Genomic DNA, 72,089 nt, shown 5'->3' on the forward strand with positions numbered 1-72,089 from the left:
AGCTTATGCCCCTTGGTTTACTTATAAATTTCTATAAGCCATTCCTATAAGTAAATGATTTTACTGGAAATTAATTATTATGAATGGTAATTACAAGGTCTATTTGTTCCTATAAACAAAACCAATTTTTATCTATTTTAAAATATGACAACCTTTCATAAGTGGTAGAAGAACCAACTAGAGGGAAGTGTTATAGGATTGCGTCACATATAATAGAATAGCATTTCAGCTATAGTGATCACAATATAAGAGAAACACAAACATTGTCAGTTTAGAGGGGGGACATATAATCAGTTCAGAGAAACTTTGAAGCTTGTATAAAATATTTTAAAAAACACAAGCCCTGTACTGTAAACACCATATGGAAACAACATTTTTAGAAAAGGCAACCAACAGGATAAAATAAGAAACTAAAATTGATAACGTTGATGGGATCAAACAGTCATTATGGAAATACTGTAAATAGAATGTAGAAACATTTTTAAACAAAAAGGAAACTGGAAATATTCTATATAAAACAAACTGAAAAAGATAAGCAATAAATTGATAATAATGTTTCACTAAATTATAAAGCAGGAAAATAATTATAGACAATAAAGTGTAATTTAAAAAACATATTTTAAATACTGTATATCTTTTTTCTTTGTACTCACAATGGTGAAAGAATGACCAATAAATACATTGTGCAGTGGTAGCCTGTGCCCTCTATATAATGTTACTTTTATAGGACGGGAGAGGGTACAAAACAAGATAAGACAGATAAAGCACCAGACAGATGGCATCCACCTATAAGCGCCATTGGAAACAAGTTTGGTAATTGATAGCCTGATGCTTGTTATAATCATGTGTTTTTTTTTGGTAGATAATAGATGTGATACCAATTAAACAAAAAAATTATCACCCTGTGAAAGTGTCATGGATAAATAATTTTTTGTTGATTTTGAGGGATGTTTACATTGCAGAAAATGGGCCGATTATTATTTATTACCAGTTATTTATATAGTGCACACATATTCTGCAGCGCTTTACAGAGAGAATATTTGGCCATTCACATCAGTCCCTGCCCCTGTGGCGCTTACACTCTATATTCCTATCACATGTACATGCACACACATTCACACTAAGGTTAATATTTGTTGATATCCAATTAACCTATCAGTATATTTTTGGATTGTGGGAGGAAACCGGAGTACCCAGAGGAAACCCATGCAAGTACGGGGAGAATATACAAACTCCACACAGAGCCATGGTGGGAATTGAACCCATGACCTCAGTGCTGTGAGTCAGTAATGCTAACCTTTAAACCATCTGTACTGCCCCTAACACAATGTAGACCGGCCATGCCTAACAAATATTAATAGTTTCAGTATTAGGTTTAATTGATGGTGGATCTGGCACTACAGTATGCTGTATTACAGGCAGGGTATGGGGAGTTTAATCTTTTTTTATTAAAGACCTTATTCAGGTATAGAGAGGAGGAGGCCCGTGTGTAGGATCCATCTGGGCTCCCTCCTCTCTAACCGCTGGTCTAGTGCGCATGCACAAATTTTTGGAAAAAGACAGCATCAGCGGGGCATCTGAGGGGTGTCACATCCTGGGACCTCTCATGTCAGGCTCCCGGGTGTGACCCACCTCAGGCGGTCTGAAAGGGGTATTACTGACAGGGCTGCGGGATACTTTTAAAACTGCTGTAAGTGAACCATTGAACCTGACAACCTGTAACAAAGGGGATTCGGCAAACCTGTTTAAGCAGTGTCAGGCTACCATGCCTTTCGTAATTATATATATATATACCTGGACCTGCAAGAAGGTGGGGTACCTTGGCGAGCGGTTTCCAGGCTTCCGTGCATTGGCCAATTCACTAACTAAACCCCCATCATTTATTTATTGATGTTGTGAGGATAAGTGAGCTCGCTATGGTGAGTGTTGAATTTTTTGTTTGTGTGTATATATATATATATATATATATATCTCAGAGACTCTGCACTCACCATAATAGACAAAGGGGTTTTGGTTTATATATTAATAAATACATTTAAGATTGAAGTCCCTATGTTTGAATGAAGGAGTTTGTTTAGGCTGAATCTAATTATTTTGTACATTTTACCAGTAACAAATACTTCTAGTTTTAGGATTCAATAGATACTGCAACGTTTGGAGACAATATGATAATGAATTCCCACTCTGTGGTCTTGCTGTTCCTTTGTTACAAATTGACATCACCTAGCACCACAGAGAACAATATAGGTGAGCAAAATAATTTGAAGTACATTTTCATTTAATTTCTATATCCTGATTTAGTATTTTATGCAAATAATGTTGTAACTATGCCCAGCTTACATATTAGAAGAATAAAAAAAAAAAAAATGTTTTATAGCAAAACTTAAAAGGTATTACAGCAATAAAGAAAACAATATACATTTTGTGGTATTAAAATCATTTTCTATTCCATGTATTCTTTAACTGTCTATCATTTAGTAAATGAGAGCTAGGTTTAAGTAACATATAATAAAATAATTAGTATGTAGAACTATCACTTCCATATTGTTTTACATGAATTAATTGCAATATGATGCCAGGGACATATAAAAAGGCAACTGAATCCCTAGCATCCCTAGAAATATTAATACAATCATACTGCACATCAGCTGTAGGGACTTTTTTATTGCAACCAATTGTAACCATGCAACCCATATACAGTATCATTCACTTACTCGCCTTTCATCGACCTTGATTAGGAGTGAAATCCAGAATGCTATAATTACAACCAATGTACAGTACAGCATCCAAGCACTGGGCTACTTTGCATCCTATCCAGTCTACTACACAAACAAACGGATTTAATTGAATTGCTCTATTGTCCAAGGACAAGGAGTGCACATAGTTAAAGTGAATCAAGTCCATTTTTTGTCCATTTCGTACCACTGTTATAGTAGAGTACAGTGAAAAATCATATTTTTCTGTGAAATGGTGAATTAAGCCCATATAGTAGTGTCATTTTTACCTGCCAGCAGTAAAGACAGTATAAAGTCAATGGTTAAATAATTCCAGTTCTTAAAGCTTGACATTGGTTTATTCAAGACTGACTCTGATAGACAGGGTTCACTTTAACTCTGAATCTTCCAATTCTAGTACTGGCTTCAACAAACATATTGTATCTCTCTTCTAAAACATAGCAGAGACATCACATTAATGTAATTAACATGTTATACTTCTCCCCTTTACATATGAAATATTTTATATGAAAACAGGACGTCCCTGAGTAATTAACCAAGGCAAGGTGACAAAAAAAAGGCCACTGAATCTCACTCATCTTTGCTTACAAGCAGTCATTTGGTGAAACCATTTTATCTGCTGTATATTTAGATTTTATGTTGGGAGGGATCTGAGTCATGGAGACAAGTTGAAGAGGAAAGTGAAGAGAAGAGTTCCCAGATCTACAATGTCAGCAGTGATGGGAGAGATAGAACTGATAGGGCAGTGGAAGAGAACATGGGTGCTCTGTGTTGAATTTGAACAGTGGAGATTTCTAGATGAATAGTATCAGTTTTGTTTTTGATTTAGGTAGCAAAGGCAATAAGTCACCCATATGTTTTATTATTATGCAAACTAGAACCAATAACCTAGAAATAATGACACGTACAACTGTATAGATTGGAAAAATTGGAGGTCACAGCCAAATTTATTAAATTGGAATTAGAATTGTTAATCACCGGTGGCGAAAAAAGCAGTGGCAACTCGGCCATGGCTTAAAACTTTAGAATCTTTAAATAAATGGGGCGGAGTTTCCGCCCCTTGCGCAGTCCGTCCTGGGTAAAACCATCTCCCCTTAATTAGCACAGTGCTGGTCCCTCCTTAAGATGGTGACCTGGTCCTCCCCTGAGGTAGTGACCGACTCGCCTTTCTCAAAGGGGAAATGCTAGCCAAGCTCTGCTGCGCTAAATTGAGCCGCCGAATAGCACTGCTTTCCGCCCGCTGCGCCTCTCACTTGCTGGAATAATTATAGCTTATTATTCCAACGATAAAAAACTTTCAAAGTACATTGACAGAAAAACACAATTCACAAATTTAAATTGCTGGGTGGGTGGGTGGGATCACAAAATGGCAAGAGGAATATGAATCCTCTGCCAGCACTTAAATAAACTAATCTACCCCGCCTACCTAACTACTCCCCATTGGATAATGCTTGATTGACATCTATTAATAACCTATTAGAAAATATCAACACAAAACCAGATCTAACTAGCTTAGCTACCTAAACAACCAGGGAACCCGCCTACTTAACTACTCCCTATTGGATAATGTTTAATTGACATACATCAGCACCTATTAAAAATTATCAACACAAAAACCAGCTCTAACTAGCTTAGCTACATAACAAACAGGGTGCTTATATTCACTCTATCCTATACAGTCTCTCGTTCTTTTTAAGTCACCCATATGTTTTATTATTATGCAAACTAGAACCAATAACCTAGAAATAATGACACGTACAACTGTATAGATTGGAAAAATTGGAGGTCACAGCCAAATTTATTAAATTGGAATTAGAATTGTTAATCACCGGTGGCGAAAAAAGCAGTGGCAACTCGGCCATGGCTTAAAACTTTAGAATCTTTAAATAAAAGGGGCGGAGTTTCCGCCCCTTGCGCAGTCCGTCCTGGGTAGAACCATCTCCCCTTAATTAGCACAGTGCTGGTCCCTTCTTAAGATGGTGACCTGGTCCTCCCCTGAGGTAGTGACCGACTCGCCTTTCTCAAAGGGGAAATGCTAGCCAAGCTCTGCTGCGCTAAATTGAGCCGCCGAATAGCACTGCTTTCCGCCACATTCGAAGACTCCAGACTTCGAAACCGCCACCAAACCAGCCTCCCTTCACAATTCGTTTAAACCTTTCAACAATGCTGTGACAAACAACTCCAAACCATCTTCAGATAAATGCACTCCATCTAATCTGTACAATTCTACCTTCTCGTAACGCAAATCTGGATGCTTAACCACTTTCCCTTTTAAACTAATAATAAATCTGGAGGTTGCGGCATTGAGCTTCCTTCTTACTTTATCTAATGCCACTCCCCCTTGGGTGCCCCTCCAAAATCTACGCGGTACCACTTCTGACCATACCACCTTAACCGCCGGCCAATGCTCAGCAATTATTTGAAAATCTTTCTTTATGCTGTTAATTAACTCTATACCCTTACAAGTACCTAAATCATTGCCTCCTAAGTGTATCAACAAGCAATCAGGGGCACCCCACTTCTTTTCGCCATCCCAAAGCACACTCAATAAATTGCTCCATCTCATTCCCCTTATACCTATCCACCTCACTTTAAAAGGGAACGACTTAGATGCCTTGTGCCTACTGGCCCAATAGACATATGAATGCCCCACAATCCACACCCGGCTTGACAATGTCAAAAACCTGCAGAAAAAACAGCAAAACAAATAATATTTTATTTAACTTATGATTCAACAAACCTTTAAAAACAGGGAGGGATAAAACTTAGTTATTTTGGCGACCCAGATGGAGGTGAACGACACCAAACCTCAAAAATTCTTGTGAGGGAAATGGTGAAAAGAACTCCAATCCCCCTTTAACGGCGGGTAGCTTATGGCCCTGGGTTTCCGAAATAACAAACTCGCAGGATGCCTCTACTAATGCAACTTATCCCCTCTAACATAACGCTTGTAAGCATCTGACTTCCACCGTCCCAACCTCTTAATCTCTTCGTTGGAAGAGCCTGCCACTGCTGCGCAAGTCGCTGCTCCTATCCTGAAAGAATGCGTCCCGTAATGCTCTAATGAAAGGCCCAATGCAATTAAACATTTGTTAAAAATACTTGTGAATTGAAATTTAGTTAAAGGACTCCGATCCCTATGTACCAACCACTGATCCCCCCCCTTTCGGACGAATTCGCCCGAAGGCTTCAGCTAATCTTACTGGGCAGATGCTCGGCTCCAAATGCGTAGGCACAGAAATCCATTTACCCCTTCCTAACTGATCCGTTTTGGACCGGTGTATCTTAATAAGCAGCTTATCACTCCTAACTACTACATTACTCAACAATATACCCGTATCAACTGAACCCTTGTTTTTGCAACTAGTTCACCTACTCTTAATGCACCAAAAAAGGCCACTGCAAATGCCAAACTAAAAAGGTTAACCTCGAACTCTCCTATCGCAATACCCGAAACGGCCCTAATTAGATCTCTCAAAAGCTCGATGTCAATTGGCCTACGCTCATCTCCTATATTTGCCTGCTCTTTAGACCACCCCTTCATTGCCTTTGATAACATAAAAAATTTAGTTGGGTCGATCAACCCTTCTAAACGTGAAAAATACTAGATTCCTGCTAAAGCACCCGACATAGCCGCTCTAGAACGACCCTTTTCATGCCCTAACCATACAAACGCTAACATAACATCCTGTACACTCTTACCACCACCTTCCGAATTCATGTACGCCTGCCACTCACTCCATGCTGCAGAATACGATCTCAACGTCCCAGGTGCCAATGCCTTCAATGCTAACGCTTTCATACCTGATTGATGATCTGCCATACAAATTCAGGACATGACAAACTCTCTAATCTAGCCGCTGGAGCTAATGCTCTAAATCTATCCCATTGAAAACGAGACAAAGCATCCGCTATCTCGTTCCTCACCCCAGGCACATGCCTAGCACTTAACTCTATATTCTTCTGCATACATCTAAGAGTTAAATGCCTTAACAACTTCAACGCATGATAACATGAAGACTTTTGGTTGTTTATCGCTTGAACTACCCCTAGATTGTCGCACCAAAACAAAACCCTTTGATTACCTAGCTTATAGCCCCAGATCTCCACCGCGACAATGATTGGAAAAAGCTCAAGTAGAAGCATGCTATTAGTAAGCCCTTTCCTACGCCATTCCTCAGGCCAAGCTTCCGCACACCATTCACCTTCAAAATATGCACCGAAGCCTAGGGACCCTGATGCATCCGTGAAAAATTGCAAATCTCTGTTGCTTACTTCTTCCTGCAGCCAAATACAAACTCCATTAAAATCTCTTAAAAATTCTAACCAAACCTTACAATCTTCCTTCAATTCCGATGAAATGCGTATAAAATGGTGCGATTTCTTAACCCCTGCAGTGGCTCTTTCTAGCCTACGACTAAAAATCCTTCCCATCGGAATGACCCTACAAGAAAAATTTAATAACCCCAGAAGTGATTGTACCTGTTTCAGAGTCATCTTTTTTGCAGAAATAAAATTCTCCAATAAACTCCTTAAACCATTCACTTTTTCTGCTGGCAACCTACAAAGGCCTGCTTCAGTATCAATCTCTATACCTAGATAAGATAAACAGGTCACAGGCCCCTCTGTTTTTTCCTTAGCTACCGGTACACCCATTACTGAAAAAAGAGCTTGAACCGGAAACAGCAATTCATTACATGCCGAGCTACTCGCAGGGCCTGCCAACAAAAAATCATCCAAATAATGAGTGATTCCTGTCTGACCTGTGCCGGCCTTCACACACCACTGTAAAAATGAACTAAAACATTCAAAGTAAGAACACGAAATTGAACAGCCCATTGGCAAACACCTGTCCACATAAAATTGGCCCTCAAGCTTGAAACCCATGTATTTAAATGAATCAGGATGTAGCGGCAACAATCTAAAAGCCGATTCTATATCCACTTTTGCTAACATAGCTCCTACACCAAAACCTTGAACCATATCAACGGCTTCTTCAAAAGACTGATACTTAACGCTACACAAAGAAGGGTCCAGAGCCTCGTTTATTGAGCCCCCCTCCGGATAGGAAAGGTGCTGAATTATCCGAAATTTACCCGGCTCCTTCTTTGGAACTACCCCCAATGGTGAAACACAAAATTCCGCTAAAGGCGGACTTTTAAAAGGTCCACACATACGGCCCAAACCAACTTCCGCAGCAATTTTGGCTCTTACTATTTCTGGATAATCTCTAGCTGATTAAAGATTCCTCCTGGCTAAAACTAACACTGGCCTAACTATTGGCAATTTAAAACCGAACTTAAAACCTTGCAATAAAAATTCCGCCTCCTCCCTGAGAGGATAGCGGTCCAACCAACGCTCTAAAACTACCACATCTACTGGGGACTCCGCTTTACCTATTAGCGGCCCTCTGCTCCCCTCTCCCCCCTGATTGAGTTGCGGACCTGCTGCAATCCTTTGCTGCGTGACCTCCGCCACACAGCATGCAGATATGTCTATATCTACATGCTGTTCCCCTACTGCATTGCGCGTTATTGAACGCGTAACATTTTCCTCTTCCTCCTGTGTTAAAGCCTGGTCTAAACTGAAAGGGCTGTTTACGACCCATCGACTCCGTAAAAGACCTATTACTATGAGTTACCTCCAACCAAACTTCTACATCTTTGAAACCTAAACTTAGCAATTTCTGACCGTCTTGCTTCTTCCTAAATAATTCGTCGTACTGACGCCAAACATTATGCCTAGCCGTCAGAAACATATTATGAATAAGATGTAGATATTTAATCACGTTAAGAAACTCCGATGGACGAGATTCTATATAACAAGCCGCAAAAATGTACATCCCCGTAAGCCAATTGGGATAACTCCTCCTTGCCTCTTCCGCCACCGGCCCCCCGGCCTTTGCTGTATCTAGAGCCTTTTTAGCTTCATGTGTAATCGCGAACATATCTACGAAGCGCCCTTTCTTTATACGTTCCCTCACCTTAGACCTTACTCCCCTCAATATTGCCGTATTTGCACAATGCACACTATCGCCTGAGGCATCTGGAGCTGAACTGCCCCCTAAACTGCGCCCTCCCTTTGAAACCTTACGCTTTCCCCTAAGATGCTGAACGAATGTCCGCATAAATTTACGCGGATTCTCCAGCGAGCTAGACGTATCTGATGATTCGTCAGAATGCGAAGATTTTGCGCTAAGTTGGATTTCTGTAATTATCTTACCCGTTCCTGATGTAGAAGGACCTTCGCCTGCATCTCCTGTTAGCTCTTGTCCCACGTTGTGCGACGCGCCCGCCGCAGCTTGACTTGCTGATTGCTGATCTTGCGAAATCCCAACGACTGCTGGCGAATCTAATGGAACTGTGTTAGCTGCTGACACCTGCGGACTCATTAAAACAGTGTTACTTCCCGCTTGCCCCACCCCGTCTAATCCATCGGCTGCTACCGACGGTATCCGCGCTTCAGTTTGCGCGCTTGGCCGACTTTCAGATTGCCTTGGTGATGGGGGTCTAGCTGGTGGAGGAACTTGGGGCAGAGGCGGCAGCCCTACCTGATGAACGCTCATAAATTGATCAGGCGCGGGATGCAACCAATGCCCATATTGAGGGCCTGCCTGCGATGGGCTTGAAAACTGCATAAAATGCGGAAAAGCCAACGGCTGATATATATGACTTAACTGCTGGTTATATTGAGGGTTAATTAAATGCTGCTGCCTTGTTAAAGGCAGCTGAGCAGCATTTTGCTGGGCCCCCTGACTGAAGTACGGGGACCATGACCCATGCTGGGGTTGAAAATTGCCACTTGTTTGAAAATTTACTTGATGTGAAAAAGGAGGAGGAAGGGGGAATTGCAAACAATTCCCTTGTCCTATCTAAACCTACTACTGCAGGTCCTGGGGAACTCCCTATACCCCCTGCTGCCCCCCCCCCACATTCATTATATTACTACCCTCACCCCTTATGGGAGAGGCTAACATGCTGCCTCTCCCTTGGGGCTCTAATGGCTGTCTGCCTGTCCCTACAAATGCGTTCCCCTCCCCAGCTCCTAAAGCTGTGGGAGAGGGGCTAACGGCCGCCGGGGCTGCTACCATGGAAACGGGGGTGGGGCTTACAGCAGCGGGTGCCGATGCACCGGACCCGCTGCTTAACACTGAGGATGGCCGGCGGGGTGTGCTCGCAGGGCTGGCTGTCGCTCCCGACAGCCAGGCCCGCAGCACTGAAGGAGACGGAGCGGGAGGCGGGTGACTCGTCACCGCTACCTCCGTCCTGCCCGCGCGTGCGCTGGGAGCCGCGTGACTGGCTCCCCTCACTGCAAAACGTCGCGCTCCTCTCACCGCTGGAGAGGCAGCGGCGGCAGAAAGAGGTCTGGATACCTCAACCAAGCGGCGGGGAGGGGGCGCACTGCGGCGGGGGCGAGGCATATTAATGTCTTTATGAACCCAGCACAGCAGAAAAAACCTAATAAAACCTATCTTCCAAATTCACCTCACAAATTTTCCTTTCGCTAAATATACTATCAAATATATATATATGAAACACAGAATTACCTATGAATAAACTAACACAATTGTAAATGCAGTTATGAAGGAAATAAACGTTCCTATAACCCCTTAAACCGTTTAATGAAAACACCTGTGGAGTGATACTGAATACCTTACCAGCCCCAGGGATCACAAAATGGCAAGAGGAATATGAATCCTCTGCCAGCACTTAAATAAACTAATCTACCCCGCCTACCTAACTACTCCCCATTGGATAATGCTTGATTGACATCTATTAATAACCTATTAGAAAATATCAACACAAAACCAGATCTAACTAGCTTAGCTACCTAAACAACCAGGGAACCCGCCTACTTAACTACTCCCTATTGGATAATGTTTAATTGACATACATCAGCACCTATTAAAAATTATCAACACAAAAACCAGCTCTAACTAGCTTAGCTACATAACAAACAGGGTGCTTATATTCACTCTATCCTATACAGTCTCTCGTTCTTTTGAACAGTGGGGGAAGAAAGAGGGGTGATGGTGGGCAGAGTAGGGAGTTGTAGATGGTAAATAAAATATGAGTTTTTAGTAGACTGGGTAGAAATTGGGGACTTTTAAGGGGGTTTGTTTGGTGAGAGAGGTGGCACTGTAGCACAAAGACATAAAGCACGGATAATTAATTTGATGGCATGTACATTTCTGACTTTCATATAATCTACAGTAATTTCTTTTTCTGCCAACAGATACACTTCTACCAGGAAAAAACAAGTGTGCTTCAAATACAGGTACATAAGTACACATATATCACATGTAAAGAATTCTGTGAGCAGTGTCTGATAATGGCTCTAGCAAACTACCACTGTGCTGTATATCTTATTAGGAAATTATATGGGCTTTATTTTGGTCTTGGTGGCCTCATGAGCATGCTCTCTAGTCTTCTTTTTCCCAGTAGCATCATCAGATACTCACTGCGATGTCAATAAATCAAACTCACTGACTGGAGAGTATGGAGAACACATGACAGTACTGGATAATGGTATAACTTAGGAACAGAGAAAGGGTTAAACTAAGGCTAATCATAATGGTGGGATACACAATTAACAAATAACAATCATCATTTAGAAACATTCTTATTGAATTTTTATAGACTAAAGTATTGCTTGATTACATTTGTAGAACATATAATGTATAGTATTAGGTGATGGAGGTGTGAGAATTAGTGTATTATGAATATTTTGTCAGATATTCTAAATGCTTTTGAAGTTTGCCTGATTTTATTCATTCAGACATTGTGTGTGACTGTCAATAATGCCTGTAAGTGTCACATGATTTATTTTTTAAGTTTTCCTTGGTGAAAAGTGCAGAGTAGCTGGTTATATTACTTGCAATATTTAAAGATTATTAAAATTGTGATGACATTTTATACAAATTGAATTTTGCTACACAAAATTCAAGCTGTTCATAATCAATGTATTGGTTCATCCTAGGTGCGTGTAAGCGAGGGGTTAATCTACAGTAGACAAGGAAAAATAATATACAGAACACCCTGGCAAAATTCAATGGGTCAGCAAAAAAAAAAACCATGCACCCTACCTAATAACAAAATGCAGAGGATTTAGTCACACACATTTGCAAATATATTACAAATTACTGTATCTACCACATCAAGGTGCTTCCGATTAGGTGGGCTACACTACATAATAATAGCCCCACTTTGGGTCATATATTCATGTGTTTCTAAACTGACAGACAAGTTTTCTATAACTACTGTATATGGGGGGTCATTCCGAGTTGATCGTAGCCCTGCAAAATTTTGTAGAGCTATGAATATCACAATAGACATGCGGGGGGACGCCCAGCACAGGGCTATCCCGCCCCTGTCAGCACAGCACAGGGCTATCCCGTCAGTGCCGGCCCCCCCACCCCTGCAGAAGTGCAAAAGCATCGCACAGAGACAATGCTTTTTCACTATAGGAGTAGCTCCCGACCAGCACAGCTTTAGCGTGCTGGCCGGGAGCTACTCATCACTCCCCGGCCCACAGCGTCTGCGTGTGACGTCACACAGCCACTGCGGCCTGCCCCTGCACGGCCCGGCCACGCCTTCGTTGGCTGGTCCACGCTTACAAAACGGCGGCCAAATGTCACCGTTCGGCCCCCTGCCACCCAGCGACCTCCTCTGCCTGACAATCAGGCATAGGCGATTGCAGCCCAGCTATGGCCTTCGGCCATCTGGCATGCACCGGCGCACTACAGCACCGGTGCATGCACAGTGGGTACCCGTTCGCTCGGCTGCAATAAAAAGCAGCGAGTGAACAGGTCAGAATGACCCCCATGGCCCTAAGACGATTGAAATTAAATTTTGTAACAGAACAGAGGTTCTGACAATACAATCTTCAAGATGTACAACTTTTGCTTTGCGATTCTGCACTGTATTTGGCAACGTGCAAGCGGAAATGTGTGCAGAACAGTTTGAAGAATTCATTTCTTTTTTAGCAATGTTGCAATAATTTGCTCTATTGATTCCTGCTAATAAATAAGCACTCTACACTGCCAAAGAAAGCGAACAGGGTAAATATAATAATACATACTCAACCTGTAATTATAATATGTTATAATACCTACATAGCTGTTTAGTATCATTGGACTACTATATATTAACCCTAACTTTGAAATGCTTAACTGTTTAGTAGATTTAAATTAAAACTCAATATCTTTCCTTATGTGCAAGAAAATAAATCATTGCAATTTGAAAATCAATGCAATTTTAAATTTAAACATTTATTTAGAAATTAATACGGATTGTTACTGCTGCTTAGAATTACTACACAATTCCCTTATGTTCTACTTGAGCCATATGGCTACTTAAACCTTCTAAGAAATGATGAACACTAAAAAGGAAACAAAACAGAAATGTTTGTATCATCACATGTTACAAACGTGTACTTCATTTATGTTACGTAAATGTCAAATCTCCTCATATAACAGAATCCTCCTCTCTGACATACCTGATTGACACAACTGGTTCAATGAAGGATGATCTTCGACAGCTTAAGTTGGTCAACGGCTGGCTTCTTGATCAAGTATCAGCAAAGTTTCCTTGTGGAATACGGCAATATACAATGGTGGAGTATAATGACCCAAGTATGAAATTACACTATTCCTCACTGCCAATCTGACCTACCTTATGCATTATGAGTAGAGAAATCATTGTCTAAAATGTTTTTATTTTATTTCACTACATGTGTAGGATAGATAGATAGATAGATAGATAGATAGATAGATAGACAGATAGATGGATAGACTGCATATTCCAGAAAGTGCAGAAATAAATCAGCACAGCATATTTGCAAAAATAGAAAAAAGCATTTATAAGTAATATTATACCATCAGTCATAATAAAACGTGCAAATATGCTGTATACTCATGATGTCACAATGTACAGCAATCATGTTCGCATAGTTCAGCAAACGGCCCAGTGATCAATGTACCCTGTGACATGATGAATATAAGTGTTTTTTAAACTGTTATGACTGATGGCATGATAGTACATTAATACACTTTCTTCTATTTTTGCAAATATGTTGTGCTGGACATTCTGGAATATGCTTGCTACATAAAACATTAAAAAAAACCAAAGTGTATCAGGTGGTCCCGTACCAAATTAATTATTAAACTGTTTATCGCAACCAGTCTTGTGATACTTATCAGATGTTCAAAATTCTCCATTTCACTCCAAAAATATGACATAATATATTTATTATTCTAAGAGCAGATATATATATATATATATATATATATATACATACATACACACACACTGACAAAACACATTGGGATGTACTGTCCCTGAGGGTCCAGTAGATCAATAAGGATGCAGTTAAAATACCATCAGTCAGGATCCCAATGGTCAGAATCCTGACACATCCCAGAGGCAAGTAGTGGGGTTGGTGTTAATCACCAGGGGTTGTGTGTGTGTGTGTGTGTGTGGGGGGGGGGGGGTTATGGTTAGGCAGGGTAAAAATACTTACCAGGGTGACTTGGGATTCTCTCCTTTGGGATACCACTGGCAGTCTTCTAATTGTCGGAATCCCAACTCTTAGTATTTCGTACCCAACCCGATCAATACTCATGTTTATCATCTGTCTGAGATAAGCTTCTGTTGTAGTTTTAAACTGTATTAATATATATATATATATATATATATATATATATATATATATTTATGACAAATGTCCAAAAGAAATAGATAGTAAAATACAGTATCTAGGAAAATATGCTTTAGAGTTCCAGGCTTTTTTTTTTTTCCGACTTGTATTTACAGTATAAATTCTGGATTTGGTATGTATTTAGATTAAAAGTAAATGAAACAATTTCATTCTATAAAAACTGTATATCTTGGTTACCTTAAAAGTTAAAACTAAATACAGTATGCACACATTCTTTATTTTCAGGAATTGGACCTGTGCAAAGCACAGATTCCAGTACAATATTTGATGGTTTCTTCAATAACATTACTGTGCATGGTGGTGGTGACTGTCCTGAAATGGTCATTAAGGGCCTTGAAGTTGCTTTGGAGAGTTCACCTCCTAACTCAGTCATTCTGGTCTTAACTGATGCATCTGCAAAGGATTATAATGATAAAAATTTGACAGATCGTGTAGATATGCTCATAGCTACAAAGCAATCAAAAGTAGGTAATGGTTTGGGACTGCTAATAACTGTACAATTTATTTCTCTAATACAAATTTTCTTGTATATGTGTATATGTATTAAAAGGAATAAGTATTTTGTGTCAAATTTGTAATACCCCTTGACCAGTAATCTACTTGTGCAATTGAGTATAACTGACCAAATATTTATGTAAAGCTACAACAAACTTTAATAGTTAATTAAAATAACCATATTATTTAATTTATATTTGTTAAAGATTGTAACAGTATCCTAAGCAGCCGATGCTAGACTTACAGAGGTCCGAGGTACATTGGGCCATTGCAATTCAGTCCTTTAAGGCTGGTGATATTGTATATGAGCATTATCCACTTCCACATACAATAGCCTCATGGACTCTTATCCTTTGTGCTGAGTTTTACTCATGTCACACAACATAAATGCTACATCCCCCACTGCTGTGCTCTATGATTGGCACTGCCACTCCCCACCCCAGCCCCCTGTTTATGTACCCCTCAACCTATAGTTGAAACACAGTGATTCCATTAGAATTATCACTATTTGAAGAAGTGCATGAAAACCTGTAAGTCTACAAGCTGGGTACAGAGAGTAAACGCTAAAGATTATTATTTTTTTGTAGGAAAACATAAGGTCTGCAACTAGGGTGGTGTGGCTGGTGCTCGGCACACAGCACATATACCCTGTTAGCGGAGAACTGGCCGCATACACCTGCCATCGTCTATGTGCTATGTGCCACTGATTCCAGCTGCAATGCTGCCCGCTGTAATGTTTGTAGCGGTTCCCCATCTCCTTCTCTGCCAGGCGCACAGCTGCATATTATAATGGGCAGCACCGCATCTGCCTGCCCAAGTACTCTGCTTCCCCCGGTACCCCCATCTCCCGCAGTGTCTCTTGGGACTGGGAGAGATGTCATGACGTCACTCACAGCCCATTCCCGCAGTGCACTGCACCAAGAAGTCGTTGTGTTTGGATGGGCAGCAGGACTGGAGAGTCAGAACTCACTACTCTGAGTCTGATGCCACTGATCCCTGGAGAGCCTACAGCACAGGGCAATACAGCAGCAGCAGCAAGGTTGAACGTGCAGCACCTGGTGACAGTGCCCTCAATCACGGAAACTATGTCATCATTGAATCATAACATCCTTGCGTGTATGTGTGTGTGGGGGGGAATTATTAGGGAAGGATATGTTATGAATGAAGGAGAGGCATAGGTAGGAGAGGCATACGGAGGGGGTTTGTGGGTGCTATTAATGGACAGGTAAAATTATTCTGTAAAGTTATTATAAATTTAGAGAGTGAGGCATAGAGAGTGGTTGAGGGGACTAATAACAGACAATATTGTACAGTGTAATGTGAATTGGTACTATTCTGCGATCACGCTCCTTCCCCATGAAGTCATGCCCTTATATTTTTGGTGCACACTGACTCTATTTTTAGTATGTGGGGGGCAGGGGGCACCAATTCTCTTTCTGACGTAGTGCACCAAGATATCTAGTTACGGCTCTGGGAAACAGCTACATGTAAAATCAAATTTAATATTATCTTTTGAACATGTTTGTCTTCAAATACTAGCCAGATCCTTCTCACGCTGGGGCAGATGTATTAACCTGGAGAAGGGATAAAGAAGTGATAAACCAGTGATAAGCGCAAGGTGATAAAGTATCAGTCAATCATTACAGATTTGAAAAATGACAGGAGCTGACTGCGCTATCACTTTGCGCTTATCACTGCTTTATCACTTCTTTATCCCTTCTCCAGGCTTAATACATCTGCCTCACTGCCCCAAGTCCCCTTTGTCCTGTTCCTAACCCTCCTCTCTTCTGTCTCCTCTGTTCTATCATGGCCCTGTCACCCCTGAACTAGGCTGATATGCTGTGGGATCTAGTGGGGATCCCCCCTTCACTCCCCTTCTCCAGCAAACGAAATGTTCATACATCTCGTCACTACTGCTTCCTGCTTTGCCTCGGTAATGAGGTGATGCAGGAAACACTATAGCGGCACGATGTGTGCTGCATAATACATCTCCACCATGGAGAGGAGGGCAATCAAAGTGTAATGGGTGGATATTTGTAATACTTTCTAGAGGACCAGTGGGGGCATTGCTCATAGCAAACAATCAGATTCTACCTATCACTTATAACATGTATTAGTTAAATTGATAGCTAGAAACTGATTGGTTGCTATGGGCAATACCTCCACTTATCCTTTAGAAGGTTTGAACAAATCTCACCCTATTTAATGGTTTAGGGGCCTATTCATCATTGGGAGCCGGATGGCTGCTGTTAATTAAGTATCCAACTCACCATGAGTTGCAGCAGTGGATAATTAATTACCAGAGCAATTCGGCATTGCTCCAGTGTGGGGACATCTGATCCGAAAAGCAGTATCAGTGATTTTTACTAGTGTTGGGTCGGCCACAGGCCATTTACTGAGGAGAAGGCAGAGGAATCTGCTTGATCCCTCTTTCCAACTCCGGACCTCCTTCCTATAAGAAGGAGTGGATGCCGGGAATCAGTGCCATCTGAAGATAGCATTAATTCTCCAAAGCAAACTCTGAAAACTGAAAATTGATGAATACTAGGCTACCTTTTTGTGCCCCTAATAATGAAAGGGCCCATTACAAAATACATGCGGAAACTATCATTTTCGCATGTGTAACGGGATTAGTTCCCGTAATGAGTTAAGTTTTCCAAAAAAAGAATTTTGGAATATCTTTTAAATGGTTAATTTAGTTATCAAAACATTATTAAACTTCAAATGCCCTTCTCTCATTGGATATATATATAGATAAATAGATAGATAGATAGATAGATATTTTAAGGTTTGCGCTTTATTTAACTCAAGTTTTGAATTATTTTTTGTAGATATTTTTTCTGATCACTGGCCAATGTTCTGGCATCATGGACATAAAATACCTAATTTACAGAGACATTGCCTCAGCAAGTTTTGGACATGTATTCAGAGTTAGACTTTCAGAGCTGAACAAAGTAAGTACCTTGTATAGCACATACATTTTATACACACAACAGTGGGCCATCATAACAGAGGGCCTGATTTGCATATAGCACTTGATGCTTGTGGCCAAGTACTTACATTTTGTGTCTATTGCTGTGGGCGGTCCGCTCAGCACAATAAAAAGGGTATGCCTATACATGTCTCTGCAAACTAGTATTTGTACAAATCTACAAAAGCGCACTTAGCAAAAATATAATCATCATATTCAGTTCCAAGCTACTGCCCCTCTAGTGCTGCATTCTAATAAACTATTGAGTTTAATCTAAAATATTGTTTGTGTTAGTTTAATTCATCCTTAATAAAACATGAGACTTCAGGGCTGTCTTTATTACATTTGACTATTTTGTGTGTATGTGAAGCTATTTATTAAATTGCTCATAGTGGATTTTCTCACCGCCATAGTGCAGCATGGAGACTTAAAACAGGTCAACGTGATATTATAGGATGAGACCATAAAAAACATCAGCTTTAAGCTAGTGCAAATGTCAAGAAATTGTAGTTGACAATATACTGTAGTTGTGGAATGGAACAGTCATGCATTTTTCCATATAGGGGTGTATTCAATAAGATTAGGATCCAATCAGACATGCATTTGCCGGAATGGATCCGACAACCCCTATTCAATGGACGGCCAAATCCGATGTCAGATTTGGCCGTACCCTGGGTCCTGTCCTTCCGCTGCTGTCAGCGGCTGACGGGGTAAGCGGCGGATGGCAGGGGTAAGCTGGACAGTGGCAGGAGGAGCAAAGACCGGCGGCCGATGGGGGGAGCTGCCGGCGGGGGGACATGTCTGCGGTGCATGAGGAGGCACTGCAGGTAGAGAGAGGTGCCTGGCTGGGGATGGCCAGGCAAGGTACAGATGGGTCCACATTTATCTTGACCTTTAATAGGATTAACTGAGACTGGCCAGTCGGACTTAAACCCCTGCTGTAATGACTTCATCCCCTGCTGTATTATTCTCTGTATTGTATTGCAGCTGAGAACAATAGATGAAGGGTTTATGCTAATAAGTCATGTTGTGCCTAGGCGCAGAAAACTAGTCAAGACAACCGTGGACCCATCTGTACCTCTCATCCCCGTAGCCTGCCGCACCGCTCCCCGTCTCCTCACCTCAATCTGACTTGTTTTCGGATTGAGTTTGTCAGAAAGGGGGCCAAAACCTGTCGGACTTGGCCTCATTTCCGACAGACACATGTGGATCGGCGGCTATTCCACTGATCCACGTGTTTTCTGACAAGTCGGGAATTCCCAACTTGTCGGGAAAAATTTGCCTCTAATGAATAGGTCGGAATCCCTTCCGACCTATTTCTGTTGGAGGCTGCTGTCTTTCTGACAAGACGACAGCTTCCGACAGTAATTGAATACACCCCATAGTGAGAAAACCCCCTAAAATACACCTTTTCAGCTATTTACCTCCACACACCAGAGCATATTTGTCTGTGCAAACCTCAGCTCCTCCTCAAACACCACCACCTTGTTATACAAACCCATGCATCTTAGAGACAAAGACACAGAAGACATATTGATGGGAATTCAAATGTTATCGCACCCCCAATCTCCCATTTAAAGTGATAGGAGATCGTGGGGCGATATTCAAATGACCCCACTTATCACACCCATTATGCTTGGGTTTAGGCATACACAGCACCTAAACCCAACTAAAGTAATGAGTGCAAGCGTGAAAAGACCTGCTTGGGTGCCCAAATGGGTCTCTTTACGCGCATTTCAGCTCTCTACTAACCGGGGGTAAAAGGCTGAAATGAACTTGTTGCGCTCGTCCGCAGCAACATTAGAATACTGCCGGCAGATGAGATACGGGGAGGAAAATTTCGCCCTTTATGTTTTAGAAATAACCAACAGTGTCGTTATGCATCCTCTTCTATGCTTGTAATCTTACTGTCTTCCTTATACTATTATTCTATAGTAAATTAACAATTCAATCATGGCTCTTTTTAAAGCATATGCAAAAAATAATATACTACTGTATTTAATTGTACGGATATTATTTTCTTCCTAGAACACTTATTATTTTCTTCATAGGCACTTTTACCAAGCAGTGAGTTTGTGCAGAAAAAAAACAGCGTCTATTCACAGGAGACAGAGGGACTGGGGGCATGCCAGCAGCTCAGAGAGCACTGTCCATGCCTCTACTGTGATGAAAACTGAGGCGTGGAAGGCAGTCGTTGTATTGCCGTGAAGCCATGCCCCTTTCCCCAAGCCATGCCCCTTTTTTTTAGGGGGAGGGGGGCACAGCTACGCGCGTAAGACAGTCCCACATCTCCTATACTAAAAGTTGGGAGGTATGCAGTTCTGTGTGTTACCTTCTTGGCAGCATAAATATCTTGCTTTTTACACAATCCACAGGTGTTCTACTATTTGGACTTCATTCTGTCGAGACCTGTTAACAGCTCAGCACGACTGTTCTCTGCGGACTATGATGATGGAGATAATAATGACAGCTTCTCAGTTGCAGATAACTTTACGGCATTAATAGTGACCACTGATGGCATAACTCAATCAGTACAAGTGGCTAGGCCAAATGGTAAGTGCATAAAGTATGATTATAATCAGTACTGGACCTCAGTTTAGCCTATGTAAAAAGATAGAATGTCTTATACTTTAATTTCATATTGAGAAAAAATACTGTAAAAGTACACCTCCAATGAGATTTAACAATATGGAGGCTCATTATGCAGGTACTGTACTTACCCTTTCGGCTAGGTCTATTCACTGACATTTTTACCTACTTTTCATACCTTACTTCCAGGAAACACAGAGGTATGAAAAGAAGTGCTGGGTTTGCCTTATTAATGCCAATTTTCATCATCAAGAGGGAAAAGCCGAGCATATCCCCACTCACCTTGCAAGAAGGCAAATGTTTTCTTGCTTTCTTAGCTTGGAGCAGTGTCTGATTTAGATCCTATTTTGAATACTGTATTTTTGCACCTGGGCAGCAGAATAGGTTGACTAATAGATAATTGTGCAAGGTCTCACCAGGATTAGTGCGGCTCCTGCATTTGACAGTTACACTAGGAGAATACTAAAATAATTGTAAGACTTTGCTGATTGAAAGAGCTTTGGCGGCTTCTTTTTTGCAGACTTTTTCTTTCTTCCTTCCATCTCTCTCTTTCCACATCCACTTCATCCTGTCTCTGTCCTCCTTTTCCTCCTGTCTCTCTCCTTACTCCTTTTCCTCCTGTCTCTCTACTTCCTCCTTTTCCACCCATCTCTCTCTTACCCCCTCTTCTTCCCATCTACATCTCTCTCTCCCAATTCCTCCCATTTCTCTCAATCCGGCTCTTCCTCTGATCTCTTTCTCCCTCACTTCCTCTCATTTCCTTCACTCCCCATCATCTTCCCATATCTCTCTCTCTCCACAATTTTCATTCCATCCCTATCTCTCAACTCAAAGATACCTTCTGAATTATTTTATTATTCTCAATCCTCCTTCTTTTCCTCTTCCAACTTTAATTTCTCCTTCTCCTTGTCCATTTCATCCTTTGTTATTCTCCGCCTTATCCCTCTTGTATTCTTGTCTTGTCTTTTTTTCTCTGCCCTAGTCTTTTCCAGTCCTCCTCCTTGATTCTTCTCTAACCTGCTTCTCCTCCCCCTCTATTCTCCCTTTATATCATAGCATTGGTGCATAATTTGCTGTGCCTCGACTGGGAGAGCTCAGCACACATAGAGGTGAGATGTATCAAACATTCTAAAGAGCGAAGAAGTGAACAACCAGAGAAATTGCCCTTAGCAAACAATAAGCTTTTATTATCCTTTTATACAGTGCACTTGATAAATGCTAACTAGAAACTGATTGTTATTGTCCTCTTTAGAAGATTTGGTACATTTCTGCAAAAAAATTGTGTATGGCAGTTCTGAATCAGCGCAGTACAATTACTGCCCACCACTTGTATACAATACAAGTGCCTGTAACCATCCAATCCTGAGCCCACTGTGTAATTGTTCACAGTGGCAGGGTGCAGAGCAGAGCTGGGGGGGGTCATCTCTGGCAGGAGCATGTGCGTTTATGCTGTAAAATGACCCACACATGGTGTGCATTCCTGTAAACACTGATTGCCGGGACTCTGAGAAACCCGTGCCAACGAAAGAGGTGGGGGTGATGCTTACATATAGAAGAAGTGAGGGCCATAGGGTAAAGAGATGAGCATGCATGCTCCTTCATTCAGCTGTCTGTTCAGTGCTGTGAGTGGGTAGATGAGAGGGGTGGGGGCTGCACTGAGTGTCATGATGTACGTAACAGCCACTAGGAGGTATGATGGGGGGCTGGCCCTTCCCTCTAGTGCACAGGTCAAAGATGAATTTTTAGGCTGGTTATTTATATATTTGAAGGCACAGAGCACAATTGTCAATAATACTAACGGTAATATCTGTTTTTAGGACTAGAAATTGAACTAAAAGTGATTGTATCTGAAAACTGGGGTTCTGTGTACATTGTTAAGAATCCTGTGCTGGGAACTTGGACAATTCATGTCAGAGGAGAAGGGCTGCACTCCATACGTGTGGAAGGATTTAAAGGTTCATAACAACTGTTTTGTTGTGCAATGATAACAACAACTGGAATCTTACTAATATTTCTCTCTTTTCTTTTTTTCAGCAAAGAACACGTCATGTAAGTCACTATGTATAAATAAATACTAAGACTGTATTACAGTATTTCTTGTTTCTTCTCCCCCTTCTTGTTATCCCACCCCCTTCAGTGCCCCAAAACTAATCCCCAAACTTCACTGTCACCTAAATTACTGCTACTAGATGTGTATTTTTGTATGTGAAGCCTATATTGCCTAATTCAAGGTTTATTGCAAAACAAAATGTTCCTCTAATAGGCAAAAACATGTGACTGCAGGTGGGGCAGATATAACAAGATGGGAAATGACACTTGACAAATATGTCCGCTGTCTCCTTTCATTTTTGCTTCATGTATTGAGCCTCTAGCCACTAGGATTTGTGCTGACTGGGCTATTAACGGTTTTACCCTTCGTGATCATCAATATGAAATTTCTGTTTGCAGATGATGGGGGAAATGTAATAGGGTGTGAGAATCAGAAACTAAGAGATTTTGGTCAAATTCTCCTGTTTCTTTTTAAAGTGGCAATCATTTACAGTACGTGGGAAAACCAGGCTGATTTTGCCATGTAAATGATTGACACTTTAAAAAAAGCAGGAGAATTTGACCAAAATCTCTCACGTTCTGATTCTCACACCCTATTACATTTCGCCCGATGTGTTTACAGTGTGTGTCAAAAGGCCCGTACACACTGGTCGATATATCGGCCGTTCTTTTGAACGGCCGATATATCGCGGGACCGTCGGCCAGTGTGTACGGCCGATACGTCTGTGAACTCCGTCGTTCACAGACGTATCGCGTCGGCCGCGCAGCACAGCCGACAGCCAATATATCTATCAATATATTGGCGCGTCGCTGTGTGTGTATGGGGCGATCGGCTGACCGCCCGTACACATGCTGCGGTGGCCGGCGGTGATTGACAGCTGAACTGGGCGGGCGTGTGTACACGCCCGCCCAGTTCATGACGTCAGTCCCTGACGGATCGAGCAGTGTGTATGCTGAACACACTGCTCGATCCGTCCATAGATAAATCTGCAGATCAATTGATCTGCAGATATATCTATTAGTGTGTACCCACCTAAACCTTAGTATCTTTATCCCTAAATTGTTGATGGAACTTTAAATATTTGGAACCCTGTCTGACAATAAAATTAATTATACTAAATCTGAAGCACTAACCCAGCATGTACTGCACTCTCTTCGACTCAGTTTGGATGCATCTTTTAATTATAGCAGTATCCTGCTAAAATTTGTGATTTACCTTATCAAACACTGGCCCTCATTAGCTCGCTAGCTGCTTTTAGCAGCATTGCACACGCTAGGCCGCCGCCCTCTGGGAGTGTATCTTAGCTTAGCAGAATTGCGAACGAAAGATTAGCAGAAATGCTACTAAATAATTCTTTGCAGTTTCTGAGTAGCTGCAGACCTACTCACAGATTGCGATCACCTCAGTCCGTTTAGTTCCTGGTTTGACGTCACAAACACGCCCTGCGTTCGGCCAGCCACTCCCCCGTTTCTCCAGACACTCCCGCATTTTTCCCTGACACGCCTGCGTTTTTTAGCACACTCCCGGAAAACGCTCAGTTATCACCCAGAAACACCCCTTTCCTGTCAATCACTCACCGATCAGCAGTGCGACTGAAAATCGTCGCTCGAACACCAGCAAATCTACTAAGTTTTGTGTTAAATAACTTAGCGCATGCGCTCTGCGTACCATGCGCAGTTAGCAACAAATCGCAGCATAGCGAAAATCGGCAACGAGCGAACAACTCGAAATGACCCCCAATATACAGTACCTAGATCTATTGAACCAACTATACTCCTGTATTGCAGAGGCTACAGCAACTTGGAAATCATTTTATGTTTCATGGATAATCAGAATGAATGCTATTAAAATTAATGTTCTCCCTCTCTGTGTAATTGCTCCCACTTTGGTCTGCTTGCAGTCCTTGATCGGAAAGTTCTTATGGGTTGGTAAAAAAGCCAGGCTTAGAAGGTTATTTATGGCAAAATCTTCGATCAACAGAAGTTTGGGTCTCTTGCTGCTGCATATTATTATGTACATCAAATCAGCCACATTAGGCAGGATGTAATAGAATCTTAATTTCCCGGAGATGCGGGATGCCGACTGAACGCAGACATTTTTTTTAAAGCGGCAGTCATTTACAAGGCATAACAATGCCGTTTAAATGACTGCCGCTTTAAAAAAAATGTCTGGATTTGACCGCCATCCCACACCTCTAGAAAACTGGGACGCTATTATATCCCACCTATTATATCTTGGCATTCTAATCCTGTTACAAATAAATGGATCGATATTGAAAATGAAAAAAACAAAACTGGGACTGCGCAATTCACTCTGATATGGATATTTATTATCTCTTAAAATTAATCTCTTAAAAATACATATAAACACATATAATATTAAATGCTGGCCAGCATCACATAAAAATAATATAAAATCAACCTATATATTACCAATAGATCTAGTAATTAAAGATATATTACTTGATTCTAATGTAAACCTATTACATCCTATATCTTAGATTTTGTACAAAAATAAAATGAACCATTAATAACTTTCTCCAAGGAATGAGTAATATCACTTCAATTCAATTTAAAACAGGAAGAATTGTCCAGCGCTTTTCTATGCTTAGTGACGTCCAGCAATGCTGGGTGATTTTTCCTTTTTAATATTTATATTCTGTCCCAGCATAGATTTAATTAATATCTCAATCCAAGCCAGAAAGTCTCTCTCCTCAATTGAAAACCATCCACATTCAATTAAGCACTTTAAACCACGTTATCCTTATTCCGGGCTTCTGCCGTTTAGCTAAGCAGATCATACACAATATTAGCCTCTTAAAAAGCAAGTATAATGTTCCCCTCTTTCAGGGTATAATACTATGCCTGTGCAGGTGTCCTTGGATAATCGCTCCCGGCTATTGCAGCCTTATCTGGAGTCTCCGGGTTCTCACTGCAGTGTGGTTATATTTTCAACCACTGTGGGGTTTCATAAGCATGCGGCCGGCCGGCCCGTTAATGTCTCAGCTGCTGCCTCCTGTACGACAGTCTCCGCTGCTACCTCCTAACAAGACAGACGCGTTTCTCCGCCTTCTATTCCGTCGGCGGCTTCTTCAGTGTCAGATATTCATGCTTTGCTTCCTCTAGTTTAAATACCCACCCGCGCCAATCGCGCGTGCGTGTCAGTGCTGCGGATCAAGCCTCATTATCCTTTTGTGGATCAAATATCATTATCCTTTTGCGGATCACAACTCATTATCACTTTGGCTTCCAATACATGTCTTAAAATCTTTATATTCCCGATCTTATTTTTTCTTTATTTATTTCTTTATGGTTCACATATGTGTTGTATACTTATAATAATATAAGGTCATATCTATACCTCTAATCATTGCTATTTTTGGAGCATATAATTAATTCTAACTATAAAGATATATAAGTAATTACTAAATAATAAACTATAAATTATCAGTGATTAATTACTAAACAATCATCAATCATATCTTGAATATACCATTGGTATCGCTCAAAGCATATTTCCTTATGAATTCTTTAGTACTAAATAATATCATATTTAACTCCCACCATGCTTAGTACTATCTATATAAACATATGTACAGTAGTATATTTTTCCTCTTAAGCATTCCTAGGCATTTTTTCATCTATATAATCGATCCTCTGTATATATTTCTATTTTCTTTCACTTATTTTAATAAATTGTGTATATGAACACCCCTTATTTCATCTAACTAAGGAACAGACATTCTAACCTATATATAAAAGAGAGACTAACCACCAGAACTCACATATCACTTTTTATAGACTATATACCCATCTATATCCCATTCAATTCCACTGTGTCATTAAGGCCCGATGGTACTAATGTATCTAGTCTATAGATCCAATAGGCCTCTCGTCTTTGTAGCCTACTAAATCTATCCCCCCCTCGATTGGTGAAGTTTATTAGTTCTATTCCAACCATTGTGATGTTGTTCACATTCGCTTTTTGACAACGTATTACATGATCCGATAATGGATGTCTTGCCCCTTTAATTATATTTCTCCGATGCTCCATATAGCGAATATGTAAAGTTCTCGTGGTTCGTCCCACATATTGTTTCCCGCACTTGCAGGTAATAAGATAAATAATGTAAGTGGACATACAATTTATAAACTCTTTAATAGGAAAAATCTCACCCGTAGTAAATGACTGAAAAGTCGTACTCTTTCTAGGTATATTCACACATGAAAGACAGTCCATTTTCCCACATTTATGGGATCCCATCGGTCTTACAGGCAGCCATGTATTTAATGTAGCACCTTTACCCCCTTTTTCTTTTTGAAAATGACTTGGCACCAATTTTTTCCTTAGATTATCTGCTTTTCTGAAGATAGTTTGTCCTCTAGGATCTATGCATGTTTTTAACACTTCATCTAAAAGTAACAAGGTTGTGTTCTTCTTAATTACCTGACTAATCTTATACGCACAGCTATTATACTTTGTGACAAATATTTCACTTCTCTCACCCATATTCCCCATTTCATTTTTATTATTTTTATTTTTATTATTATTAGCAATACATTTGGGTCTTAATAAAGTTTCCCTATCCATAACCTCCACCTCACGGTAAGCTTTCTCCAAAATCCCCTGCGGATATCCCTGTTCCTGAAAAGAATCCAACAGTGTCCTGGCCTGTGTATGAAACATAGAGAGCGAACTACAATTACGACGTAGTCTGACCAACTGTCCCCTAGGAATATTATCTTTCCAACTACGTTTATGTGCACTCTTATAATTTAGATACCAGTTATTATCTACTGGTTTAATGTACGTTTTTGTTACTAGTCCTTCATCCTCTACTGATAGCTCTATATCTAGAAAACATAACCTTTCAGTGCTATAACTTGTTGTGAATTGTAAACCAAACTCATTATTATTTAAACCATTAGTGAATTTCTGAAGTGCTTCCAACGTCCCACCCCAAATTATAAACAAATCATCTATATATCGACCATAGTACACCAGATCCGCCCCGAGCCCGCCTCCCCACACATGCTCCTCCTCAAAGGCACCCATATATAGGTTGGCGAAACTCGGAGCGAATCTGGCCCCCATAGCCGCACCCTGTGTCTGTAAATAATAATGTGCATCAAACATAAAATAATTATGTGTTAAAATAAACTTAATAGCATCTAATAAGAAGACACGTAGAGGGTCCGAGGTATTTCCCTGTCTCAAATAATTTTCCACTACCGATATTCCTTTTTCATGTGGAATATTCGAATACAATGACTCCACGTCACACGTTACCAAATAGAGACCTCTCCTCCACTTAATTTTATTTATGATATTCAAAAAATGTTGTGTATCCTTTATATGGGACCTCAGACCCTCTACGTGTCCCTGTAAATAGTGATCTACAAAAAATGATAAATTATTGGTGAGTGACCCTACACCTGAAATAATAGGTCTCCCAGGTGGATTAACAAGTGATTTATGAATCTTAGGTAAATAATAAAATGTTGCCGTGACTGGATGTGCACAAAGTAAAAAATTAAACGTTTCCTTAGATATAGAGCCATCTTCGAGGGCTATGTCTAATAACTCCATATATTGTCTCTGAAACAGGGTGGTGGGGTTGCCCTCCAATTTACGATAGAATTTTGTATCCCCAAGTTGTCTATAGCACTCTGTGATATAATCTTCTGTCTCTATAATTACTACCCCACCCCCCTTATCAGCTGGCTTTATTGTTATACCCCTATCATCCTGTAAAGATCTCATAGCTTTTCTCTCCCCCAAGGTCAGATTATCCTGATATTTTATGTCGTGTGATTTTTCACATATTTGTTTAAAACTGGCCAGAGTCGATTTATAGAAGCTTTCTATATATGGTCCTTTAAATGCTAAGGGGTAAAAATCTGATTTCTTTTTGAAGGACTTAGTCCTAATATCAAAAATCGGTATTTTCACATCTATAGCCTCTTCCCCAGTGTCTCCCTCCTGTCCCAAACTTATTAATATGTCTCTTATTATTTCATCATCTTTATCCAAGATAATGGGTGATTCTTCACTTTTCTTCTTTTTTAATTCTTTAAGTGCAAAGTATCTTTTCCTACTAAGTGTGCGTACATAACGATTAAGATCCACAAATAATTGAAATAGATTAGGTTTGGCCACTGGCGCATAGTTTAAACCTTTCTCCAATATACTTATTTCTTCTTTCGTTAATACCCGTTTGGACAGGTTATAAATACCTTTCCCTGTTACATCTTTTAATACTTTCTGCGTGGCGTCTTCCACCTGTTTTCTTCTCCCCCCCCCTACATCCTCAGAATCTACGTTTCTTGTCCTTTTCTTCTGGTACTGGGATATCTGCCATGTATTGCGTTCTTGATGCCTGTCTAAAAAAACTCCTCCCTCTGACGGTGTGTGTTCACAATCATCCTCTGTTTCAGATGGTTTATTACCTCTATTTATTGTGTCTCTTGGTGTATCTAACAACTGATATCTATTTTTATGAAAAAATTGGGGTCTCTTATTTTGCAACTGTTTCCAATTATTTGCCCCTCTTTCCTTGGGCCCTCCTTCTTGATAATAATTAGCCTGCTGCCTAAATGGTTGTCTACCTCTACCTCTCTCAAACTTTGTTTGATTGTATTCCCGTCTCTCATATATGTGACCTTTATTGTAACTACGCGATGCCCCATTTTTATAATCATTAACATCCCTCCCCATCTTATATTCCTTTCTATCTATCAATGATTGTTCAAACTCCAATAATTTCCTATTAACTTTTAAATCTCTTTCTTTAAATTCAACCATTTTCTCATACTCCTTTAATTCAATATGTATTTTCTCAATTTCTATTTGTAAATCTTTTACTCGCTGTTCCCTATATTTAATTAATAACTGCATAAGTTTTTTAGAACAGTTATCCAAGGTGGCATTCCACTCATCCGTGAATTCTTTATCCTCTTTAAAAGTGGACTCTTTCAATATTCTTAGTCCTCTCGGAATTATATTACCATCTACATATTTTTGTAAGGATATCTGATCCCACCAATGTTTTGTTTCTGCCATACATAAATTCTCTAGTTTATTAAAACATCCATGCATTTCTGCTACCTCACTTCTCTCCTCTCCTCTACTAACATTAATTTTACCTTTCAAGTACAGATCTCTCCTTTCTAACCTATTCGAAATGCATGTTAATTGTGCCATTCTTATTTAGAGCGATACCAATGAAAAAAATCTCTACTAATAAAACACTCCAATTATCCAATCAATCAAAGCTGCCTGGGTAACCAACAGAACAATTGAACAACCAAAAAAACACACACCTGGCGCTTTAATTGACTACAGATGAATGCAGCAATCCCAAAAGGGTCCTTGGTTTTAACCCTTATTATAGAGCCACAAGAAAAAAACAAAACTGGGACTGCGCAATTCACTCTGATATGGATATTTATTATCTCTTAAAATTAATCTCTTAAAAATACATATAAACACATATAATATTAAATGCTGGCCAGCATCACATAAAAATAATATAAAATCAACCTATATATTACCAATAGATCTAGTAATTAAAGATATATTACTTGATTCTAATGTAAACCTATTACATCCTATATCTTAGATTTTGTACAAAAATTAAATGAACCATTAATAACTTTCTCCAAGGAATGAGTAATATCACTTCAATTCAATTTAAAACAGGAAGAATTGTCCAGCGCTTTTCTATGCTTAGTGACGTCCAGCAATGCTGGGTGATTTTTCCTTTTTAATATTTATATTCTGTCCCAGCATAGATTTAATTAATATCTCAATCCAAGCCAGAAAGTCTCTCTCCTCAATTGAAAACCATCCACATTCAATTAAGCACTTTGAACCACGTTATCCTTATTCCGGGCTTCTGCCGTTTAGCTAAGCAGATCATACACAATATTAGCCTCTTAAAAAGCAAGTATAATGTTCCCCTCTTTCAGGGTATAATACTATGCCTGTGCAGGTGTCCTTGGATAATCACTCCCGGCTATTGCAGCCTTATCTGGAGTCTCCGGGTTCTCACTGCAGTGTGGTTATATTTTCAACCACTGTGGGGTTTCATAAGCATGCGGCCGGCCGGCCCGTTAATGTCTCAGCTGCTGCCTCCTGTACGACAGTCTCCGCTGCTACCTCCTAACAAGACAGACGCATTTCTCCACCTTCTATTCCGTCGGCGGCTTCTTCAGTGTCAGATATTCATGCTTTGCTTCCTCTAGTTTAAATACCCTCCCGCGCCAATCGCGCGTGCGTGTCAGTGCTGCGGATCAAGCCTCATTACCCTTTTGCGGATCAAATATCATTATCCTTTTGCGGATCACAACTCATTATCACTTTGGCTTCCAATACATGTCTTAAAATCTTTATATTCCCGATCTTATTTTTTCTTTATTTATTTCTTTATGGTTCACATATGTGTTGTATACTTATAATAATATAAGGTCATATCTATACCTCTAATCATTGCTATTTTTGGAGCATATAATTAATTCTAACTATAAAGATATATAAGTAATTACTAAATAATAAACTATAAATTATCAGTGATTAATTACTAAACAATCATCAATCATATCTTGAATATACCATTGGTATTAACGAAAGAAGAAATAAGTATATTGGAGAAAGGTTTAAACTATGCGCCAGTGGCCAAACCTAATCTATTTCAATTATTTGTGGATCTTAATCGTTATGTACGCACAATTAGTAGGAAAAGATACTTTGCACTTAAAGAATTAAAAAAGAAGAAAAGTGAAGAATCACCCATTATCTTGGATAAAGATGATGAAATAATAAGAGACATATTAATAAGTTTGGGACAGGAGGGAGACACTGGGGAAGAGGCTATAGATGTGAAAATACCGATTTTTGATATTAGGACTAAGTCCTTCAAAAAGAAATCAGATTTTTACCCCTTAGCATTTAAAGGACCATATATAGAAAGCTTCTATAAATCGACTCTGGCCAGTTTTAAACAAATATGTGAAAAATCACACGACATAAAATATCAGGATAATCTGACCTTGGGGGAGAGAAAAACTATGAGATCTTTACAGGATGATAGGGGTATAACAATAAATCCAGCTGATAAAGGGGGTGGGGTAGTAATTATAGAGACAGAAGATTATATCACAGAGTGCTATAGACAACTTGGGGATACAAAATTCTATCGTAAATTGGAGGGCAACCCCACCACCCTGTTTCAGAGACAATATATGGAGTTATTAGACATAGCCCTCGAAGATGGCTCTATATCTAAGGAAACGTTTAATTTTTTACTTTGTGCACATCCAGTCACGGCAACATTTTATTATTTACCTAAGATTCATAAATCACTTGTTAATCCACCTGGGAGACCTATTATTTCAGGTGTAGGGTCACTCACCAATAATTTATCATTTTTTGTAGATCACTATTTACAGGGACACGTAGAGGGTCTGAGGTCCCATATAAAGGATACACAACATTTTTTGAATATCATAAATAAAATTAAGTGGAGGAGAGGTCTCTATTTGGTAACGTGTGACGTGGAGTCATTGTATTCGAATATTCCACATGAAAAAGGAATATCGGTAGTGGAAAATTATTTGAGACAGGGAAATACCTCGGACCCTCTACGTGTCTTCTTATTAGATGCTATTAAGTTTATTTTAACACATAATTATTTTATGTTTGATGCACATTATTATTTACAGACACGGGGTGCGGCTATGGGGGCCAGATTCGCTCCGAGTTTCGCCAACCTATATATGGGTGCCTTTGAGGAGGAGCATGTGTGGGGAGGCGGGCTCGGGGCGGATCTGGTGTACTATGGTCGATATATAGATGATTTGTTTATAATTTGGGGTGGGACGTTAGAAGCACTTCAGAAATTCACTAATGGTTTAAATAATAATGAGTTTGGTTTACAATTCACAACAAGTTATAGCACTGAAAGGTTATGTTTTCTAGATATAGAGCTATCAGTAGAGGATGAAGGACTAGTAACAAAAACGTACATTAAACCAGTAGATAATAACCGGTATCTAAATTATAAGAGTGCACATAAACGTAGTTGGAAAGATAATATTCCTAGGGGACAGTTGGTCAGACTACGTCGTAATTGTAGTTCGCTCTCTATGTTTCTTACACAGGCCAGGACACTGTTGGATTCTTTTCAGGAACAGGGATATCCGCAGGGGATTTTGGAGAAAGCTTACCGTGAGGTGGAGGTTATGGATAGGGAAACTTTATTAAGACCCAAATGTATTGCTAATAATAATAAAAATAAAAATAATAAAAATGAAATGGGGAATATGGGTGAGAGAAGTGAAATATTTGTCACAAAGTATAATAGCTGTGCGTATAAGATTAGTCAGGTAATTAAGAAGAACACATCCTTGTTACTTTTAGATGAAGTGTTAAAAACATGCATAGATCCTAGAGGACAAACTATCTTCAGAAAAGCAGATAATCTAAGGAAAAAATTGGTGCCAAGTCATTTTCAAAAAGAAAAAGGGGGTAAAGGTGCTACATTAAATACATGGCTGCCTGTAAGACCGATGGGATCCCATAAATGTGGGAAAATGGACTGTCTTTCATGTGTGAATATACCTAGAAAGAGTACGACTTTTCAGTCATTTACTACGGGTGAGATTTTTCCTATTAAAGAGTTTATAAATTGTATGTCCACTTACATTATTTATCTTATTACCTGCAAGTGCGGGAAACAATATGTGGGACGAACCACGAGAACTTTACATATTCGCTATATGGAGCATCGGAGAAATATAATTAAAGGGGCAAGACATCCATTATCGGATCATGTAATACGTTGTCAAAAAGCGAATGTGAACAACATCACAATGGTTGGAATAGAACTAATAAACTTCACCAATCGAGGGGGGGATAGATTTAGTAGGCTACAAAGACGAGAGGCCTATTGGATCTATAGACTAGATACATTAGTACCATCGGGCCTTAATGACACAGTGGAATTGAATGGGATATAGATGGGTATATAGTCTATAAAAGGTGATATGTGAGTTCTGGTGGTTAGTCTCTCTTTTATATATAGGTTAGAATGTCTGTTCCTTAGTTAGATGAAATAAGGGGTGTTCATATACACAATTTATTAAAATAAGTGAAAGAAAATAGAAATATATACAGAGGATCGATTATATAGATGAAAAAATTAGAGATGAGCGCCTGAAATTTTTCGGGTTTTGTGTTTTGGTTTTGGGTTCGGTTCCGCGGCCGTGTTTTGGGTTCGAACGCGTTTTGGCAAAACCTCACCGAATTTTTTTTGTCGGATTCGGGTGTGTTTTGGATTCGGGTGTTTTTTTCAAAAAACACTAAAAAACAGCTTAAATTTTGATCCCAAAGTATTATTAACCTCAAAAACCATAATTTACACTCATTTTCAGTCTATTCTGAATACCTCACACCTCACAATATTATTTTTAGTCCTAAAATTTGCACCGAGGTCGCTGTGTGAGTAAGATAAGCGACCCTAGTGGCCGACACAAACACCGGGCCCATCTAGGAGTGGCACTGCAGTGTCACGCAGGATGTCCCTTCCAAAAAACCCTCCCCAGACAGCACATGACGCAAAGAAAAAAAGAGGCGCAATGAGGTAGCTGTGTGAGTAAGATTAGCGACCCTAGTGGCCGACACAAACACCGGGCCCATCTAGGAGTGGCACTGCAGTGTCACGCAGGATGTCCCTTCCAAAAAACCCTCCCCAAACAGCACATGACGCAAAGAAAAAAAGAGGCGCAATGAGGTAGCTGACTGTGTGAGTAAGATTAGCGACCCTAGTGGCCGACACAAACACCGGGCCCATCTAGGAGTGGCACTGCAGTGTCACGCAGGATGTCCCTTCCAAAAAACCCTCCCCAATCAGCACATGATGCAAAGAAAAAGAAAAGAAAAAAGAGGTGCAAGATGGAATTGTCCTTGGGCCCTCCCACCCACCCTTATGTTGTATAAACAAAACAGGACATGCACACTTTAACCAACCCATCATTTCAGTGACAGGGTCTGCCACACGACTGTGACTGATATGACGGGTTGGTTTAGACCCCCCCCAAAAAAGAAGCAATTAATCTCTCCTTGCACAAACTGGCTCTACAGAGGCAAGATGTCCACCTCATCTTCACCCTCCGATATATCACCGTGTACATCCCCCTCCTCACAGATTATCAATTCGTCCCCACTGGAATCCACCATCTCAGCTCCCTGTGTACTTTGTGGAGGCAATTGCTGCTGGTCAATGTCTCCGCGGAGGAATTGATTATAATTCATTTTAATGAACATCATCTTCTCCACATTTTCTGGATGTAACCTCGTACGCCGATTGCTGACAAGGTGAGCGGCGGCACTAAACACTCTTTCGGAGTACACACTTGTGGGAGGGCAACTTAGGTAGAATAAAGCCAGTTTGTGCAAGGGCCTCCAAATTGCCTCTTTTTCCTGCCAGTATAAGTACGGACTGTGTGACGTGCCTACTTGGATGCGGTCACTCATATAATCCTCCACCATTCTATCAATGTTGAGAGAATCATATGCAGTGACAGTAGACGACATGTCCGTAATCGTTGTCAGGTCCTTCAGTCCGGACCAGATGTCAGCATCAGCAGTCGCTCCAGACTGCCCTGCATCACCGCCAGCGGGTGGGCTCGGAATTCTGAGCCTTTTCCTCGCACCCCCAGTTGCGGGAGAATGTGAAGGAGGAGATGTTGACAGGTCGCGTTCCGCTTGACTTGACAATTTTGTCACCAGCAGGTCTTTCAACCCCAGCAGACCTGTGTCTGCCGGAAAGAGAGATCCAAGGTAGGCTTTAAATCTAGGATCGAGCACGGTGGCCAAAATGTAGTGCTCTGATTTCAACAGATTGACCACCCGTGAATCCTTGTTAAGCGAATTAAGGGCTGCATCCACAAGTCCCACATGCCTAGCGGAATCGCTCCCTTTTAGCTCCTTCTTCAATGCCTCCAGCTTCTTATGCAAAAGCCTGATGAGGGGAATGACATGACTCAGGCTGGCAGTGTCTGAACTGACTTCACGTGTGGCAAGTTCAAAGGGCATCAGAACCTTGCACAACGTTGAAATCATTCTCCACTGCGCCTGAGACAGGTGCATTCCACCTACTATATCGTGCTCAATTGTATAGGCTTGAATGGCCTTTTGCTGCTCCTCCAACCTCTGAAGCATATAGAGGGTTGAATTCCACCTCGTTACCACTTCTTGCTTCAGATGATGGCAGGGCAGGTTCAGTAGTTTTTGGTGGTGCTCCAGTCTTCTGTACGTGGTGCCTGTACGCCGAAAGTGTCCCGCAATTCTTCTGGCCACCGACAGCATCTCTTGCACGCCCCTGTCGTTTTTAAAAAAATTCTGCACCACCAAATTCAAGGTATGTGCAAAACATGGGACGTGCTGGAATTTGCCCATATTTAATGCACACACAATATTGCTGGCGTTGTCCGATGCCACAAATCCACAGGAGAGTCCAATTGGGGTAAGCCATTCCGCGATGATCTTCCTCAGTTGCCGTAAGAGGTTTTCAGTTGTGTGCGTATTCTGGAAACCGGTGATACAAAGCGTAGCCTGCCTAGGAAAGAGTTGGCGTTTGCGAGATGCTGCTACTGGTGCCGCCGCTGCTGTTCTTGCGGCGGGAGTCCATACATCTACCCAGTGGGCTGTCACAGTCATATAGTCCTGACCCTGCCCTGCTCCACTTGTCCACATGTCCGTGGTTAAGTGGACATTGGGTACAGCTGCATTTTTTAGGACACTGGTGACTCTTTTTCTGAGGTCTGTGTACATTTTCGGTATCGCCTGCCTAGAGAAATGGAACCTAGATGGTATTTGGTACCGGGGACACAGTACCTCCAACAAGTCTCTAGTTGGCTCTGCAGTAATGATGGATACCGGAACCACGTTTCTCACCACCCAGGATGCCAAGGCCTCAGTTATCCGCTTTGCAGTAGGATGACTGCTGTGATATTTCATCTTCCTCGCAAAGGACTGTTGAACAGTCAATTGCTTACTGGAAGTAGTACAAGTGGGCTTACGACTTCCCCTCTGGGATGACCATCGACTCCCAGCGGCAACAACAGCAGCGCCAGCAGCAGTAGGCGTTACACGCAAGGATGCATCGGAGGAATCCCAGGCAGGAGAGGACTCGTCAGAATTGCCAGTGACATGGCCTGCAGGACTATTGGCATTCCTGGGGAAGGAGGAAATTGACACTGAGGGAGTTGGTGGGGTGGTTTGCGTGAGCTTGGTTACAAGAGGAAGGGATTTACTGGTCAGTGGACTGCTTCCGCTGTCACCCAAAGTTTTTGAACTTGTCACTGACTTATTATGAATGCGCTGCAGGTGACGTATAAGGGAGGATGTTCCGAGGTGGTTAACGTCCTTACCCCTACTTATTACAGCTTGACAAAGGGAACACACGGCTTGACACCTGTTGTCCGCATTTCTGGTGAAATACCTCCACACCGAAGAGCTGATTTTTTTGGTATTTTCACCTGGCATGTTAACGGCCATATTCCTCCCACGGACAACAGGTGTCTCCCCGGGTGCCTGACTTAAACAAACCACCTCACCATCAGAATCCTCCTGGTCAATTTCCTCCCCAGCGCCAGCAACACCCATATCCTCATCCTGGTGTACTTCAACACTGACATCTTCAATCTGACTATCAGGAACTGGACTGCGGGTGCTCCTTCCAGCACTTGCAGGGGGCGTGCAAATGGTGGAAGGCGCATGCTCTTCACGTCCAGTGTTGGGAAGGTCAGGCATCGCAACCGACACAATTGGACTCTCCTTGTGGATTTGGGATTTCGAAGAATGCACAGTTCTTTGCTGTGCTGCTTTTGCCAGCTTGAGTCTTTTCATTTTTCTAGCGAGAGGCTGAGTGCTTCCATCCTCATGTGAAGCTGAACCACTAGCCATGAACATAGGCCAGGGCCTCAGCCGTTCCTTGCCACTCCGTGTGGTAAATGGCATATTGGCAAGTTTACGCTTCTCCTCCGACAATTTTATTTTAGGTTTTGGAGTCCTTTTTTTACTGATATTTGGTGTTTTGGATTTGACATGCTCTGTACTATGACATTGGGCATCGGCCTTGGCAGACGACGTTGCTGGCATTTCATCGTCTCGGCCATGACTAGTGGCAGCAGCTTCAGCACGAGGTGGAAGTGGATCTTGATCTTTCCCTAATTTTGGAACCTCAACATTTTTGTTCTCCATATTTTAATAGGCACAACTAAAAGGCACCTCAGGTAAACAATGAAGATGGATGGATTGGATACTAGTATACAATTATGGACGGGCTGCCGAGTGCCGACACAGAGGTAGCCACAGCCGTGAACTACCGCACTGTACTGTGTCTGCTGCTAATATATAGACTGGTTGATAAAGAGATAGTATACTCGTAACTAGTATGTATGTATAAAGAAAGAAAAAAAAACCACGGTTAGGTGGTATATACAATTATGGACGGGCTGCCGAGTGCCGACACAGAGGTAGCCACAGCCGTGAACTACCGCACTGTACTGTGTCTGCTGCTAATATAGACTGGTTGATAAAGAGATAGTATACTCGTAACTAGTATGTATGTATAAAGAAAGAAAAAAAAACCACGGTTAGGTGGTATATACAATTATGGACGGGCTGCCGAGTGCCGACATAGAGGTAGCCACAGCCGTGAACTACCGCACTGTACTGTGTCTGCTGCTAATATATAGACTGGTTGATAAAGAGATAGTATACTCGTAACTAGTATGTATGTATAAAGAAAGAAAAAAAAACCACGGTTAGGTGGTATATACAATTATGGACGGGCTGCCGAGTGCCAACACAGAGGTAGCCACAGCCGTGAACTACCGCACTGTACTGTGTCTGCTGCTAATATAGACTGGTTGATAAAGAGATAGTATACTCGTAACTAGTATGTATGTATAAAGAAAGAAAAAAAAACCACGGTTAGGTGGTATATACAATTATGGACGGGCTGCCGAGTGCCGACACAGAGGTAGCCACAGCCGTGAACTACCGCACTGTACTGTGTCTGCTGCTAATATATAGACTGGTTGATAAAGAGATAGTATACTCGTAACTAGTATGTATGTATAAAGAAAGAAAAAAAAACCACGGTTAGGTGGTATATACAATTATGGACGGGCTGCCGAGTGCCGACACAGCCGTGAACTACCGCACTGTACTGTGTCTGCTGCTAATATAGACTGGTTGATAAAGAGATAGTATACTCGTAACTAGTATGTATGTATAAAGAAAGAAAAAAAAACCACGGTTAGGTGGTATATACAATTATGGACGGGCTGCCGAGTGCCGACACAGAGGTAGCCACAGCCGTGAACTACCGCACTGTACTGTGTCTGCTGCTAATATAGACTGGTTGATAAAGAGATAGTATACTCGTAACTAGTATGTATGTATAAAGAAAGAAAAAAAAACCACGGTTAGGTGGTATATACAATTATGGACGGGCTGCCGAGTGCCGACACAGAGGTAGCCACAGCCGTGAACTACCGCACTGTACTGTGTCTGCTGCTAATATAGACTGGTTGATAAAGAGATAGTATACTCGTAACTAGTATGTATGTATAAAGAAAGAAAAAAAAACCACGGTTAGGTGGTATATACAATTATGGACGGGCTGCCGAGTGCCGACATAGAGGTAGCCACAGCCGTGAACTACCGCACTGTACTGTGTCTGCTGCTAATATATAGACTGGTTGATAAAGAGATAGTATACTCGTAACTAGTATGTATGTATAAAGAAAGAAAAAAAAACCACGGTTAGGTGGTATATACAATTATGGACGGGCTGCCGAGTGCCGACACAGAGGTAGCCACAGCCGTGAACTACCGCACTGTACTGTGTCTGCTGCTAATATAGACTGGTTGATAAAGAGATAGTATACTCGTAACTAGTATGTATGTATAAAGAAAGAAAAAAAAACCACGGTTAGGTGGTATATACAATTATGGACGGGCTGCCGAGTGCCGACACAGAGGTAGCCACAGCCGTGAACTACCGCACTGTACTGTGTCTGCTGCTAATATAGACTGGTTGATAAAGAGATAGTATACTCGTAACTAGTATGTATGTATAAAGAAAGAAAAAAAAACCACGGTTAGGTGGTATATACAATTATGGACGGGCTGCCGAGTGCCGACACAGAGGTAGCCACAGCCGTGAACTACCGCACTGTACTGTGTCTGCTGCTAATATAGACTGGTTGATAAAGAGATAGTATACTCGTAACTAGTATGTATGTATAAAGAAAGAAAAAAAAAACACGGTTAGGTGGTATATACAATTATGGACGGGCTGCCGAGTGCCGACACAGAGGTAGCCACAGCCGTGAACTACCGCACTGTACTGTGTCTGCTGCTAATATAGACTGGTTGATAAAGAGATAGTATACTCGTAACTAGTATGTATGTATAAAGAAAGAAAAAAAAACCACGGTTAGGTGGTATATACAATTATGGACGGGCTGCCGAGTGCCGACACAGAGGTAGCCACAGCCGTGAACTACCGCACTGTACTGTGTCTGCTGCTAATATATAGACTGGTTGATAAAGAGATAGTATACTCGTAACTAGTATGTATGTATAAAGAAAGAAAAAAAAACCACGGTTAGGTGGTATATACAATTATGGACGGGCTGCCGAGTGCCGACACAGAGGTAGCCACAGCCGTGAACTACCGCACTGTACTGTGTCTGCTGCTAATATAGACTGGTTGATAAAGAGATAGTATACTCGTAACTAGTATGTATGTATAAAGAAAGAAAAAAAAACCACGGTTAGGTGGTATATACAATTATGGACGGGCTGCCGAGTGCCGACACAGAGGTAGCCACAGCCGTGAACTACCGCACTGTACTGTGTCTGCTGCTAATATAGACTGGTTGATAAAGAGATAGTATACTCGTAACTAGTATGTATGTATAAAGAAAGAAAAAAAAACCACGGTTAGGTGGTATATACAATTATGGACGGGCTGCCGAGTGCCGACACAGAGGTAGCCACAGCCGTGAACTACCGCACTGTACTGTGTCTGCTGCTAATATATAGACTGGTTGATAAAGAGATAGTATACTCGTAACTAGTATGTATGTATAAAGAAAGAAAAAAAAACCACGGTTAGGTGGTATATACAATTATGGACGGGCTGCCGAGTGCCGACACAGAGGTAGCCACAGCCGTGAACTACCGCACTGTACTGTGTCTGCTGCTAATATAGACTGGTTGATAAAGAGATAGTATACTCGTAACTAGTATGTATGTATAAAGAAAGAAAAAAAAACCACGGTTAGGTGGTATATACAATTATGGACGGGCTGCCAAGTGCCGACACAGAGGTAGCCACAGCCGTGAACTACCGCACTGTACTGTGTCTGCTGCTAATATAGACTGGTTGATAAAGAGATAGTATACTCGTAACTAGTATGTATGTATAAAGAAAGAAAAAAAAACCACGGTTAGGTGGTATATACAATTATGGACGGGCTGCCGAGTGCCGACACAGAGGTAGCCACAGCCGTGAACTACCGCACTGTACTGTGTCTGCTGCTAATATATAGACTGGTTGATAAAGAGATAGTATACTACTAATATTATATATACTGGTGGTCAGGTCACTGGTCACTAGTCACACTGGCAGTGGCACTCCTGCAGCAAAAGTGTGCACTGTTTAATTTTAATATAATATTATGTACTCCTGGCTCCTGCTATAACCTATAACTGGCACTGCAGTAGTGCTCCCCAGTCTCCCCCACAATTATAAGCTGTGTGAGCTGAGCAGTCAGACAGATATATAATATATATAGATGATGCAGCACACTGGCCTGAGCCTGAGCAGTGCACACAGATATGGTATGTGACTGACTGAGTCACTGTGTGTATCGCTTTTTTCAGGCAGAGAACGGATATATTAAATAAACTGCACTGTGTGTCTGGTGGTCACTCACTATATAATATATTATGTACTCCTGGCTCCTGCTATAACCTATAACTGGCACTGCAGTAGTGCTCCCCAGTCTCCCCCACAATTATAAGCTGTGTGAGCTGAGCAGTCAGACAGATATATATAATATTATATATAGATAATAGATGATGCAGCACACTGGCCTGAGCCTGAGCAGTGCACACAGATATGGTATGTGACTGAGTCACTGTGTGCTGTGTATCGCTTTTTTCAGGCAGAGAACGGATTATAAATAAAACTGGTGGTCACTGGTCACTATCAGCAAAACTCTGCACTGTACTGAGTACTCCTAATGCTCCCCAAAATTAGTAAATCAAGTGTCTCTCTAATCTATTCTAAACGGAGAGGACGCCAGCCACGTCCTCTCCCTATCAATCTCAATGCACGTGTGAAAATGGCGGCGACGCGCGGCTCCTTATATAGAATCCGAGTCTCGCGATAGAATCCGAGCCTCGCGAGAATCCGACAGCGTCATGATGACGTTCGGGCGCGCTCGGGTTAACCGAGCAAGGCGGGAAGATCCGAGTCGCTCGGACCCGTGAAAAAAAACATGAAGTTCTGGCGGGTTCGGATTCAGAGAAACCGAACCCGCTCATCTCTAGAAAAAATGCCTAGGAATGCTTAAGAGGAAAAATATACTACTGTACATATGTTTATATAGATAGTACTAAGCATGGTGGGAGTTAAATATGATATTATTTAGTACTAAAGAATTCATAAGGAAATATGCTTTGAGCGATACCAATGGTATATTCAAGATATGATTGATGATTGTTTAGTAATTAATCACTGATAATTTATAGTTTATTATTTAGTAATTACTTATATATCTTTATAGTTAGAATTAATTATATGCTCCAAAAATAGCAATGATTAGAGGTATAGATATGACCTTATATTATTATAAGTATACAACACATATGTGAACCATAAAGAAATAAATAAAGAAAAAATAAGATCGGGAATATAAAGATTTTAAGACATGTATTGGAAGCCAAAGTGATAATGAGTTGTGATCCGCAAAAGGATAATGATATTTGATCCGCAAAAGGATAATGAGGCTTGATCCGCAGCACTGACACGCACGCGCGATTGGCGCGGGTGGGTATTTAAACTAGAGGAAGCAAAGCATGAATATCTGACACTGAAGAAGCCGCCGACGGAATAGAAGGCGGAGAAACGCGTCTGTCTTGTTAGGAGGTAGCAGCGGAGACTGTCGTACAGGAGGCAGCAGCTGAGACATTAACGGGCCGGCCGGCCGCATGCTTATGAAACCCCACAGTGGTTGAAAATATAACCACATTGCAGTGAGAACCCGGAGACTCCAGATAAGGCTGCAATAGCCGGGAGCGATTATCCAAGGACACCTGCACAGGCATAGTATTATACCCTGAAAGAGGGGAACATTATACTTGCTTTTTAAGAGGCTAATATTGTGTATGATCTGCTTAGCTAAACGGCAGAAGCCCGGAATAAGGATAACGTGGTTCAAAGTGCTTAATTGAATGTGGATGGTTTTCAATTGAGGAGAGAGACTTTCTGGCTTGGATTGAGATATTAATTAAATCTATGCTGGGACAGAATATAAATATTAAAAAGGAAAAATCACCCAGCATTGCTGGACGTCACTAAGCATAGAAAAGCGCTGGACAATTCTTCCTGTTTTAAATTGAATTGAAGTGATATTACTCATTCCTTGGAGAAAGTTATTAATGGTTCATTTAATTTTTGTACAAAATCTAAGATATAGGATGTAATAGGTTTACATTAGAATCAAGTAATATATCTTTAATTACTAGATCTATTGGTAATATATAGGTTGATTTTATATTATTTTTATGTGATGCTGGCCAGCATTTAATATTATATGTGTTTATATGTATTTTTAAGAGATTAATTTTAAGAGATAATAAATATCCATATCAGAGTGAATTGCGCAGTCCCAGTTTTGTTTTTTTCTTGTGGCTCTATAATAAGGGTTAAAACCAAGGACCCTTTTGGGATTGCTGCATTCATCTGTAGTCAATCAAAGCGCCAGGTGTGTGTTTTTTTGGATATTGAAAATGCCCTCACCCTCGACATGGGACTTAGCTACCTCCCCTAGTTGATTCACAGACCAGCTTCAGCGAATACTCACCCATTGATTCAATTTCCCCTCTCTCTTTGGAACCAGACGAGTAGACATTTTTCACTTTACACACATTATTCCCCACTTTCTCCGCTCTGTAGACATCTTCTGTTTCCCATGAGCTGTTCTCACATCATGGCCTTGTTCTGGACACTTAACAAAATTGATACATTTCTGGATATCTATGAATGTTTGCCCCTACTACTTTCACAGCCATGCAGGAAAAATACCATATCCCTCTTACCCTTCCTTACCTGCAGATTACCAGTATTGTCCATTCCCAATCTTGCTCAAAAACATGTTCTCCAACATCTTTTGAACCTCAATTCATGTATTCTGTGGGCTTTTGGGGTATAATCTTCCTGATGGTAATTTATTGTAAGAGCATTGGATTTAGTATCATGGTAATAAAACAATATCATTATTTTTTGTGGTATGTCAGTGGTTCCCAAACTGGGTGCTGCAAGACTCTTGCAAGGGTGCCTTGGGTTGGTGGTCCAGGACCAAATCAAATTATGTACAGTATGGTCAAAGTGATAGACAAAACCAGTGATAGTGTCTGCCAATCATAATACATGTGTACAATCAGAAACACAACTCTGTATAACGTCACATAACTGACCCTAAGGATGACAGGTATGCACAATTTATTTAAGATTTTTCCCCCAAATTTATTAATAAAAAACCTTTTAGACAAGGGGTGCCATGAAAAAAATATTGATACTCTACGGCGCCGTGATTCAAGAAAGTTTGGGAACCACTGGTCTATGTATTAAATTTCCAAACATTTGAGAAGTCTTTGATACTAATGCTTTCAATATGCAATCAGTTACAGCATACTGTTCTGACTGTCATCCTAATGCTACATGTGAAGAATATTTTGGCAATAAAGAATGTTCTTGTGATGAAGGGTTCATCGGAGATGGATTTACATGTTGTGACATTGATGAATGTGCCTTCTACTGGTCTAATAACTGTTCTGACATTTGTGTCAACACTCTTGGTTCTTATACATGTGAGTGCAGAAGTGGATACACCAGAAGTGTAAAAGACGTATGTGTTGATATTGATGAATGCTATGATGCTGATCTCAATGAGTGTCATCCTCTGGCAATGTGCAGTAACAGTGCAGGCAGTTATTCTTGTTCCTGTAAGGCCGGACACTATGGTGATGGGTTCCAGTGTCACCCTGAAGCGTGTACAACAGATATATGTGATCAAGGGATGGAATGTTTAAAACAAGTGGAGTCTGTCAACTGTTCTGATCCATGCATAAACTATATCACCATCAATGAGCCCTGGAGAAGCACCTTCAATATGTTTGGTAGTCATTGTGACAGAAATAAAATTGGATGGTACAGATTTACAGGGAGAGGGGGAATTCGTATTCCAGAAGGCTGTGTGCCTAAAGAGAAATGCAGCACTGGGGCACCGATGTGGATAAATGGATCACATCCTTCACCTGATGAAGGAATTATAACCCTTACAGCCTGTGCTACCTGGAATGAGAACTGCTGCCACTGGAGAACCACTGTCAAAGTCAAAGCTTGTCCGCTTGGATATCATGTGTACAAATTAAATGGAATACCCAAATGCCCACTAGCTTTTTGCACAGGTAATTGAATTACTGTATAATTTATTATTAGTATTTAGCTTTACATTGTCACCACGCTATTACTCTTTTATAAACATAAATAAAAAGGAGACATAATAGTTGTTCATGGGAAACTGTATATGTGCTTAAATTGACTGGAGGAATGGAGTAGTTACAATTTATAGCAGTTGAAGAACATGTGGAGAACATTGAAGAACTCTAGTGTATATTGGACCTAATTTGAGGTTGATTCCAAAACAACATTTTCCTCTAATGGGCAAAACCATGTACACTGCAGGTGGGACAGATATAACATGTGCAGAGACAGTTAGATTTGGGTGGGGTGTGTTCAAACTGAAATCTAAAGTGTAAAAATAAAGCAGCCAGTATTTACCCTGCAGAGAAACAATATAACCCACACAAATCTAACTCTCTCTGCACATGTTATATCTGCCCCACCTGCAGTGCACATGGTTTTGCCCATTTGAGGAAAATGTTGTTTTGCAATCAACCTTGAATTAGGCCCATTGTGTGGATCATTCTTATTGAAAAATGCAAACTACAGGCATGTAATATAACTGTTTGTAAAGCTACATAATAAAGTAAAAACTGAAGGGAACATGACACACTCTTCCAAAGATGTACTAAACTGCTGCCTTCCTGATCTCTTCTGAACAACAATACAAATAAATGTAATTAACATTGACTTATATTGCACCATCAATATAAGTCAGTCAGTCAGTCTGTCTGTCTGTCTATCTATATGTATCTAAGGGGAGAAGGGCACTCAAAGTGTAATAATGTTTTAAAAACAAAATTAACTATTCAGTCAAATACATTTGTACTTCAGGAGAAATTCCAAAATGGTTATTTGCAAAACTCATTCAGTTCTCATTACAGGGACTACATACCTTCCAACATGACCCATTCCATTAGGTACAAAATGCTCTGTTCCTGTTCTTCCTTGCCAGTGGGGGCTCCAGAGGTGGGGCTGCAGCACAGTCCAAAATTCAGATAGGGGAGCTACACCTACTGCTACCAAAAACTGCCAAACATTGCCTGCCAGGACTTAATGGAAGTTGGTGTGGCTCCCCTATTTGAATTTTTGACTGTGCTGCAGCCACACCTCTGCAACTGCCACTGGCAAGAAAATCCAGGAACAGAACATTTTGTACCTAATGGAATGGGTCATGGTGGTCTTTTCCGAGTTGTTCGCTCGCTAGCAGTTTTTAGCAGCCGTGCAAACGCTATGCTGCCTCCCACTGGGAGTGTATTTTAGCTAAGCAGAAATGCGAACGAAAGGATCGCAGAGCGGCGGCATAATTTTTTTGCGCAGTTTTAGAGTAGGTCAGTTTTAGAGTAGTTTAGCGCTTGCGATGACTTCAGACTGTACAGTTCCTGTTTTGACGTCATGAACACGCCCTGCGTTCACCCAGCCACGCCTGCGTTTTTTCGAACACTACCTGAAAACGGTCAGTTGACACTCAGAAATGCCCACTTCATGTCAATCACTCTGCGGCCACCAGTGTGACTGAAAAGCTTTGCTATACCTTGTGTGAAACTACATCGTTCGTTGCAAAATTACTTCGCGCGTGCGCATTGCGCCGCATACACATGCACAGAAGTGCCGTTTTTTTGTCTCATCGCTGCACAGCAAATGAAAGCAGCTAGCGATCAACTCGAAGTGACCACCCATGTTGGAGGATATGGGACTATTCATCATTTCTAATTAGCGCATTACACATGCAGAAATGATAGATTCCGTATGTATTTTGTTACGGACTCATTCATTATTAGGGGACCAATAGGACAGCTTAGTATTCATCAATTTCCAGTTTTCAGAGTTTGCTGGGAGAATTAATGCAAGTTGATTCCCGGAACCCTACGCCTTCATATGGGACGGAGCTCCGGAGTTCTGAAGAAGGATTGAGCAGATTCCTCTGTGTTCTCCTCAGTTATACTCCTTTCAGATTACAAAAGGTGGATCAAACCCGGGATTTTATACATGGGATCAACCCGGGTGCGACCAGGCAAGACCCCTTTCACACTTGCGGCAGGACCGGGCAACTTAACCGCACAGGATGCAGTACCATTGCTTGGAGATGAGATCATCTCCAAGCTCCGACTCTTGTTATGTTGTGAACAGGTCCCAGGTTGCATCAACTCGAGTTACCCGCTCACACTACACCGTGACACAGGTTGAACCCATGTTCAACTCTGGTCTCTACCCAGGAAGAAATGCTGGGTTGCTTGATCCGTTGTTGTTTTTTTTTTTTTTTTGTTTTTTTAAAGGACCCTTTCAGACTAAGCAAAATACCATGTTCCTGTATGTTCACGTTCAGTAACCTACAATGTTTTTGCTACTCTGAAAAAGGTAAAAGTTACCTGTGGCCGACCTGACACTAGTAAGTATCACTGCTACTATAGTATCAGTATTACTGATCATGGAGACACATGCTTTCGGATCATATGTCCCCGCACCAGAGTAATGCTGAATTGCTCTTGTAATAAAATATCCACTACCGCAACTCATCGTGAGTTGGATGCTTAATTAAAAGAGGCTATCCCGTCTACAATGATGAATATGTCACTAAACTATTATATAGCGTGAGATTTATTCAAACCTTCTAAAGGATAAGTGGAGGTGTTGCTCAGAAAGACTGATCAGATACTACTGTAGTTACCATTTAACTAGTACATTTTATAAATGATAGGTAGAATCTGATTGGATGCTATGGGCAATGCCACACTTTTAATAACTACTGTATGCTTGTTTATGATAGATTAGTAAAGAGACCCACTCTGCCCTGCCACACCAAGTCCCTGCTCTCCACTATGTCCTGCCCTCTCCTGACTTGGTCCTTACCTTACTGAATACTTACTCCATTCCTGGTACCCACAGAGTGGTCCTCTTATGTCCTCCACAGTCTGACCCATTCCATTGCTGCAGGGGGAGCCATTGATTTTTTTTTATGTGTGTGTTTTAAATCAAAATTAAGGATGATCTGGGGGACTCCAAAACTAGTTATCTAATGTAAAAATAAATAAATACTGAAAAGCTCTACAACCCCTAACTATTATTTTATAAAATAGATCCAGCCTCATGGACTGAGCCATGCTCATGTGCAGAGGATGAGGAATGCAAAGTGGTGAATGGAGCTAAAGGATGTTACTGCAAAGATGGACTGGAAGTTCTAGGTATGTAACACATAATAACACACCACATGATAATTCTGCAGATGTTGGAAATAATACAGTTTCTTTTTCACAATGTATTTACCAGATGCAACCAACAGAGAAATGATGTGGTGCAATTTTTTTTTACTAGTCTGGTCTGAGTTGACCAGATACTGTAACAACATTGCAGAAAACTATAGCACAGAATTGCACCTGGAGCTTAAAATGAGAGCAGCTGATCTCGAAAGGATGATCCCAATCCCCTCCAAGGAAAAAGAACAATATATACAAATTGAGACTGCACTTCTCACTTTGGAAAAATATTTTTATATGTATATCACATGAATTAAAAAACAAACATATAGATACCGGCCAGTATCACAGAATAAAAAACAATTAATACATAACCATAATATTCATAATAGGCTAATAGCACCTCTAGTGCCACAAATAGTACTCATATACCCCTATAGCCCATTAGCACATCATTTAATTATCGCAGCTAGAAACTTAATCCTAATGAGGGTACCACTGAAAATAATGTAGTATTTCAGTCCACATTAATATGCATAAATAATGCTCAGTTATTAAATCCAAAAGGCAGGTAGTTTTCTAAAACCAGCAAATAAATAAAATGTCCAAATGCATTGCAGCAATAGGTTAGTAAAGCACTTTTGAATCAGAATGCAGTTATTCCCATAAATGGGGGCTCAACGCTCAACGTTAGTATAGTGTATTAGCCACACACAATGCAGTAAAAAGTAGAGATGAGCGCCGGAAATTTTTCGGGTTTTGTGTTTTGGTTTTGGGTTCGGTTCCGCGGCCGTGTTTTGGGTTCGACCGCGTTTTGGCAAAACCTCACCGAATTTTTTTTGTCGGATTCGGGTGTGTTTTGGATTCGGGTGTTTTTTTCAAAAAACCCTAAAAAACTGCTTAAATCATAGAATTTGGGGGTCATTTTGATCCCAAAGTATTATTAACCTCAAAAACCATAATTTCCACTCATTTTCAGTCTATTCTGAGTACCTCACACCTCACAATATTATTTTTAGTCCTAAAATTTGCACCGAGGTCGCTGTGTGAGTAAGATAAGCGACCCTAGTGGCCGACACAAACACCGGGCACATCTAGGAGTGGCACTGCAGTGTCACGCAGGATGTCCCTTCCAAAAAACCCTCCCCAAACAGCACATGACGCAAAGAAAAAAAGAGGCGCAATGAGGTAGCTGTGTGAGTAAGATAAGCGACCCTAGTGGCCGACACAAACACCGGGCCCATCTAGGAGTGGCACTGCAGTGTCACGCAGGATGTCCCTTCCAAAAAACCCTCCCCAAACAGCACATGACGCAAAGAAAAAAAGAGGCGCAATGAGGTAGCTGACTGTGTGAGTAAGATAAGTGACCCTAGTGGCCGACACAAACACCGGGCCCATCTAGGAGTGGCACTGCAGTGTCACGCAGGATGTCCCTTCCAAAAAACCCTCCCCAAACAGCACATGACGCAAAGAAAAAAAGAGGCGCAATGAGGTAGCTGACTGTGTGAGTAAGATAAGTGACCCTAGTGGCCGACACAAACACCGGGCCCATCTAGGAGTGGCACTGCAGTGTCACGCAGGATGGCCCTTCCAAAAAACCCTCCCCAAACAGCACATGACGCAAAGAAAAATAAAAGAAAAAAGAGGTGCAAGATGGAATTGTCCTTGGGCCCTCCCACCCACCCTTATGTTGTATAAACAAAACAGGACATGCACACTTTAACCAACCCATCATTTCAGTGACAGGGTCTGCCACACGACTGTGACTGATATGACGGGTTGGTTTAGACCCCCCCCAAAAAAGAAGCAATTAATCTCTCCTTGCACAAACTGGCTCTACAGAGGCAAGATGTCCACCTCATCATCCTCCTCCGATATATCACCGTGTACATCCCCCTCCTCACAGATTATCAATTCGTCCCCACTGGAATCCACCATCTCAGCTCCCTGTGTACTTTGTGGAGGCAATTGCTGCTGGTCAATGTCTCCGCGGAGGAATTGATTATAATTCATTTTAATGAACATCATCTTCTCCACATTTTCTGGATGTAACCTCGTACGCCGATTGCTGACAAGGTGAGCGGCGGCACTAAACACTCTTTCGGAGTACACACTTGTGGGAGGGCAACTTAGGTAGAATAATGCCAGTTTGTGCAAGGGCCTCCAAATTGCCTCTTTTTCCTGCCAGTATAAGTACGGACTGTGTGACGTGCCTACTTGGATGCGGTCACTCATATAATCCTCCACCATTCTTTCAATGTTGAGAGAATCATATGCAGTGACAGTAGACGACATGTCCGTAATCGTTGTCAGGTCCTTCAGTCCGGACCAGATGTCAGCATCAGCAGTCGCTCCAGACTGCCCTGCATCACCGCCAGCGGGTGGGCTCGGAATTCTGAGCCTTTTCCTCGCACCCCCAGTTGCGGGAGAATGTGAAGTAGGAGATGTTGACAGGTCGCGTTCCGCTTGACTTGACAATTTTCTCACCAGCAGGTCTTTCAACCCCAGCAGACTTGTGTCTGCCGGAAAGAGAGATCCAAGGTAGGCTTTAAATCTAGGATCGAGCATGGTGGCCAAAATGTAGTGCTCTGATTTCAACAGATTGACCACCCGTGAATCCTTGTTAAGCGAATTAAGGGCTCCATCCACAAGTCCCACATGCCTAGCGGAATCGCTCCGTGTTAGCTCCTCCTTCAATGTCTCCAGCTTCTTCTGCAAAAGCCTGATGAGGGGAATGACCTGACTCAGGCTGGCAGTGTCTGAACTGACTTCACGTGTGGCAAGTTCAAAGGGCATCAGAACCTTGCACAACGTTGAAATCATTCTCCACTGCGCTTGAGACAGGTGCATTCCACCTCCTATATCGTGCTCAATTGTATAGGCTTGAATGGCCTTTTGCTGCTCCTCCAACCTCTGAAGCATATAGAGGGTTGAATTCCACCTCGTTACCACTTCTTGCTTCAGATGATGGCAGGGCAGGTTCAGTAGTTTTTGGTGGTGCTCCAGTCTTCTGTACGTGGTGCCTGTACGCCGAAAGTGTCCCGCAATTCTTCTGGCCACCGACAGCATCTCTTGCACGCCCCTGTCGTTTTTTAAAAAATTCTGCACCACCAAATTCAAGGTATGTGCAAAACATGGGACGTGCTGGAATTTGCCCATATTTAATGCACACACAATATTGCTGGCGTTGTCCGATGCCACAAATCCACAGGAGAGTCCAATTGGGGTAAGCCATTCCGCGATGATCTTCCTCAGTTGCCGTAAGAGGTTTTCAGCTGTGTGCGTATTCTGGAAACCGGTGATACAAAGTGTAGCCTGCCTAGGAAAGAGTTGGCGTTTGCGAGATGCTGCTACTGGTGCCGCCGCTGCTGTTCTTGCGGCGGGAGTCCATACATCTACCCAGTGGGCTGTCACAGTCATATAGTCCTGACCCTGCCCTGCTCCACTTGTCCACATGTCCGTGGTTAAGTGGACATTGGGTACAACTGCATTTTTTAGGACACTGGTGAGTCTTTTTCTGACGTCCGTGTACATTCTCGGTATCGCCTGCCTAGAGAAGTGGAACCTAGATGGTATTTGGTAACGGGGGCACACTGCCTCAATAAATTGTCTAGTTCCCTGTGAACTAACGGCGGATACCGGACGCACGTCTAACACCAACATAGTTGTCAAGGCCTCAGTTATCCGCTTTGCAGCAGGATGACTGCTGTGATATTTCATCTTCCTCGCAAAGGACTGTTGAACAGTCAATTGCTTACTGGAAGTAGTACAAGTGGGCTTACGACTTCCCCTCTGGGATGACCATCGACTCCCAGCAGCAACAACAGCAGCGCCAGCAGCAGTAGGCGTTACACGCAAGGATGCATCGGAGGAATCCCAGGCAGGAGAGGAATCATCAGAATTGCCAGTGACATGGCCTGCAGGACTATTGGCATTCCTGGGGAAGGAGGAAATTGACACTGAGGGAGTTGGTGGGGTGGTTTGCGTGAGCTTGGTTACAAGAGGAAGGGATTTACTGGTCAGTGGACTGCTTCCGCTGTCGGCCAAAGTTTTTGAACTTGTCACTGACTTATTATGAATGCGCTGCAGGTGACGTATAAGGGAGGATGTTCCGAGGTGGTTAACGTCCTTACCCCTACTTATTACAGCTTGACAAAGGGAACACACGGCTTGACAAATGTTGTCCGCATTTCTGGTGAAATACTTCCACACCGAAGAGCTGATTTTTTTGGTATTTTCACCAGGCATGTCAACGGCCATATTCCTCCCACGGACAACAGGTGTCTCCCCGGGTGCCTGACTTAAACAAACCACCTCACCATCAGAATCCTCCTGGTCAATTTCCTCCCCAGCGCCAGCAACACCCATATCCTCCTCATCCTGGTGTACTTCAACACTGACATCTTCAATCTGACTATCAGGAACTGGACTGCGGGTGCTCCTTCCAGCACTTGCAGGGGGCGTGCAAATGGTGGAAGGCGCATGCTCTTCACGTCCAGTGTTGGGAAGGTCAGGCATCGCAACCGACACAATTGGACTCTCCTTGTGGATTTGGGATTTCGAAGAACGCACAGTTCTTTGCTGTGCTTTTTCCAGCTTGAGTCTTTTCATTTTTCTAGCGAGAGGCTGAGTGCTTCCATCCTCATGTGAAGCTGAACCACTAGCCATGAACATAGGCCAGGGCCTCAGCCGTTCCTTGCCACTCCGTGTGGTAAATGGCATATTGGCAAGTTTACGCTTCTCCTCCGACAATTTTATTTTAGGTTTTGGAGTCCTTTTTTTACTGATATTTGGTGTTTTGGATTTGACATGCTCTGTACTATGACATTGGGCATCGGCCTTGGCAGACGACGTTGCTGGCATTTCATCGTCTCGGCCATGACTAGTGGCAGCAGCTTCAGCACGAGGTGGAAGTGGATCTTGATCTTTCCCTAATTTTGGAACCTCAACATTTTTGTTCTCCATATTTTAATAGGCACAACTAAAAGGCACCTCAGGTAAACAATGGAGATGGATGGATACTAGTATACAATTATGGATGGACTGCCGAGTGCCGACACAGAGGTAGCTACAGCCGTGGACTACCGTACTGTACTGTGTCTGCTGCTAATATAGACTGGTTGATAAAGAGATGTAGTATGTATGTATAAAGAAGAAAGAAAAAAAAACCACGGGTAGGTGGTATACAATTATGGACGGACTGCCGAGTGCCGACACAGAGGTAGCTACAGCCGTGGACTACCGTACTGTGTCTGCTGCTAATATAGACTGGTTGATAAAGAGATGTAGTATGTATGTATAAAGAAGAAAGAAAAAAAAACCATGGGTAGGTGGTATACAATTATGGACGGACTGCCGAGTGCCGACACAGAGGTAGCTACAGCCGTGGACTACCGTACTGTACTGTGTCTGCTGCTAATATAGACTGGTTGATAATGAGATGTAGTATGTATGTATAAAGAAGAAAGAAAAAAAAACCACGGGTAGGTGGTATACAATTATGGACGGACTGCCGAGTGCCGACACAGAGGTAGCTACAGCCGTGGACTACCGTACTGTACTGTGTCTGCTGCTAATATAGACTGGATGATAATGAGATGTAGTATGTATAAAGAAGAAAGAAAAAAAAACCACGGGTAGGTGGTATACAATTATGGATGGACTGCCGAGTGCCGACACAGAGGTAGCTACAGCCGTGGACTACCGTACTGTACTGTGTCTGCTGCTAATATAGACTGGTTGATAATGAGATGTAGTATGTATGTATAAAGAAGAAAGAAAAAAAAACCACGGGTAGGTGGTATACAATTATGGATGGACTGCCGAGTGCCGACACAGAGGTAGCTACAGCCGTGGACTACCGTACTGTACTGTGTCTGCTGCTAATATAGACTGGATGATAATGAGATGTAGTATGTATAAAGAAGAAAGAAAAAAAAACCACGGGTAGGTGGTATACAATTATGGATGGACTGCCGAGTGCCGACACAGAGGTAGCTACAGCCGTGGACTACCGTACTGTACTGTGTCTGCTGCTAATATAGACTGGATGATAATGAGATGTAGTATGTATAAAGAAGAAAAAAAAAACCACGGGTAGGTGGTATACAATTATGGATGGACTGCCGAGTGCCGACACAGAGGTAGCTACAGCCGTGGACTACCGTACTGTACTGTGTCTGCTGCTAATATAGACTGGATGATAATGAGATGTAGTATGTATAAAGAAGAAAGAAAAAAAAACCACGGGTAGGTGGTATACAATTATGGACGGACTGCCGAGTGCCGACACAGAGGTAGCTACAGCCGTGGACTACCGTACTGTACTGTGTCTGCTGCTAATATAGACTGGATGATAATGAGATGTAGTATGTATAAAGAAGAAAGAAAAAAAAAACCACGGGTAGGTGGTATACAATTATGGATGGACTGCCGAGTGCCGACACAGAGGTAGCTACAGCCGTGGACTACCGTACTGTACTGTGTCTGCTGCTAATATAGACTGGATGATAATGAGATGTAGTATGTATAAAGAAGAAAAAAAAACACGGGTAGGTGGTATACAATTATGGATGGACTGCCGAGTGCCGACACAGAGGTAGCTACAGCCGTGGACTACCGTACTGTACAGTGTCTGCTGCTAATATAGACTGGATGATAATGAGATGTAGTATGTATAAAGAAGAAAAAAAAAAAACCACGGGTAGGTGGTATACAATTATGGACGGACTGCCGAGTGCCGACACAGAGGTAGCTACAGCCGTGGACTACCGTGCTGTACTGTGTCTGCTGCTAATATAGACTGGTTGATAATGAGATGTAGTATGTATAAAGAAGAAAGAAAAAAAAACCACGGGTAGGTGGTATACAATTATGGATGGACTGCCGAGTGCCGACACAGAGGTAGCTACAGCCGTGGACTACCGTACTGTACTGTGTCTGCTGCTAATATAGACTGGATGATAATGAGATGTAGTATGTATAAAGAAGAAAAAAAAAACCACGGGTAGGTGGTATACAATTATGGATGGACTGCCGAGTGCCGACACAGAGGTAGCTACAGCCGTGGACTACCGTAATGTACTGTGTCTGCTGCTAATATAGACTGGATGATAATGAGATGTAGTATGTATAAAGAAGAAAGAAAAAAAAAACCACGGGTAGGTGGTATACAATTATGGATGGACTGCCGAGTGCCGACACAGAGGTAGCTACAGCCGTGAACTACCGTACTGTGTCTGCTGCGACTGGATGATAAATAATGATATAAAAAATATATATATATCACTACTGCAGCCGGACAGGTATATATTATATAATGACGGACCTGCTGGACACTGTCTGTCAGCAGAATGAGTTTTTTATAGAATAAAAAAACACCACACAAGTCACACGACGAGTGTTTAACTTTTTCAGGCAATCACAATATAGTATACTATACTGGTGGTCAGTGTGGTCAGGTCACTGGTCAGTCACACTGGCAGTGGCACTCCTGCAGCAAAAGTGTGCACTGTTTAATTTTAATAATATGTACTCCTGGCTCCTGCTATAACCTATAACTGCTCCCCAGTCTCCTCCACAATTAAGCTGTGTGAGCACAGTCAGATATTATACATAGATGATGCAGCACACTGGGCTGAGCACAGATATGGTATGTGACTGAGTCACTGTGTATCGTTTTTTTCAGGCAGAGAACGGATTATATTAAATAAAACTGCACTGGTGGTCACTGGTCAGTGGTCAGTCACTAGTAAACTCTGCACTCTCTAGTACTCCTAAGCTCCAGTAAATCAAGTGTCTCTGTCTCAATCTCACTCTCTCTCTTCTAATCTAAATGGAGAGGACGCCAGCCACGTCCTCTCCCTATCAATCTCAATGCACGTGTGAAAATGGTGGCGACGCGCGGCTCCTTATATAGAATCCGAGTCTCGCGATAGAATCCGAGCCTCGCGAGAATCCGACAGCGTCATGATGACGTTCGGGCGCGCTCGGGTTAACCGAGCAAGGCGGGAAGATCCGAGTCGCTCGGATCCGTGTAAAAAAAGCTGAAGTTCGGGCGGGTTCGGATTCCGAGGAACCGAACCCGCTCATCTCTAGTAAAAAGTTCAGCCAAGATTTAGAGTACACTTTGCAAAGCACTCAATATGATACCTTCTCCTTAATGCTGTGAAAGCGTGCAGCCAGTTAGCCAGATGTCAGCCTGATAGTTAAGCTCCAATTGCTCCTTCCCCTTAGCACTGGGGCATATATTCAAACAGTTCACTGGCCGGTGTATGCAAATTAGGAGACACAAGTATAAATACTGCAGTGATGGGAAATATTTTTGCAATTATTCCAAAATACGGAAAAATCCCATATCCAAAATACTTTTGGTCCCAAGAATTTTGGATAAGGGATACTCAACCTGTATATATGGTATAATCAGATAATTGTCTTGTTTGATCTGTCTGCGATATGTATAATTAATAAAAATATTAAATAAAAAATAATAATATAGAAGTGAAAATGATATATGGGTCTTGGGATTAAAGATATAGGTTTCATTATGAAATATTTAATATATGTTAATAAGGATAGAATATTTGATGTCATTGATTATAACTTCCCATTTATGGGTCGGGTACTGATCACGTGATGCAATATATTTATTGAGTAGTGCAATGAATTTATGAAATAATAATGGACAAGCATTAACAGTTGTTGAGTATGAATTATTGTATATCAGAAAATGAAATTTATATGAATATTCTTGAATTAATTTTTTATTACAATTGAATAGAAGTGCAATATGAATATAAGTCACTAGATGACGCGGTTACATGAATAATTTATTAATAGCAACAGTGGTGTGTGAAAAATGTTGGTGTAAATGTTTACAAATCATGAATTATAAAATCGTTTTTTGGATTATATAATGTTAAATGTTAGGTAGGTTATGTATATGTTTATATTAATAGAATATGCCTGTCATTTGCTGCATATAATATGTCCAGCACTTCCTGATCAATTAAAACAGAAATGAGGCTTGGATTGTTAGTTTCCAAGCTGCACATGCTCAGTTAGGTTGAATAGGAATGAGGCTTGAACCGTATGCGTACTGTGCATGCGTGAACCGGGAAATCCATTATTTAAAGATCTAATGCAATAAACAGACATATTGGACACTGAGGAAGCCGCTGAAATGGACCCCGAGGTGGAGAAATGCGTTTGTGGGATAGTAGAGTCAGTGTGGGACAGGAGCATATCTCCTATCACTGCAGTAATTATACTTGTGTCTCCTAATTTGCATACACTGGCCGGTGAACTGTTTGAATATATGCCCCTGTGCTAAGGGGAGAGAGCAATTGGAGCTTAGCTATCAGGCTGACATCTGGCTAACTGGTTGCATGCTTTCATAGCATTAAGGAGAAGGTATCATATTGAGTGCTTTGCAAAGTGCACTCTAAATCCTGGCTGAACTTTTTACTGCATTGTGTGTGGCTAATACACTATACTAACTGTGCGTCGAGACCCCTTTTATGGGAATAACTGCATGCTGATTCAAAGTACTTTACTAACCTATTGCTGCAATGCATTGGACATTTTATTTATTTGCTGGTTTTAGAAAACTACCTACCTTTTGGATTTAATAACTGAGCATTATTTACGCATATTAATGTGGACTGAAATACTACATTATTTTCAGTGGTAGCCTCATTAGGATTAAGTTTCTAGCTACGATAATTAAAATATGTGCTAATAAGCTATAGGGGTTTATGAGTACTATTTGTGGCACTAGAGGTGCTATTAGCCTATTATGAATATTATGGTTATGTATTAATTGTTTTTTATTCTGTGATACTGGCCGGTATCTATATGTTTGTTTTTTAATTCATGTGATATACATATAAAAATATATTTCCAAAGTGAAAAGCGCAGTCTCAATTTGTATATAATGCCGAAAACTCACTGGCTTGTAAAATCCGTCTTTAAGTCGTTTAAAACTACTGATTGGGCTTATGTAATTCACAATACGCAAAAGCAGGACATCAGGCAATAATCATTCTTCTTTTGTGTTGTTTTGAGCCAAAACTGACTTTTGTCTCATCTTGTATTGTAAAGATGAAACATTATCTGTTAAGATGTATTTACCACTCTCCAACACCAGTCATGGGAACAGACAGATCTCTGTACAATTTTACCATTCATTTGGTCGATCAATTACGGCAAAATCTGCCAGTTCGGAGCTTAGGCTGACCAATTGGTTCACTTAAATTATTAGCGGGGCCTGGAAATGTAATCTGATTATAACCTGACAAACAATGGAAAAACAGTGATCAATATTCATTTTATTGCCAATCATATTAGAGCAATATTGGGGTAACTTTGTGGTGCGGATTCTTAATATGGGACTAATTTATTAATGAGTGGTCAAACTCAATGTGAATGATAAAATTCAATGCATATGATAAATGGTGCTTCAGCCAATCAGCGCCATACTATCATGTGTTCAGCTCCTAGCTGTCATGTGTTTAAAATATGACTATTGGACAGAGCACCATTTATCATACGCAACAAGTTTTATCATTCACAAGTTTTATCACTCAATAAATGGGCCCTATGTTTTGCTAGATTGGCTCTATTTTTTTTTATGATACTTGGATGAGACACAAGAAAAACACAACTGCCAACTGTCAACTGATTGCTGATTGGGTGGTTGATCACTTTAGCAATCCCAAGATACCCTAAATTCATTCAAATATCTTTGGCAACTAAACATTTATTTTTTATTTTTTGTTGGGTTTTGTAATCTTCCAGTCACATTTACAAAAATATATTATATGTTTGCTTTCAGATATTAACAGGCATTGTAGTTATTTTCCAGGCCTAATGCACACAATGTTTATGCTTTTATGGTTACATTTTTAATTCCCATATTTGTACAGAAAATGGAAGAGGGGGCACTTCATATTGTAAACATTACCACAGTGAGAATTAGGACTTGATTTTGACCAGATTTTACCACATATTCATTTAATAACATTCTACACAAATCAGTATATGCACTATGGGGGTAATTCCGAGTTGATCGCAGCAGGAACTTTGTTAGCAGTTGGGCAATACCATGTGCACTGCAGGGGAGGCAGATATAACATGTGCAGAGAGAGTTAGATTTGGGTGTGGTGTGTTCAATCTGCAATCTAAATTGCAGTGTAAAAATAAAGCAGCCAGTATTTACCCTGCACAGAAACAAAATAACCCACCCAAATCTAACTTTCTCTGCACGTTATATCTGCCTCCCCTGCAGTGCACATGGTTTTGCCCAACTGCTAAAAAATGTCCTGCTGCGATCAACTTGGAATTACCCCCTATATACAATCAGCATATATACTACGTGTGATTTTAATCATCCCGGTGATATTGTGGCGTCACTGCTTCAGTATGTTATCATTTGAGACTCCACACAGTAGAACCCCCCGTTCTACTGTGTGGAGTCTCAAATGATAACATACTGAAGCAGTGACGCCACAACCTTTTTGGTTGGGCAGACCTAGATATAATTTAATTTTGACATGCCTAAATCGTTGAATGTCGCCCCCTCAAGGGTATCTATCTATCTATCTATCTATCTATCTATCTATCTATCTATCTATCTATCTATCATCTGTCTGTCTGTCTGTCTGTCTGTCTATCTATCTAGTTGATGTAATCGGACATCCCGGTGGGTTAAGACTGTCCTTGTGAACCTACTGTACCGTATATAGGCCCTCATTCCGAGTTGATCGGTCGCAAGGCGAATTTAGCAGAGTTACACACGCTAAGCCGCCGCCTACTGGGAGTGAATCTTAGCTTCTTAAAATTGCGACCGATGTATTCGCAATATTGCGATTACTAACTACTTAGCAGTTTCTGAGTAGCTCCAGACTTACTCTGCCTGTGCGATCAGTTCAGTGCTTGTCGTTCCTGGTTGACGTCACAAACACACCCAGCGTTCGACCAGGCACTCCCACCGTTTCCCCGGCCACTCCTGCGTTTTTTCCGGAAACGGTAGCGTTTTCAGCCACACGCCCCTGAAACGCCGTGTTTCCGCCCAGTAACACCCATTTCCTGTCAATCACATTACGATCGCCGGAGCGAAGAAAAAGCCGTGAGTAAAATTACTTTCTTCATAGTAAAGTTACTTGGCGCAGTCGCAGTGCGAACATTGCGCATGCGTACTAAGCGGATTTTCACTGCGATGCGATGAAAAATACCGAGCGAACAACTCGGAATGAGGGCCATAGTATAGGGGTGATTGGATGTGCTTGCATTAATGAGTGTGCCATTTTTTAATCAATGTGCCTGTCGTGCACCGTCTGCTTGAGGATGGTGTCAATTTCCTTCTTATATGTTGCTGTGGGATTATTCCGTAATTTTTTGTATGTTGTGGTATCTGCTAATTGCCGATCAATTGCCCTTATATATGCACTTTTATCCTGAATAACAATCGCGCTCCCTTTATCCGCTGACCGAATAGTGATGTTACTGTAGGAGGCGAGGTCTTTGATGGCTTAGTGTTCTTGCGTAGAAATATTGCGGTAGATTCAGGATTGTGCTTGATCATACTTGCTGACAGATTTGTCCAATAACCTGGAAAAAGACTTAATCACCGCATTATTAGAATGAGGATCGAATGTCGACCTTGATGGGAGTGTACCATGCTGTTCATACTCTATAGATGTGGGGTGATGTTGAAATTTTTTTTTAAGGTGCAGGCTCCGGGAAAATCGATATTGTTCAACACTCCATTTGAAGTCATTATGTGGATTCGCTGGAACAAAAGAAAGTCCTTTTTTGAGAACCTTTGCTTCAGTGATGGGGAAATGGGAAAGCTCAGCAAATATCTTTGATATCTGCTGCGGAACCCCTCTTATATTTTCAGTGGATACTTACATTTTAAGGGTATACAGATATTTCAGGTGATTTACCATAAACACGTATATTCAATTGAAGTCCGATCCATTCAACATTCATATGACGGAATGGATCCGACCTGGGCTATTCAATGTCACCTCAATTTGACTTGTAAAAAAATCGAATTGAGATGCGGGAGTTGAGACAGGGGAGAGCTGTTGGCAGACGGGGGAGAGCAGCACTACAGCAGCGGCTATATAGCCACTGCTGTAGCGCTGTTGTCCCCCTTCTGCCCGCGGCTCTCCCCCGTTTCCCCACCATCTCTCTGCCTCTCCCTGTCCCCGCATCACAGCCGCCGCTCACGGCAGCGTCCACCCAGCTCCATCAAGCGAGGTCTCACTTGCTGGAGCCAGGTGGATGCTGCTGTGAGTGCCGGCTGTGACATCCTCCGGCGCTGCTCTCCGTCTGCCGGCGGCTTTCCCGGTCTCTGCTCCCGCATCTCACTTCGACTTTTTTTAAAGTTGAATTGAGATGATCGAACGTGCTTTTCGAGAAGTCGAATTCCTTGACTTGTCGAATAATTTGGGGTTAGATTGAATAGGTCGGAACCCCTTCTGACCTAAAAAAGTTGAAAGCTGCCATCTTTTCGACAGACGGCAGCTTTTGACTTCAATTGAAAATACCCCAAAATGTGTATAATAAATACTGTTTTCCCAAACCCATAACTTTGACATGTGAGTGCCTTTATGTAGAAGACAAAGAGGCAGAATACATTTATAGCTCATACCCTGGCTGAGGCTGTTTGTGGAAGGTAATTAGACTTTACAGGGTACATTTTCAGCTGAACCTGGTTCGAAATAGGGGAGGTCAGGGGGTGTCGCAATGGAAGGCAAAGGGCTGGTCCCAGAGGAGGGGCCACCCTACTGTAACTAACCACACACTGTATGGATTGAAGCTCTGTACAGGGGTGAGTAGAGCCCTTGAGGGAGGCGGAGAAGGGCTGCGGGGAGAGAGGAGGTGGAGCAGTTGGAAAGGGTATTATCTCCATACTGACACTGCCCATATCAAATGTAAATGGCAGTCACACTGCACCCCACAACCCAGTACTTTGACTGGCACCTCTCAAATATTTGGGGAGGATGAGCCACCCCCTTCCCCCCCCTGTTCCAGCACATATGTACTGAAACAAACATGAGACAAATATGTAACTATACAGGGTGATTCAAAAGTCGCAGTACACCATTTTGTTTCAAAAACTGTGCAGGAAATGGGAAAAGTTATGGTTATCTTTTAGGGTATGTACAGAGCATGGGTGCCATCTTGAAATCGGCCATCTTGAATCTAAGTCAGTTTTTTCAAATGGAAAGTGGGTCATATAACATGTCAAACAACATCAAATTTGCTGAAAAGTTTACTGCTGAAAACAAATTTTAAATAGCAGTTATGGTTCAAACGTTACAACACTTTTTGGGGGGAATTAGAAGCTGAACTGTTCTCCATAAAGGACAGTCATTTAATGTATGAGCGTGGTGCTGCGTTGTGGGCTCTTCACAAAGGATAACAAAACCATTGTTGAGGTTGTCTCCTCAGTAGCACTATTTGGACGACCACTCTGTGACTTGTCAGCCACAGTACCAGTTTCTTGGAATTTGGAAATTAGGCACCTGACAGTTTTATGTGAAACTGGAGGTCTTTCTGGGCAGGGGTGTATCTAGGGGTCCGAGCGCCCCTGGCAAAGTCGGGGGCAGGCCCCCCCCCACACATATTTGAAATAAAGGAGGCGTGTCAAAAAAGGAATGTGGCCTTGTGGGGAAGGGGCATGGCCACACAATAGTAGTGATGAGCGGGTTCGGTTTCTCGGAAACCGAACCCCCCCGAACTTCACCCTTTCTACACGGGTCCGAGCCACACTCGAATTCTCTCGTATGGCTCGGGTAACCCGAGCGCGCCCAAACGTCATCATCCCGCTGTCGGATTCTCGCGAGATTCGGATTCTATATAAGCAGCCGCGCGTCGCCGCCATTTTCACTCGTGCATTGGAAATGTTAGGGAGAGGACGTGGCTGGCGTCCTCTCCGTTTATGTTGATGCATTGCAAATATTTTGTGCTTGCTTATTACTTAATTGTGGGGACTGGGGAGCAGCTGTATATAGGAGGAGTACAGTGCAGAGTTTTGCTGACAGTGACCACCAGTAATACGTTGTCTGCCTGAAAAACACTCCATATCTGTGCTCAGTGTGCTGCATATATCTGTGCTCACACTGCTTAATTGTGGGGGCTGGGGAGCAGCTGTATTATATAGCAGGAGTACAGTGCAGAGTTTTGCTGACAGTGACCACCAGTATACGTTGCCTGCCTGAAAAACACTCCATATCTGTGCTCAGTGTGCTGCTTTATTGTGGGGACTGGGGACCACCAGTATAATATTATATAGGAGGAGTACAGTGCAGAGTTTTGCTGACCAGTGATCACCAGTATAAAATATATAGCATTACGGTACAGTAGGCCACTGCTGTACCTACCTCTGTGTCGTCATTAAGTATACTATCCATCTACATTCTATACCTGTGGTGCATTTTAGTTTTGCAGTTTGCTGACACAGTGACCACCAGTATACATTCCATATACAATTCCATCTTGCACCTCTTTTTTCTTTAATTTTTCTTTGCATCATGTGCTGTTTGGGGACAATTTTTTTGAAGTGCCATCCTGCCTGACACTGCAGTGCCACTCCTAGATGGGCCAGGTGTTTGTGTCGGCCACTTATGTCGCTTAGCTTAGTCACACAGCGACCTTGGTGCGCCTCTTTTTTTCTTTGCATCATGTGCTGTTTGGGGGCAATTTTTTTGAAGTGCCATCCTGCCTGACACTGCAGTGCCACTCCTAGATGGGCCAGGTGTTTGTGTCGGCCACTTGTGTCGCTTAGCTTAGTCACACAGCGACCTTGGTGCGCCTCTTTTTTTCTTTGCATCATGTGCTGTTTGGGGACAATATTTTTGAAGTGCCATCCTGCCTGACACTGCAGTGCCACTCCTAGATGGGCCAAGTGTTTGTGTCGGCCACTTGTGTCACTTAGCTTAGTCACATAGCGACCTTGGTGCGCCTCTTTTTTTCTTTGCATCATGTGCTGTTTGGGGACAATTTTTTTGAAGTGCCATCCTGCCAGACACTGCAGTGCCACTCCTAGATGGGCCAGGTGTTTGTGTCGGCCACTTGTGTCGCTTAGCTTAGTCACACAGCGACCTTGGTGTGCCTCTTTTTTTCTTTGCATCATGTGCTGTTTGGGGACAATTTTTTTGAAGTGCCATCCTGCCTGACACTGCAGTGCCACTCCTAGATGGGCCAGGTGTTTGTGTCGGCCACTTGTGTCGCTTAGCTTAGTCACACAGCGACCTTGGTGCGCCTCTTTTTTTCTTTGCATCATGTGCTGTTTGGGGACAATATTTTTGAAGTGCCATCCTGCCTGACACTGCAGTGCCACTCCTAGATGGGCCAAGTGTTTGTGTCGGCCACTTGTGTCACTTAGCTTAGTCACATAGCGACCTTGGTGCGCCTCTTTTTTTCTTTGCATCATGTGCTGTTTGGGGACAATTTTTTTGAAGTGCCATCCTGCCTGACACTGCAGTGCCACTCCTAGATGGGCCAGGTGTTTGTGTCTGCCACTTGTGTCGCTTAGTTTAGCCATCCAGCGACCTCGGTGCAAATTTTAGGACTAAAAATAATATTGTGAGGTGTGAGGTGTTCAGAATAGACTGGAAATGAGTGTAAATTATGGTTATAGAGGTTAATAATACTATGGGATCAAAATGACCCCCAAATTCTATGATTTAAGCTGTTTTTTAGTTTTTTTTTAAAAAAACACCCGAATCCAAAACACACCTGAATCCGACAAAAAAATTTCGGTGAGGTTTTGCCAAAACGCGTCCGAATCCAAAACATGGCCGCGGAACCGAATCCAAAACCAAAACACAAAACCCGAAAAATGTCCAGTGCACATCACTACACAATGGGGGTCATTCCGAGTTGTTCGCTCGCAAGCTGCTTTTAGCAGCTTTGCACACGCTAAGCCGCCGCCTACTGGGAGTGAATCTTAGCATATTAAAATTGCGAACGAAAGATTAGCAGAATTGCGAATAGACACTTCTTAGCAGATTCTGAGAAGCTCCACACTTACTCGGCATCTGCGATCAGTTCAGTGCTTGTCGTTCCTGGTTTGACGTCACAAACACACCCAGCGTTCGCCCAGACACTCCTCCGTTTCTCCAGCCACTCCCGCGTTTTTCCCAGAAACGGTAGCGTTTTTTCACACACTCCCATAAAACGACCTGTTTCCGCCCAGAAACACCCACTTCCTGTCAATCACATTACGATCACCAGAACGAAGAAAAAACCTTGTAATGCCGTGAGTAAAATTCCTAACTGCATAGCAAATTTACTTGGCGAAGTCGCACTGCGGATATTGCGCATGCGCATTAGCGACTAATCGCTCCGTTGCGTCAAAAAAATAACGAGCGAACAACTCGGAATGACCCCCAATAGTACTTCCAATTCAAATTATGCCACACAGTATCACATTACACTGCACAATAGTGTCCATTACTCACATTACAATGCACAGTAGTGTCTCCTCTTATTCACGTTTCGCCACACAGTCATACCCCTATAGAAAGCACAGTCTATAAAGGGCATATGGGGAATGCAAAGGGAAAATGGAAATGTGGACCACTGCTAATAAATATATTCCTATTTTTATATGTGGAATGTGGTCAAACCACATTTGCCATTAGTATATCTGATCCTGCCCATAGGCACACACATATACACTTACATACATAGGGGTATATTCAATTGAAGTCTGTTCCATTCCGACATTCATTTGTCAGAATGGATCCGACCTGGGCTATTCAATGCAAACTCAATTCGACTTTTAAAAAAAGTAGAATTGAGATGCGGGAGCTGAGATGGGGGAGAGCCGCGCTATAGCAGCGTAGCCGGAGGATGTGTCACAGCCGCCGCTCACGGCAGCATCCACCCGGCCGGGTGGATGCTGCTGTGAGTGACGGCTGTGACATCCTCCGGCTACGCTGCTGCAGCGCTGCTCTCCCCCGTCTGCCCGCGGCTCTTCCCTGTCTCCTCCTCTCCCCCATCTCTGCTTCCGCATCATAGCCGCCGCTCACGGCAGCGTCCACCCGGCTATACAAATACAGTCACATACATACTGTACATAGTTACACACTTATTCATATACATAGTCACATACTAATGGGGACATTTACTAAGCAGTGATAAGAGCGGAGAAGTGGACCAGTGGAGAAGTGGCCCCATCAACCAATCAGTAGCTCTGTATAATTTTATAGTATGCAAATTAAGGATGTTACTTCAGTGCTAATAATCAGTAGCTCTGTATAATTTTATAATATGCAAATTATAGATGTTACTTCAGTGCTGATTGGTTGCCATGGGCAACTTCTCCATTGCAACTACAATGTCCAGCAACACACTATATAGATCTGCTCAGTCACAATGCTCCTTATTTCTCTGGCAATTATTTTACAAGTGTCATACCCAGTATTAGAACCTATTACACTGGAAATAGTACCTCCCACTTTCCATACTGCTGGGCTGTCTGACAGTGAGTGTCATGTAGTCCCACCCCCGTGCTTCCACTCCGTCCACGGCCCTAGCCCAATTCAGGGCCATGCCTTGACCCCCACCCTCCCCATAATCCGGCTCTGACTGTACCTGGTGACTGTCTGTCACTGCCGACGCCAGTGTCCAGCGGCACAGCTCAGCACTAGTGATCAATCAGACTCAAGGTAAACTACAGCTCCTAGCAGCCCTTGGTGCCAGGAGCTCTCAGCAACAAGGGCTGCTGGGAGCTGTAGTTTATGTTGAGTCTGATTACAAGTGAGGTGTAGTGCGCTGCTGCCGGACACTGGTGCTGGCACTAACAGACAGTCACCAAGTCTAACAGTACCACTTGGTTCTACCCACTGGCCATGGATGGCACAGCCGGACGGCGCCCCCTCCTTGCTTGGCGCCCCTGGCGAGTGCCATCCTGGCCAATAGGTAGATACACCCCTGTTTCTTGGTGCAGGTTGTTAAAATCTGCAGCTACATTATGACACGGAAATTTCGTTCTCCAGACATCAAAATTACCTCAATTCTTTCCTCTTTTGTCAAAGCCATCTTCAGTTTTCTCATTTCCTGCACAGTTTTTGAAACAAAAAGGTGTACTGCGACTTTTGAATCATGCTGTACTACAATGTGTCAGAACAGCAGTTAATAAATAAATAAATAAATAAATAAATAAATAACAGCAGGTGGGTAGCTATGTGTGTGACACATTAATTAATAGCAGTAAAGTATATGTATAAGAAGCATTCTGGTCAGATGAATCCATATACCTTTGAAAGGAGATATAGTTGTGGATGCACAGGCCCTAAAAAATAGATTTTGCTCAATGCTGTGAAATAATCAGCAATGTTTTTTGAACTACCAGGAGACTATTGCATTAGTAACAGTTGTACTTCAGGCCGGACATACTGTACATCAGAACAATGTGTACCCAGCTGACGGGACGACATTTCATATCTGAGGCACACATCAGAACGATGTAATGAACGACCGAACGATCCATTGTTCCATGCTTCATTATAAAGCAAGGGGTCGCTTGCGCTATCTTCTGAAGATATGGCATTCGACCCACGGAAATGCACAATCAGGTATACACACTGCCCGATATGCAGAATATGTTATTCTGATTCAGCCGGAAATTACATTCGGCCAATATGAGCCAGGTGTGTACCCACCTTAAGCCCTCCAGAGGTTGCAAGACCCGAAAACTAGTGAGATGACATAAGATAAAACACAGACAAATAAAATTATCTAAACTGTTACACAAATACTGTATCTACAGTATATATATGTTCCAGCATAACTCTGGAATGCCTGGAGCAATTTACACCAAACTTGGTACACATATGACTTACAATCTGGAAAAAAACACAGTGTGGTTAAGACACTCTTAGCTCCCCTAGGGGTGGGGAGGGGGTGACATGTAAAAATCCATAGTTTTCGGGGTCGCGGACATGAATAGTGACACTCCTGATGCCGTTTCAGTCCAAGATCAGCTCCCATCAGCATGGCGGTTGAGAAGTGGTGAAAAATAAAATGTACAAAATGACCAACATTACTGTCAAATCCATAGTTGTCAGGGTCGCTGAGCTGATTGGTGACAGTCTCGATGACATTTAAGCCCAAGTATGTATCTTCACGCTAATTCTTTTAGGGGTTGGTTATTGCCGAACCTCTGAGAGAGCAATAGGAGGAAAGGAGAGATAGAGATTTTGACTCTTAAATGACACTTAAAGGAAAGCTTGACAGTCAGCAACTGCTTATCTGCTGTGTAAAGGGTACCGACAGCTCTCCCAGTGACCTTAAGTGTTGTGCGAAAATCTATATAAACCTTGCCTGCAAATCCGTCATGAATTGTTCAACCTGCCTGAGGGGGAAAATAAAGTGAGTTGGACTGTACTCCGTCTATGTGATTCTGTCACATTCTATCTATCTATCTATCTATCTATCTATCTATCTATCTATCTATCTATCTATCTATCTATTCACACAAAAACACAGTCACAGTGGAGCATACCCCTTATTTGTACAGTTATCTGATTCTTATTTCTTATTTTTTTTTTTGTTGGCAAGGTTTGGAAGACTTGGATTTTGAGTTGACATGTAATCCACAAGACATTAAAGTGTCTTTTAGAACATGTCAACTGAAAAGTTTAAATTTAAATGCCACAAGTGTTTACCTCTCCGACAAACGCTGCAGAGGTATTAAGGATCAGAATAATACAAGTGTTATTTCCGTTACATCTTCTCTTCAAGATGGAGACTGTGGAGCCCAGCTATATGTGAGTAATATGCTAATTTACCTATCTTTCTGGACGAAGTGAAATGGAGTGATTCACGTGATTGCAGTACTGCGGTGTAGCCTCGCCGTACCTTCCCTAGCCCAGTATCCTAGGCTGGGGAGTGAGGCTGCTGCCACTCTCTGCAGGCAGGGAGTAGCAATCTCCTCCTCCCTGCCTGATGTGCAACTATACACAGACCAGGGGGTATATTTACTAGAATGGGAGTTCTATTTAAGATGGGATGTTGCCCATAGCAACCAATCAGATTCCAGGTATTATCTTCTAGAAGGTGCTAGATAAATGAGAAGTAAATCTGATTGGTTGCTATGGGCAACATCCCATCTTAAATAGAACTCCCATCTTAGTAAATTTACCCCCAGGTGTAGTGAGCAGGAGAGAAGTATTATTGGTGGGGAAAAAAATTGCCCTGTTTGCCTGAATTCCCCCCTGTTGTCATACTGTAGTGTACGTTATCATGAGTTGTCTAATATATTACAAAAAAAGCCATTCAAATGTCTGTTTGTCCGTCTACCTATCTATGGAATATGGTTTACAAATAAGATACAATTATAAAGGGATATGCCTATGCCAGTTACAGGAAAAGTTCTCTGTGTGATTACCAGTAAATAAAATAAACAGTAAATAAAGTATTGCAATCCTATTATATTCCATAGAATAACGGGACACATGCCATCTATAAGAATATTATGTATGTCCAATTGGAAACAGATAAAAAAATCATCAGGAACTCTGAAGCTCAGATGAATTTCTCTTGTGCTTATCCACTTGACCTCACTCTTAAAACAACGTTTAACCCTGTTCTAAGGTACTGTGAGTTTGGAGTAAACTTTATTACTTTTCAAAATATAAAAGAATTTGCTATAATTGTGAGTTTCTAAGCACACCACACTTCAATATACTCCCACATAATTCTGTATGGAGGAGAGCCTCCTCATTAAATTGTAAAGTATTGCTACATTTATTCTAATGGGAGTGTAGACAAACAAGCTCATGAGGGTATATTTAAGAAGTGGAAGATTTTGCAAGCTGCCACTACTCATCAGGTGGGATCTCAATATTTAAAGCTGTAATAACATTAAGTGCAAGCCCCAGTGTGTTATGCATGCTTTAAATATTGAGGTCACGCAGGCAGAGAAGTAGAGAAGTGCGCGGACCCCCTTATTTTTGTTTTGGTTCTAATTCATTACCGTGCGCACCCGCCTGTCCTCTGTTCATAGTGAACAGATAGCAGGTGCGTGCATACGTACGTGCGTACGTACGCGCTCTTCCGCTATCCAGTGTCATGCATGCCGTGATGCATGCGCATTGTGGCAACAATCTAACCGGACACTTCTGTCAGCATTGTATTTTAAACCACTTTATGACACTGGTGACAAACTTCTCTTATCGCGGCTATTTGCAATGGTCGGAAATAAAGTTTCAAGACTGTTTACCATTATTCTCACGCCATGACACCTGCTCCTATAAGCAGCTGTACTGGCAAATACTATACATTTTTGTTTCTCCTTTGATCACAGCAGTGACAGATTACAGCTGTGTTCTGGCGGGTTGGGGCTGGGAGACCGGCGCGAGGGATGCCGGTGGTTAGCATACTGACCCTGGGATTCCAGCAGCAGAATGCTGGGGAAGTTAGGAAAGCGCAACAAAGCACAGCGGGCTCGGTGACTATCTGCGCTCACCACAGGTTCTAGTCCCACTCTATGGGTGTTGTGGACACCCACGAGTAGGAATAGTCCCTGTCAGTCAGCATGCCATCTGTCGGGCTTGTAAGCAGGCGGGATCCCGGCATCGGCATGGTGACCACCGGGATCCTGAGTGCCGGTCACATGACTGGATCCCGTTCTGGCATATAGGTCAGCACATCATGTGGCCAAAATGATTAGGAAAGAGGTGAGGAATCTGAAAAGATCCTCTATGCTCTCTGATGGCTCATTCAATAGGAAACAGCTGCTAATATAATTTTCAAATGGCGTTAACTATCGGGAAAAAGCTCATCTATGCTTTTTTATACTGGAGGAAGCATTGATAACTCCTTTCTTAAGCCAAAAGCCTCACTGCTTCATAAATAGACCCCTTAACCTCTTATTGATTACTTAAATGTTATTCAGTGGTAACTACAGTATGAAGTCTAATCTTTAGTTATGTGACAATCTGAAGACTAATTCTATGTAACATCATTTTAATTCCAGTTCAACAAGCATCACTGTTGATGGCGCTGGACAATTCAAAGTGTCCATGGTTGTTTATAAGGACCAAAATTTCAAATCAACATATCAAGATACAGAGCTGGTGCTACCAACAACAGCAACATTACATGTTGGAGTTATTCTCAATGGTGCAAATACTTCCCAGTATGTCGTTGCAATGAAAAACTGTTACGCTACACCAAGTAGACATGGTGATGATCCTGTGAAATATTACATCATTAAGGAGAGGTGAGGAATGGAGGAATATCAGAGCTGTGTCATTGATACATTTACAACATCTTAAGGTCCGTACACACTTAACAATTAAATGAGCGACGTCGCTCATTTTCCCCCTCCTTAAGCGACGTCGCTCATTTTATCGTTAAGTGTGTATGCCGGCAGCGACGAACGATGCGTGGCCCCACGGGTCGGCAACGATTGTCGCTGTCGCTAGGGCATGCATGAAGGATGTGGACTGTCGTCCACGACCTTCATGCAGGGCTGGCGGGGGCGTGACGTCACTGAGCGATATGAGCTGTCATATCGCTCAGTGTGCATAGTCGG

At 41.9% G+C, this 72,089-nt stretch overlaps 2 protein-coding genes across 2 annotated transcripts in view; both read left to right on the plus strand.

The window, feature by feature from the left end:
• Positions 1–13,220: 13,220 nt before the first annotated feature.
• LOC134944180 (hemicentin-1-like) lies at positions 13,221–48,838 on the plus strand. The gene is made up of 9 exons (XM_063932756.1): positions 13,221–13,368; positions 14,679–14,917; positions 17,780–17,902; positions 20,295–20,472; positions 22,326–22,463; positions 22,543–22,557; positions 44,552–45,337; positions 48,410–48,514; positions 48,645–48,838. The coding sequence occupies exons 1-9, from the start codon at positions 13,254–13,256 to the stop codon at positions 48,836–48,838; spliced, it is 1,893 nt and encodes a 630-aa protein (XP_063788826.1). The 5' UTR covers positions 13,221–13,253.
• A 19,652-nt stretch (positions 48,839–68,490) lies between these two features.
• LOC134944181 (uromodulin-like) overlaps positions 68,491–72,089 on the plus strand; it is an 11,952-nt gene continuing 8,353 nt past the window's right edge. Inside the window, exons 1-4 of the mRNA XM_063932757.1 lie at positions 68,491–68,560; positions 69,110–69,318; positions 69,993–70,144; positions 71,529–71,774. Coding sequence (XP_063788827.1) covers positions 68,491–68,560; positions 69,110–69,318; positions 69,993–70,144; positions 71,529–71,774 — 677 coding nt within the window. The remainder of the gene's footprint in view (positions 68,561–69,109; positions 69,319–69,992; positions 70,145–71,528; positions 71,775–72,089) is intronic.

Source organism: Pseudophryne corroboree, chromosome 7, assembly GCF_028390025.1.
Source record: "Pseudophryne corroboree isolate aPseCor3 chromosome 7, aPseCor3.hap2, whole genome shotgun sequence".
Lineage (NCBI taxonomy): Eukaryota > Metazoa > Chordata > Amphibia > Anura > Myobatrachidae > Pseudophryne > Pseudophryne corroboree.

Coding starts and splice junctions, on each gene's coding strand:
- LOC134944180 (XM_063932756.1), top strand. CDS start 13,254: ATGAAGGATGATCTTCGACAGCTTAAGTTGGTCAACGGCTGGCTTCTT. Junction 13,369..14,678: donor GGTGGAGTATAATGACCCAA/GTATGAAATTAC, acceptor CTTTATTTTCAG/GAATTGGACCTGTGCAAAGC. Junction 17,903..20,294: donor GACTTTCAGAGCTGAACAAA/GTAAGTACCTTG, acceptor CACAATCCACAG/GTGTTCTACTATTTGGACTT.